At 41.7% G+C, this 72,089-nt stretch overlaps 3 protein-coding genes across 4 annotated transcripts; all 3 read right to left on the reverse strand.

Moving 5' to 3' along the window:
* Positions 1-10,695: 10,695 nt before the first annotated feature.
* On the reverse strand, positions 10,696-17,720 carry LPAR3 (lysophosphatidic acid receptor 3; the record flags this gene model as incomplete). Its single annotated transcript, XM_080348771.1, has 2 exons — positions 10,696-11,045; positions 16,985-17,720. 2 exons carry the CDS (start codon positions 17,718-17,720, stop codon positions 10,696-10,698), a joined length of 1,086 nt encoding a protein of 361 aa, XP_080204897.1.
* Positions 17,721-30,046: 12,326 nt separating this feature from the next.
* On the reverse strand, positions 30,047-52,266 carry MCOLN2 (mucolipin TRP cation channel 2). Of its 2 annotated transcripts, none has more exons than XM_080349145.1 (14): positions 52,090-52,266; positions 48,580-48,739; positions 45,443-45,616; positions 42,417-42,561; positions 41,787-41,874; positions 41,204-41,300; positions 40,595-40,694; positions 39,907-40,022; positions 38,353-38,502; positions 36,970-37,071; positions 36,735-36,857; positions 33,949-34,155; positions 32,800-32,915; positions 30,047-31,493 (listed from the first exon to the last, which is right to left on the reverse strand). In XM_080349145.1, the coding sequence occupies exons 1-14, from the start codon at positions 52,137-52,139 to the stop codon at positions 31,460-31,462; spliced, it is 1,662 nt and encodes a 553-aa protein (XP_080205271.1). In that variant the 5' UTR covers positions 52,140-52,266; the 3' UTR covers positions 30,047-31,459. The 2 variants fall into 2 exon arrangements, with proteins under 2 accessions (XP_080205271.1, XP_080205272.1); XM_080349146.1 differs by having other exon boundaries at positions 48,580-48,742; positions 51,775-52,123.
* Positions 52,267-55,577: 3,311 nt separating this feature from the next.
* Positions 55,578-69,291, reverse strand: MCOLN3 (mucolipin TRP cation channel 3). The gene is made up of 13 exons (XM_080349245.1): positions 68,823-69,291; positions 66,992-67,159; positions 66,320-66,473; positions 65,746-65,830; positions 65,569-65,665; positions 64,869-64,968; positions 62,757-62,869; positions 62,527-62,676; positions 60,492-60,593; positions 60,258-60,380; positions 59,519-59,725; positions 59,036-59,165; positions 55,578-57,316 (listed from the first exon to the last, which is right to left on the reverse strand). Exons 1-13 carry the CDS (start codon positions 69,090-69,092, stop codon positions 57,297-57,299), a joined length of 1,719 nt encoding a protein of 572 aa, XP_080205371.1. The 5' UTR covers positions 69,093-69,291; the 3' UTR covers positions 55,578-57,296.
* Between the last annotated feature and the right edge of the window lie 2,798 nt (positions 69,292-72,089).

Here is a 72,089-nt window from a genome sequence, read left to right on the forward strand (position 1 = left end):
CAAATCACAGGGTTTCAGACTGGTTTGGCAGTTAGATCCTTATCAACAGCCCCATCTTCCCACTCCTCTGCCTGCCCTCCCCCTAAACCACCCCATACCCAGTCCCCAGTGAAGGCCTTTGAGGGGCCGGGCAGGATCAGTGCTGCACAGGAAGGCGCCCAAGGCAGCTGGGGAGCCCTCAGGATGGCACACAGCCAGTGGGCAACCAACAGCCATGCTGCTGAGGTGCTGGGGAAAGGGTGTTCCCCAGGAGCACCATGTACCATGCAGGGAATGTGCTGTGCCACCCCTCAGAGCGGCTCCCACCAGCTGCCACATGGCAGCACCGAGAGTGCTAGCACTGATAGGGAAAACAAACAAACAAACACACACCACCACCACCAAAAAACAATAAACAAACACCACACCATCAAAAACATGCTTTACCCGGCAGCAGATAGCAGTTTTTGCCACCAGGAAGAGCCTGGGCTCCAGCACAACCCCCTCCCACCTCTGGTTTTAGCTCTAAAGCATGCATTTCTGCAACACATTATTTACACCTCTCCGGTCTTGAACAGGGAGATGCCTGTGTGACACCAGGAGAAACGTCAGTGCTGCCACTGTGTCTTCCAGCTCTCATAGGACCAGGAGCTGCCGTGGGCCACTGCTCACCTCTCTGCCTCCACTCAGGGCAGACCCAAGCCAAGAGCAGCTGATGGCTGCCACAGCATCACCCCTGTCCCTGCTGGGCTGTGCTCAAGAGAATCCGGCCCTTCAGTAATTTTCCAGGCAGGCTGAAGGACTAGTGGGTGCTGAGCCCACGGGGACAAAGGTGTGAGAGCAGCCAGCACCAGGGATGTGGTACCTCCTGCAGTCACACAGCTTGTCTGCATGCAGCGCCATGGAACCGCAGTGTTGCAGAACAACTTTGGCTGTTTCCTCATGCCAGGCTGAGGCTGAAAGGCTTCCTGGGGAATACAGTCCATTAGGTGATGCTTATTAATGGGACACCTGGCTTCAAGAAGTCTTCAAAACTACTCAATTAATATAAACAACACTTCATTTAATTTGGTGTCCCAATTATCACTCATACTTAGCTGCACTATTCACTACAGAATTGTAAGTTTCACTTCTGTGTGATACACAGGACTTGGTTCAGAGCATCTCCTGTTTCGTGCACTATGCTTATAATTTGACTTTTGATTTGCCATGAAGTCATTTGGGTTACACAAAAGATGGTTTTGGCCCAAGCAATTACTTTACCCTGTGTGAAGCAGCCTGGTCATGGGTGCCGTCTCCGGGGGCTGGAGAGCAACCATGCTGAGGCCAGGCTTACACAGAGGGTTGTATATTTGTACACAGGTTATAAACAATAACGTAACATTGTTTAAACCAGGAATAAGCAAATAATTGTACTTAAAATTATAGATGCATACAACCTCCCTCCTCTGCAGGAGTAAAAATCCAGAGGTGCTCTAAATAGTAACATTCCTAAAACCACACCCAAAGAAAGTTTTACTGTAAGAAAACTTGGCTTATCTTTAGCAGTATCAGGTTTTACTGTTTTTTGAAGAAGACTAAATAAGACCTTTGACAGCTGCTACTGTCAGACAGTGGTATTTTTGCTGCCGGAACCATGGCATTTAGCAGATGGAGAAACAGATAATGTAATAATATAGCATTTACAAATAACATTTCAGAAGTGGTAGTCATGGTCTCTAAATAAAACTGGGCAAAGCAGAGCTGAGTCAGCTTCACTCCTGGATCAAAGAAAGCTCGAGTTGCTTCAACTGTGACAATGTCAAAAATGTTCCTTAAAAAACAAGGGGACAAAAATTTAAACCCCATAATTGGAAAGATGTGTCAGCACCTGTGGGCTCTCAGGGAGAGCCGTGGTGTGGAGCCTGTGAAGACCCCCCCTAAGCGGGTGGGCACCCCTGCTGCATGCTGGCTGACCAAGACCACCAGGACCTCATCAGTGAGGTACCCACCAGCTCTCCTCATCACTTCCAAACACGGCAGGAATTGTAAGGAGCTCCCAGCTGCATTTGGAGAGCAGGCAGTCTCCATCACGGCAACATCTCAGGGAGACAAAGTCTATCCTCACAGTGACATTTCCCACTTTAACCTATGCAGAAGAGAGGTACGTAGAAGCCAAATGAGCCAAACACAGCAGTGCCACCCCCTCACAGAGAATGTTTTTCCTTTACTGTTCATAAAGATGATGCATCACAAGAGCATTTATTGCCTCCCAGCCAAACTTGGAGACCAAATAAAGCATTAGCAAAACCCCACTTTGCTGGCCTGGGTGAGGCACTGGTTGTGTCATCTTTGGCGTGTTGATACAAATACATGCTGGATCCAGCTTGCCTTTTGAAATAATAGCTCACTCAATCTTCATTGTGGGACTAAATGAATCAACAAACATTCAGGGCAACTCCTGATGGAGCCTGTTGCTATCATTTGTATCAAATCAGCAAACATTGCCCCACAGGAAATTACTGTAGTAAGTCAAAATATTCTGTGTGACTGCTGCAAGAGAGGACAAACTGCTGATACCAAATCCAAGCGTTATCTCATCCCTGGCACCTCTTCTAATCAACGTTTGGCTTTACTTGCTGAAAGCTTTTTGCACTTCAACTCTGACACTCATGCTGCTGCTGCAAAGGGTGAGAAGGGACAGGGGGCAAGAAAAGTGAACTGTCACCCATCAGACTCCTGTGTGGCAACCCTCAGCCAGTCCTTTGAGCTTAAATATTGAGGCGTCGCCTCTTACTATTGCTTTAAGCTTTTCCTAACCTCATGTCTGGGTGCTGAATACCAGTACCTGGCCCTGCTGTCCCTGAACGTGGCAGCTGAGGCTGTGAACACTCACATCACCACTGGGGTGGCACATTCCCCTTCAGACAAAAAGGACTTACAACTCTTACAACCCTGTCAGCTGAACAGCCCAATAAGGAGTCAATAGCATCAAGTTTAGTTAATAACAGGAGTAGCCCTTTGAGTTGGGAATGTCCCATGGTCATGACTGTCTGAATACCCTCAGCCTCCCTCATGTCAATCAGTCTGTGATCTCTGGCTCATTCAAACCACCCCCACCAGACAGAAAGGTCTCAGGATTGACACACAAAAGCAAATCCTCAACCTGATTTGCAATACCTCTGGAATTCAGCCGCCACAAAGTGAACAGACCACGCACAGAGAGAGCATGGGAGCCTCATTTTCTTTCATTTCTAACTGTATGTTTACAGAGGGACTCATAGCTCTTTGCAAGTCATCCTGCTACCTTTTGGAGAACCACAAGTCATATCCATACTCCTGCAGAGAGAGAGAGTCAAAGTTGCTTCACCTCAATAACTCCTTAACCATTTTCCTGGCTATAGAATGGGATAAAGATGGCAGATTCTGGTATTTTCCTGGCACTGACTGAGTGAGATGAGTAGAAGCACAGTAGTGGTGGGATACCAGGGTGCTGTGAAATGGCTGAAAAAAATTGCATCCATGATTTACGAAGCTTGAACCAGAAAACAGCTTTATCCTGATTTCTGAATCAAATGAGGCACGTGCAGCTGTACTGCTTTTCACCTGACTAGTCCATCGTAATTTCTGAAATCATCAGTCACTTCCAGTAAAACTTGTCTGAGAGAAATAGACCTAAAGGTACTGCCTCACTAACAGGTTTGGGGAAAATGTAGAGTTGGGTACAAGAGAGTCGGCTCCTACCTCCACAGAAGGAAGGACCATGGTGCAACCTTGGCCACCGCTGGGAACTGGGGGCACAAGCACTTGCAAAAAAGTCTCCAGCCAGAGCTCACGCCACGTTTCAGGAGAGGTTCCTCCATCCTCAGGCTTTGTTTTGTTCCTGTGAACCAGCAAACTCCTGGTCCCCATGGAGACAGAAACACAGGCTGGAGCTTTGCTGGGGAGGGGGTTCAGGAGATGACCCTTCTGCCTGGATCCCCTTGTGCTGGGAAGGAGCTGAATGCACACGGCAGTTTCACTCCAGTTCAGAGCAGAAATCAATCAGAAAACAGATTTATTCATTTCTACTGTTCAGAAAAGTCACCAGCTAACAGTCTAGGACTCCCAGCTCACATTTTAATTGCAAAAATCAGTCATAAGCTTACAGTCTACTTTTCTTTTGACAAAGTATTATTCTCCAACATTCTTAACTAATATATGCAAACAACTTCTTTTCTTTTTTTTTTTTCATTATTGTTGGTATTCTGACCTTGCAAAAATCCAAGACTAAAAATTTCTGCTCAACCATACTTCTTTTTGTGGCTCTCTGGTCTATGAAATTGGAGGGTTGCTCTAGGACCCAATAGTGCTGGAATTTATCTGTTTAGAGAAAAGTGTAGTTTAATCTATGCTTTGAAGAACAAAGCACAACACACACAAAATTACATGGACTGTGAGAAGAGATTATAAAGGAGAAAATAGGACAAAACAATGTAGGTCAAATTTGGGACATAATGCAACAAATTTGTGCTTATAAGCCCGAATGTTTCCTCTGTAAAAATCAACAGTTGTGTCTGTGAGGGACTGGTGTGTGAAGGGAGCCGGTCTGCTGCAGCTGCACCTCCCAGGAAAGGGACAGTTTCCCATACAGCAGAAACTTACAGTCTAAAACACAATATTACTTGTCTTCATCTCACAAATGCTGACACATGCAGGACTGCTTTCACAGGAAAGGGTCTACTGAAAGCAAAACAATTCTGCAAAAATTTAAAGCTGAATGTATGTGTGAGCAATTGCAAGTTCAGTTTACAGCCACTTTATCCCTACAGGCACAAAACCTTGTGTTTCTAATTAAATTAACTCATTTATACCTATGGGAAAATTGCAGCTTGGTATCACAGAGTGCACTGCACAAACAAATGCACTGACATTCATAATAACTGATGTGTTACCAGGATTTGAATAGAATCATATAAGCATTAATAACATTTCCATCTCTGGAGGTCAAGCCTTTTCTCTCCTGTGTGTTTTGACATCAATTATTAACGGAATGTATTCCTAATGGACACCTAATCAAAGTCAACACACCAGCATTTGTTTGCATTAACATAAACAGAAGCTGGAGATACAATTAATCTTACAGTACTGTGAGAGCCTAGTATATGCAAGAGACTTCATATTTAGGGTCAAGACAGTAGGTATATGTTTGTTTTGTTACACATACAAACTGCAATAAGAGGTGAGATCAACAACAGTGCTCTCAGGCCAGTATCTCATCTCACTCCACGGCAGCTTTAGGAGGAAAATGGAAGAACCTCCCTAGATGAGAAACATTCCCGGGGGATCACCTGCTGAGACGCCAAGCAGTTACTTGTGCTCAGAAACATGATTTCCTTATTTTCATATATATCAAAGCAAGACAGGTAAACTTAATGGGCCAGGGAAGATAAGTATACTTGCTTACTCCTGGTCTATGGAAACACAGAACAGTTTTTCCGGGCTTTTTGTTTGGTTTGTTACTGTCTTTTTTATGGGAAATTTTGTTTGTTTATTTGGGGTTTCTTTAGAGAAGTTAAACCATATCTATGGTTTCAATGAAGTTAACATTTAATTTAAAATATAGCTTGGTGAGAACAGATTAATAAGTGATTGTGCTTCTCTTATTGTACACGTTGATTTTCTTACACGGCTGTACATCAGAGCCCTAAGTGTACACCTGTGGATACTAACGAAGGCTAGTTCAATTAAAAAAAAATGTTCCTAACAAGTGTCTGTAGTAAAAACAGCAGAGGTTAGTTTGAAAATTAATTTTTTTTCAACACACACAGGAGAGGATGCATGGATTCATATACAAGGCAATTCAAAATAGCATACCTATGGGCTGCAAAATAACACTCCTAATTAGGCTGTAAGAAAGCAGATGCTTCTGCCTGCTGCAATGAAAAAACACCCTCAATATTATAAAACTATGTATAAAAGAAGCCCAGGGACCAATTACTACTCGAAAGATAAGCAGGATGTTCTCAAGAATGGCTCAAAGCATAGAAGCGTTTAAATTCCTTATCTTCCAAAAGACCTTGGGTGCAGAAAGGCTATCATGACCTAATTCCTTATTTCCAGATGGATTTTTTTTTCCCCATGTTAGAAGCATGCCGAGTCACTGCAAAGCGTAGTGTGCAAGGGGGACTGTATCTTATACAGAGTTATAGAAAACAAATAATCTGTGTGACTCCATATAAAAAATATTAGGAAATAATGCAGCTTCTAGCTAACAACAAAGGGATAATCTTCTCTAATTACTGGCAATGTATATCATCCAGGGTTATTTATCAGATGCACTACAGTTCACCATATGGCCTCACAAATGGCTGCACCAGCATAACGAGGGAATGTGTGCAAGAGGGAAAGTGGGATCACCACTTTCAATGATTAAAAATATTCATTAGAATTATAGGTTAGGATAAATAACAGAATTTACCTGCCTTGTTTCCAATATTTCCATAAATTTTCAGGTTTTGGCTCTAATCTTGCAAGCAGCAGTTACTTTGGGCCATACTGAAGACTGACTCCACACTGCAACCACGAGGATAGCAGCCAGCTGCCAGAATCCTAGGGAAAGTGCATAAGAAATATGGCAAGCTTGAAATGATCCTTCCCCCACATCAGCTTCCAATAATCAGCAGTTTAGAAATCTTCATGCAGAGTTCACTATAACCACGGAGGAATGATAGTAGAAGTATTGATCCTATAGTAGTTCCCAAGTGCTACTTAGAAGTTTTGAATTTTTTTAAACAAACAAACAAACATGTATAACTGTATATAAAATACAGAGTCATAGAATAGTTTGGGTTGGAAGGGTCCTTTAAAGGTCATCTGGGCCAAGCCCCTGCCATGAGCAGGGATATCTTCAACCAGATCAGATCTGATCAGAGAAAGGCACCATAATTTCACGTAGCTGCAGTAATTACTGCAGGCCACAAATACGTGCTCAAGCTGTTTTATGCAGAAACAAAGAGGTATTTCACCAGTCTGCAGTAATTACTACCAAGAAAAAAAAAAAAAAGCAAAAAAAACCCCACAGATCTTACACAGAGGGAAAAGTAGCCATGGTAAAGCAGCCCCAGAGCAGAGGAGCAGCCGTGCTTGGGGCCACTCTAGCTGTAGCCATTTGGCTGCTGTCCCAGAGGGACTCATCACCCACACCACTCAGCTCACATGGACAGCACAGATATTAGAGAAACTTCTCTCCCACGCACACAGTTGTTAAACAATGATCAGTCTAGTTGCTTATCCAGAAAGATTCAAAAGATCTATCATGTAAAATAAAACCCCATTGTTCCTGGCTTTTCATAATAATTCTCCGAAAAGCATCTCCAGTGATTGTGACCACACAGGCCTTCTGGGAGCACTAACCGTGGAGGACAGACTGTACATCTTTCCCCTGGGAAACACTGTGAAGCGTTTCTTCCTGGACCCACTGAGCAACTGGAAGAGCAACTTTGGTTTGGGAGACAAGGAACTGGGGAGAGGAAGAGGAGGGGAATACCTCAAAGGTTTACAAACCATAACTGCTGTGACAACAATGAATTATAAATACTTGGTCACTACACTTAGTAGGATACAGCAGCTCTTGAGGCTCTCCCAGACACAGAGAGCCCTCCAGGAACATGCAAAACCTTATAACTATCCAACTTAATGGTAACTCTGCCTCCTGAGAATTAATGTCCTCAGGTTTCTGTGGGTGTTCACCCTAAAGCCTTCCCCAAAAGAAAGAATTAAATCTCAGACAGCAGTACACTGGCACACATAAATAGGCGCAGGCACATGGAAAGTCAACAGATATCTGTTATTTTGGGTTATTAGTGAAAAAGGCAACAGAACTTACCTTCATCAAGTGCCCTTTGCTTCCCCCCACCCCTCCCTCAAGTACAAATAATGCTTCAACATTTCCCTTGAGACAAACTATTTTGATAAATGTTTATGGAGTTAAAAAGAAATAACTCACCACATGAGTAGCTTGATGTTTAAACACTTCGCCATAGGAAACATTGTACAGTGTCTGGTGTAGCAATTTGTAGGAAAGTTTGATGCAAGATCAGTTTCCTGTCCCAGCCAAGTCACATCGTAATTTACAGTAGCGGACAATGAGGTAGCAGCCTCAGAGAAACATCATGCCAAACAGACGACATGACGCACTGCCAACAACACCATTCGCAGGGCACCAGTTTGCAAGCTTTTTGGATTGATTTGTTCCATTGGCACTTTTTTTTTTAATTAGATAATTTTTAAATGACATAACAGGTGGAATAAAAGTGCAGACCTGAAATCCTCCCACTTACTTGTGAGAGAATCATTGTTAATACCCCTCAGATCTTAATCCAGACCGCTATATGAGGTGCTCTACTAACAAAGCAGTCCTTTACCTTTACAGGAGTCACCTTTTCCTGCTTACCTGGAAGAATAACCCACATGGGGTTATTTTGCAGCCCGAATCTCAAGCTCTGCAGGTGAGACCTGGTGTTTTCTTGACTGCTGCAGCTGTTCAGATCTTCATCCAAGCTCCCTTTGGGGCTTGATTCAACCAAATGTTACACTTGCTAGTATTACATTACTAGTAAACATGAAAATTTTATTAAAAACATCCCTTTCCCCATGGTAACATGAAACAACATTTCCCCATCTTCATTGGTATCAGTTTTAGTTTGGATGAGTCTGCGGAAATTAGTAAGAGTAACAGCAATTAAATGCCAACTGTAGTGCCAGGTGAGGTTCAGCCACCATCTGAACAGGAAACAAAACAAGAATTTTATTTTGAAGTAACATTTTATTTTCTGTTAACTTCGTACATGGAGCTTCAGCCTAGTTAACACAAACTGTGCGCTGCAGGTAGCTGTAGGGACAGGAATGCTGGCATGCTATGCCTTTGCAATGCCACTGGCTCTAGAAAGCACCACTTCTACATGCTTTACAAAACACCAAAATAACAAAGTATTATTCGCACAAGAATATTACATTATAATGGCAAAAAAATAAAGAAAACTTAAACCTTTTCAGTATTAGTCATAAATACAGCATTTACCTTGAAATGTTAGGCCAAATCCCTAGAGGGTACTTGTGTTATGGGAGAGCTCTCTGAGCAAGGGCTGGTTGTGTTTGTAAGCTGAGACCTGCTGTGAAATTCCCCAGTGCCTTCTGCAAAACTGCAGCTGGACCTTTGATCCAAGTGCTGGTTCTGCTTTGAACAACACACTCCAGATACCCACATGCAAGTTGCACCAAAGGAAGAATTTCCCCAAACCACAGCTAACCTTTATCTTTCCATCTCATACAATATGCTCTTGGTGTTGTTCTCCAACAATTCCAAGTGGTCAAAACTTCCAAAACTTTCCAAAGTGACATCTGGTTGTGGTCATCTCCTTTAACACCAGGGATCAGACATTCCCTAGGACACAATACAGGTAACTCCACTTGAAATTAAGACAGGAAGAAGGGTGCTGAAAGCAGACATTAGGAGCCAAGTTTTTAGAGTACTAAGAAGTCTATATTCCAATTTTTAAAGTTTAAATCTAAAACCTTTACCCTAGAGCTTTAAATTCCTAGATCCTCCATTAGAGCATACTCTGTATTTCAAAACTTCAGCTTTTTAGGCTGTAGCTGCATCAACACTAGACTTGATTAGTCACAATGCTGTTTAGTCACCTTCATCGCTTGCTGCTTCACGGCCTCTTCCTCAAGTATTTGCCAGTTATATCTGCTTGCAAATTAGATGTTAAATGTCCTACAGACAAGGTCAGACAATCAATGCATACAGTGCTTTTGTAGGGGTTTAAGTTGGTTTCAGGCTTTTTTCCCTGTAAATTAATCCATATTTTAAATAGCTTGATTGAACCTGTATATATATGTCAAACCTTCCCTTAGAGGTCTGCCCTCTTAGAACAGTTTTGAATTTCGTTTCTCTCAGTGGCATAGCAGGTAAAGAGGGGTGAGAACACCCATTTGATGTTAACTGAGGAAATAAAAAGTGGGCATAAACACAGCCAGGCTGCTCCTCTGTTAGCATGCCCCCAGCATCTGTCTATACAACAGCAGCAGAGAGTGCAATGTATCTCCTTGCAGCATTCATCCCACTACAGAAGTAATAATGGCTTTTGTGCTTCTTCCACTGACAGTCCACAGCTGGACACACTCATGTGTAGGCTGGGCTTCCCATCACAGCCAGGTTTCTGGCACAGCTTTAACAAAACCAACTACCTATTTTGAAAACAAGATAAGGAGAAGGAGAGAACTATTTCATGACTGTTGTAAACCAAGACAACAGGTCACAATTCTGTCCAACCAGGCCTACGATCCTCCTCAAGATGCACAGAGACCGTTCAAAGCATAAATACTCAACAAGTGCCAAGCCTGCACAGTGAAGCAGGTTTATTCTCTCTGTAGGAGCCTAAGGAGGGTCTCACTACATTGTTTACATTTTGTTTCCATGCACAAGAAGTCTGAGATGTATTTATCCCATTCATACGAAAAACAATTTCATGTACTTAAAAGAAAAAAGGAGAGACGGCAGCACAGAAAGTTTTCTTCATTACAAAGTGTTTTTCCATCAGGCAATTATTTATAAGAACTTTTGTTAACACTGGAGTTTAGGCTCTGGAACAAAGTGGATATATTGTTTACTAGCTTTGCCAGTCAATCTTCTCTTGCAAAACCTCTCCCTTCCCCCTCTCCTTTTCCAGCCAAGTCAGTCCCTTGAATAGCTCAAGAGTTTCCTTTGTCACCAAGATCTTCTTTTCCACAAATTGTTCCCTGAATAATGCCATCTTCGATGTAGTGCCCTGAGGTATCTGTGCTCCTGCAGAGAACTGTTGAGGGAATCCGTGACGAGCGTCTTTCCTGACTCTTATCCTCAGATGAGCAGCAAATCATCTTTTTCATGGTAGCCCACATCTCATCATCTTTGTATGAATAAATTATTGGATTCATGACAGAGTTCAACAGGGCCAGCAGAAGAAACCACCTTTTAACATTCTGAATCCCACAGTACGTGCAGTTCAGACCATCGAGCAGTAAGACAACCAGGCCAGGGGTCCAACAGACAACAAAGGCACCTAGAAATAAAGGAAACAAACAAACATTAAAAAAAAAAAAAAAAAAGGACTTCAAACTGCTAGGGATTTGGGATTTTTTTTTTTTTATCTTACAACATTGTGTTTATCAAAATTCTACACAAAAATTATAAAAGCAGGAAAGGACAAAATTCTAATGATAGTAGCAAAATAATATCTACTACACCTTCTCTGCCAGGCCCTGAGCATGAGGCAGGGCAGCTCTCAGAATGCTGCGGGGAGCAAGCATCCAGCTGCTGACAGCATCAGCTCAGACACAAGTGGGGAAAGGTCTTCACAACAGTGATTTGTCCATGGTCTCTGGAGACTAACAAGCAGAGAACTGGTGCTCTGAACACAGACTGCTTCTCTTCATCTCCCTCTCATATGCTGGAGGAGCAGATACCAGGTGGCCCACTTCCACAATGACATGTCCTGTGTCACACTACAGCTGACTCTGTAGAGCTGTGGGCACACTGCCCAACTCATGAAACAAGAGTCACATAATTTACACACGTCCTGGCTGGAACCCCACAGCTGGTACAGGACACACACCATTGACCAGGGCACGCCAGCACTGCCGGCTGCCCAGTCCAAGCAGCACCCACCTCGCTCCTCTGCTCCCTCCCACCTGGGCTGCTGGGTATCTGAGACCAAACAACTCAGATCCAGGAAACAAATTAAGTTGTAAATGAAAAGAGAAAAAAAAAACCTAAATTAAACAAGCCACAAAACAACATAAAAAACAAGTTAATGAAGAAGAAGCAAAAGGTGCAGCAGTCAGGGCAAAGAAACAAAGCAGAGAGCCAAATAAAGAGCAAAAAAGGATGAGGAAATATGAGAGCAGTGATGGGGGCACAAGAAAACTCTGCAAAAGAGGCATTTCCCCAAAAGACAGCAAGAAACCACAGGACAAGCCCAGGAGCAGAAGGGTTCTCCTTGTGTTTCAGTTGCGAGGTAGGAACAGGGAGGGAAGGAACTGGGAGGAAGAAGTGAGACACAAGTTGGTAACGAAAGCTGAATGATGCAAAGTAGGACAAACGCTCTCTCTTCTCCCACCAGCCCCTGAGAACAAACTAAACACACACACATAAACAAAAAACACCCCCACACACAACCAAAAAACCAAACCAAACAAACAAATAAACAACAACAACAACAAAACAGAACGAAAAAACAACACCACCACAACAACAAAAAAACCCTGACCATGGAGCAGGGTGGAATAAGGGAGAGGAGATATTAGACAGAGTGAAGGCAACATGAAGAAAGCATAGAAATCATAAGTTAGAAGGAAGTTGACTATTGTGTTGACATCTTTCCACGTTTCTACCCATCCCCACCTTATAGGCAAAGGTGTGGGCAGTACTGGTGGGAAGGGGCAACATGGCAACTGAACGCAGCCCTTGGCCATGAGCTTGCGAGGGGCCCTGAATGGCCCATCTGCCTCCCGGCACCACAGCCCGGCATCCCTCGCCTCCAGCCTGGGAAGGAGCAGCCATATGCATGATAATGCTAACCTAGCACAAGCCACAATTGCTGTCTGACATCCAGAAATAGAAAATTACAACTCGGCACAACAGTCACAGTTTGAACAATGTACCGAGGAAATTCCAATCATTTATAACAGCAGTTTCCCCTTTTTTGTGCTTAGAAAAAAAAATAATCAAACAGGGATGATAGAAGCTATATGTTAAAATGCTCACTTGGAGATATTGATATCTGTTCAACAGTTTTGGTAGGAAAAGCAAACCCAGCTCAGTTCCAAATTTTCCCATATCTGAGTCATGCAAGCAAGCAGTGGGAGGGCAGCCAGGCCACAGCAGGATGGGGCAGCACTGGAGTCAGGGCTCAGCACCACCCCGGACATCCCCTCGGCTCCACTGGGCACACCGGCTGGTTCCAGCAGCACTGGGCTCTTCTCCCCATCAAGGATTTTAATCGACACATCTGATGGGCAGGCCATGATGGTATATAAAATGAATTCATGTGATTTAGTGATCATTAGGATTGCTGAAAAATGTATCAATGACAAGATATCACAGATCTTGCTGTAAATCTGTACTCCTGGAGTCCAGACAAAATGCAACCAACTGATTTACTATGTTCCAGGCAATATTGTACAAAACAGAAAGGCAAGAGATTGCCTCCTTCAGAAACTGCATTTTCTAGTCTGCTGTACCAAGATTTTTGTGATGCTAAGTACTAATTTCATGGTGTTAGTTTTGAGATACTGAATAACATCAGTAACATTCCTCTGTTGCCCACTGACATTAGGATCTGCAAGCTGCTACCACAACACTTGTTTTCTCTGGTCAATCTCTATATTACACACTGGTTTGGCTCCAACATGCTGAGTAAGCAGTTGTGACACCAACTCTCTCTTACAGTCTACAACGGGAAAAACACTGCACTGATTTATTGCCCTGGTGTTCCCCAGCAAACCCCATCTGTTTTAACAAGCGCTGGAATCAGACCACCCAGACAACACTGCTGGTTCTAGTTGAGTGTCTTGGACAGAGAATATTTGCTAGCCACCAAGGGTTACTTCCACAGTCACCAGCAGACAAGCTCCATGCAGGAATTAAGATGATAACAAACCCTCATTAGAACAAGTACAGAAAGCATCTTAACCACGTGCACCACAAAGCATGCGAGGTCAAACCCTGCCTTCACGGAAGTCAGCAGGTGAGGGAACAGACCCCAAAGCCACACTTAAGACACAGAAATCTCTCATTTAAACAAAACCCCAAATTCGCAGGCAGGATTAATCCATGAACTTGCAGGATATATCCCTGTCTACCTATACAGGCAAAACCCTAAAACATACCAGTGGCAAAAATAAGGGAAGAGATACCTGCAACCAACTGATTGTATACAAAGCTCTGCACATTTCCCTCCCCGCAGGACTTATGACAAGGACAGCACAACGCAGTGACAGTGCCAGAGTTACTGGGAAATACTTTAATGGGGTTATTGCTTTGACTCCATCAAAAATACATTTTTCTGCGTATGGAGACCACACAAATGATTCACACCCTGCTCTTAGCACCACAGAGATGAAAGCAAGGCATGGCTCAGACTTGCAGCCTTGCTCAGATTTTGCTATTTTTATCACAGAGCTTTCAGAGGGAACCATGGTTAAGCATAAATATATACCTTTGTCTTTGCCCTTTGGTGATTTTCTAGTTTGCAGACTTTTTACCCCATAGGAGCTCCTCCCACTGACAAAGTGCAATATTCAAAAAAGAATTTAATTTCTGTGACTCTCCAAAATTGACAGAAATGACATGAAATACAGCCTGGTTGTGACATGAATGAGAAGAACAGCTCTGAGTCTTTGCACTGGATTATGGGAGATCAGGTACTACAATGCCTCAAGGTCAGTTTGAGGATTTTTTTAGATTTAAACATAGATTTTTTTTTTATTTATTGTAAATTACATCATATCTGCTTGAAAATTAAATCCTGTATAACTGGAAGCACTACTGATGCTTTTGCAGCACTGTATCATAAAACTCTGCACATAGAGGCTGTCCCTGAGCACGCCAATGCTGAGAAAGAACATGCAGTAGTTTCAAGTCGCCATTGCCACATGTGCGCCTGAGTTAAAAAAGCAAGTTACCAATTAAACTATAAATTCACTAGAACTGAAAGTCATCCACCCCAAAGTTGCTATTTCAGCAGGAATCTCACTGCCAAGTTCAGATGAGCTACCACATACACCACCTGAAAATCACATACCTGCACGCCTGCCAGGCACCCTTCTTCAAACCTACAGTCACAGGCTTAGCTAGGACTGTGCCATGATGTCAACCTAAGAGGAGTTTAGCCCATTTTGCTAGGTTTCCCATCTTCCAGTTTCACTCAGATAACTTCCTAGGGTTTAACATGCCAAAGGGAAAACCATTTCAACTGCTTCTATCCTGTGATGGATCATGTTAGGAGTTATGGTAGAAAGAGGCAGATGACAGGGACTCAAGTCCCAGCCTTTGGAAGGGGCCATCGGAGCCCAGCAAAGGGTGATACAAAAAGCTGTCTGCAGCTGTGGTCACCATGAATCCATGAAGTTACACTGAAAGCCAGATTCCTCCAACTCTTATCTGTAGAACCACAGGAGAAGAACACCCAGGGATGACAGTGACGTTCCCAAGGACGATGATACCAACAGTGCACATTAATGAGAGCTCTGGTTTTTGTCATGCCTCATCCAGCAACAGAGCATCTTGGAACTGCTTTTAGTTAAGATCGTATCAGGCACATCCAAAGCATCTTCAGATGTTTTGGAACAAGCCATTAAAAATAATTGCCTCGGGTAAAATCCACACACTGCATATAGCTATAGGTAGTTGCATCAGTGGGTGTAAGCAGAGTTTTAGAAGTATCCATTTGGTCACTTGGTGACTTCTTTGGTAATCAGGAAGCCCAGAAAGTGTGCTATTGAGTTTCTAATACATTTTGCACAGTGTGCTTGAATGACTTGACCAGGAATCACATTTCAAACCGTTTTAAAAAATGAATTCCCATTCCTAGTAATAAACATTTATAAAAAGCTTCTCAAAGTCATAGTTTGGAGAACTGATATGAAGGAACGTAACAAGATACATCTCATCTGACACAGTCATTTGGGATAGATCTCCCATCCAGCAACACATGCACTAATTGGACTCCTACAAAAGTAGGCTCTCTTTGGTTTTGTTTCTGACTGGTAAAGTAAATACACAAAATTACGATCTCTAAAGTAGCATTCAGGCTTTCTACATTAAATTGCCTGGCCAAGCACACAATATCATTAAATGTTTTACCCAAATTACAGTTTAATCTGGTGGCTGAAAAGCCACATTCTGCAAGTAAGAGAAAGTTAATGCTGATCTTTAAATCAAACCATATTCCCAAGGCCCCTCTCCCTAGTAAAAGAAAAAAATGAGTTAAAAATTAAGCTTAAAGTGAGCTTTATTTGCACGCAACAGCGTGGTGAGCACTGAAGACATGTCACAGGCTACAGGACTGTGAGGGATTCACACATGGCAGCTACCACTGCTGTCCTCCCGACTTCACACCGGCTGGCTGGGTGTCACTTCTCTGCTCTGACCTGCAAACACGCACAGGTGGCACTGACAGCTGACAGTGTTATTCCAACACCCACTCAGCACCTCCCAGCTTTGGTTGACAGAAAACTAAATAATAACTATATAAATATACATATAAACTATACAAGGCTTTGCATGATGATTTAGTTGCATGTGACTTCCCAGAACACAGCCTGCAGTCCTGCCTTGCATAGAAATACTCAAATAACTGCTGTTTAAAAGGATGTTTCTTTTTGTCTCTTTCCAGTGCAGCAATTAACTAGGATCTACCTGATGGTTACGCATTAGGACAGGATCATGTCTGGAACAATTCAGAGCTTTTCTGCAGGAATTTTCTTCTTCCAGATGGCTGGTTTAAGTTTCACTGTCCGAGAGCTTCAGGGGCAAAAGACTGAATCTTGCCCCTGCAAGTCGAGAGGGAGATAGGAACAAACACCACATTCTATCGCTATAGATGCCATGAAAATCAAGGGGAAAAAAAGGACAGCCGGGGAAGGATTTTGAAGGGAAAGGCTCTGGCAGCCAACAAGCCAACTTCAGAAGATAAAGGAGTGTGAGAACCTTGTACTTGCTTGAACCATCAGTTCACTTTCTTTTCTGAGGTCCGACAGTTTAATGAAGGGATTTTTTGGTTTGGTTTTGTTTTAGGGAGGTTAGCTTAAAACCAAAACTAAACAACAACAACAAAAAACAACCCAAACACACACACAAAGAAACCCACAAAACAAAACAAGAAACACAAAACAAACAAACAAAACCCCAAAACCACACACCGATCAAAACACCACCAAACAACACAAATTCATTGATCGGCACTGCCAGCCTTGCACACCATGGTTTGTAGTCTCTTACCTAAGACAGTCATGACGGTCTTCATAAGCTTCACAGGGGTTCTCCTGCGGCTAATGGATCCACTGGTGTGTGATGACAAGACGTTAGTCTTCCTTTGGACATACATATAGATTCTTATGTAAACCACCACCACGATGAAGAAGACAACCAGGTTTAAGACACTCCAGAATACCAGGTAGCTTCTGCTGTAAATGGGCGCCAGAGATGAGCAGGCGGTAATGTCACAGAGGCAGTTCCAACCCAGGGTAGGAACAGCTCCCATGAAAATAGCAATAGCCCAAATTGATACAATTAAGAAGGTGACTCTCTTCTTCGTGAGATTACTGTGGATCTTCATCCGCATTATCGACATGTGCCGCTCAACAGCTATGACGAGGAGATTCACCAGGGATGCTGTCAGGCTGGTGTCCAGAAGACCCTGACGCAAAAACCAGCGGTTAACAGTTAATGTCTTAGACACTGGGCCAGTGTTGAACATCAAGAAGACATAGGCAATTCCAGCAAAAAAGTCTGCAGCAGCTAAGTTGGCCAGGAGATAGTAAAAGGGAAAATGAAACCTCTTGTTCTTGACCACAGCTGCTATGACCAATGAGTTTGAAATGAAAATGAAGAGGCAGAAAAATGTCCCAAAACACAGAACAACAATAAGTTTTGGCCCTGTCCACTCATCTACTGTGTCAGTATTTGTCTTGTTATAAAAAAAGTCCATGCGCTTATCATAGTAGCATTCGTTCATCCTGGATTAAAGCCCCTGCATCCTAGGAAGGGTGGAAGGGAAAAAAAGAAAGGATTTAAAATCAACTGCTGGTCCTCACTTCAATCACCATACCCAACATACTCATTTCTAAGGTGAGGGGGAGGGGACAGGCACATGAAAGGGTATATATCTGGAGGCCCTAATTAAAAATTTCATATTGCACCAAGTTAATATAGAAGGAAATATTCTCTCTGCTGGAGGACTGCAGTGCATGATGCTTTGATGAGTGAGGAATTGTCAAAAGACTTACCCACTTACAAAACCCCAGCACAGTCCCTTTGCACCACCAGTCATACAACATAGGCAATAAAGTGGAAGTTAAGAAGTTAAAAGTGACTTTCTATAGGACACAAAAAAATATGAGCAACAGCCAAGCCATTCTTGCTGTAAAATCCCATGTTTGAGCCACAGCCCCATCATTATTTCCATTTTTCAATGTATCCAGTCAGGACAGTGAAGTATAAATCATAACCCTTCCATTTTACTGACTAAGCAATAAAAGGCCTATTACTGGAAAAATGTTTTGGTTTTTCAATTATATATTAATAAATATAATAATGTATGTAAAATATGCTGCAGGCATATATATTCTGAGCATGTGCCTGTTATTTACTGCTACAGGATTTAAGTAAATGTGCTGAAAAGGAAAAAATATATTCTACATATTTGACTGCTCTAAAGCCAGGGATTATTTTATCGGGCTGTCAACCCAGAGCCCTGCGAGCTCCACACAGCCCAATCATCTTTAAAACCAAAAGACAGTTCCCTACCCAACCAAAGGATAAAGCACGACCCAGCAACAGCAGCGGGTTTTTTTCCTAGCCCAAATCAGCACTATTTTGGACACAGGGCTATTAAATGTGATGGAAGGGGGAGTCTGTGTTCCAGATTACCTCACACTTCAGCTACTCTGTTGAGGTCAATGTCAGCTGCCTTGGCAATTTACTACCTTTATTACGAACCAAACTGCACTCAAAGTAATTTACACAAGCAGCTCTGACAGCAATTACTCCTAGTGACCAGACCTCGCACAGGGTCTCACAGCCTGAAGAGGTTGTGTCTGATCATCACGATCCCTCACATTTGCTGTCAGTATCTGAATAAGGGTTTTAACAATGACCTCGTTAATAGATGTTGCATATTTTTAGTAAAACGTAGGAACACAGCCCTGGCATAAGATCCTAATCATGTTAGCTATTGTACAGAGCAGCAAACCTGTGCCTGACTGTAATGTAAGGCCAGAGAGGAGATATCGGGTACAAAGCTGCAGGAAAGGCAGCAACACCAATAGTTTTTGGGAAGCTCCTTGTGAGCCTCAGGCTGTCACCAGTGCCAGAGCGATGGGCTGAGTGTGGCTAAAAAGAAAAAAGAACCTAGAAGTATTTACAGGCAGAAAGGTTAAAAAAAATAAAATAAAATCATAAGCTTTTCACCTTTCCAGCTAAAATTGATCACAGATAAAGATCAGGTTCACTTAGTCTATTATTACCCTGTGGTTACTTAACAGTTATATCTCATGGGAAGCGAATTAAGCAATCCCCAGCAGGCTAGCTAACAAGTCACATCTATATTAAAGGTTACTGCTGAGTTTTAAGATAAAAAGGTTCATTTTCTGTCATTTATTCTACTTGGATTTTTTTCTCTCATGCAATGTTTGTATTACTTAATTTTAAATCAGCTTACATTATTTAATGATTAATATTTTCAAAGTGATTTTTTTTTAATATTTCAGTTTTCTGAACTAGCTCCTTGACCATTTTTTTCCTTGGCTCACGCCCTACATCTAGCAATCAACATGAAAGCAGGTCACTTGACATTGTTGTTCATTTTATTACCCTCAAAAACCTAGGCAGCCCCTTCTTTTATAAAATAACATATTACTTAAAGCATCAAATTCAAGTACATAGAACTAAGAACAGTTACTTAAGGACAAGAAATGGAAGGAAACAAGTCAATCATCCCTTGTGCTGAAATATTACAGAGCATCCTTTCACCTAAAAGTAAAAAAGCCTCAGCAGCTCAGATCCACCGTAAGGGGTCAATTGGAATTCCATGACTACGGCTCCCTGTCCAGGGCAATATGGTAGAGTTGGACAGTCAGTACATTCCCCATTCTCACCCACAAAGTACTCAAAAGTCAAATTAAGTCTGTAAGTGACCAGAAGTCCCCAAAGATCTGCAGATGACAACAGCCACTCAAGCAGACGAGTGCTGGGAACCTTGCTCAGCTGAGATGACTCTAGTCTTACCCACCAAAGTGGTAAAGGACTTGCTGGGCTTGACATGAAATTTCTACAGAACAACACAATGCCTGCAAATAGAAGCAGCATTTTGGGCAAGAACAGCATTGGGAAAAAAAAATAAAAGAAAGAAAATCTGTGAAAATTACAGGGAAGGTTTTCTGAACATGTATCTTACTGTGTAATCATCTCAACAGATGAATCTTTTATTTGCAGTGACAAGAGAGTAAAGAAATCTGCAGATACGTTTTGCATCTTATCTGGCGAACAAGCTTAAAGAAATCCAAAATAGCAATTATGAACTTATTCTAAATACTTCAGCTTATTGAGATCCCATACACATTGATGTAGTATTAAAAATATACATATATATAAAAAAAACCCCACACATCCATAATTCTCCACCAAAATAATCACACTACAAACACTCACTGTCATGCAGCAGAGCTCAAATGACAAATGTTTTTGAAAGAGATTTCTTGAGGTGTTGAGATAAGGCAGGAGGGAGTAGAAAAGCATCCAGCTGAGGTCTCAGTGTCCCAGGGCAGACTCTGGAGATATCCTAATGGAAGCTACAAAGCAGTAGCTGAACTGAAGCTAGTTTGCATCCCAGTCCTTCAAGGCAGAGACGTAGCACTTGGGCTGTCTGTACCAGTCTATGTCCAAAAAGCACTTGTCATGCCAGGATCCTTCAGACAGTGGTTTACTTCACACCTTCATTTTATTTTCAAGTCCTCCCAGCAGAAGGAGCCTGGCCTCAGGGGAGCTGGGCAGCCGTGACAGAGCTCTGCAGCTGTATCCTCAGCGGTCCTGCCCCAGTCTGCACCGGGCATGAGAGATGTGCGATAGGATATCCCATATTTCCTGGAAAGTTAACACATTGCATGACATTATTCTCCAGGCCTCCTCTTTTGTAGCCACGTCAGGGACATTTATCTTAGTCAGAGCAGGTTTAAACTTAAAAACACCTTAAATGTTACATATTTCAGATTTGCCTATTAAGTACACGCAAATTTGAAGATTCAGAAAAAATATTGTTCAAAGTTTTAAAAATAATAGGAACTGAAACAGTAGCAAAACAGTTATATTGGTCAGCTCAGCTTTATAAAGACAACAGAGAGTCTTTAGAGTCTGCAGCAGAGACCTCCCCAATTCTGCTACTCACTTCATGAAGAATTGTCTTCTTTTGCTGTGAAAGTGGCTCTCATGAGCTTGATACTTCTCAGGTTCTTACGGGAAAGGACAGCAAACAACCTGCATTCACCTCTTCTATGCCACTCACATTTTATAGCCCTCCCTACAGACCTCAGAAAGCTTGATGGCAGTAACCACATACTGCATATTCCACGGGTAGGCTGAGCTATTAGCTTGCCATAAGTCACTTGCAAGCAAATACATCAAAATTTTGCAAGTGCCAAAAGCATACCCTTGTCAAAAAGGTTCTGTTCCTTATTTCAATTTATGTAATTACTTCAGTTCCATCAATAGTGGTTACAAAGCTGAGAAACTGATGGACTGCAAAGTGCGTTTTCCTCTACCACTTTGAGTAAACATAAGCTTTGAGTGGGAGAAATTATCTTTCCCAAAAATCTCAAAGGCTTTCATTCAGTTAAACTGCTTTCAAATGCACAAGCAGGCATTCAGAATTCTTCCCAATTCAACACAGCTTGAGCTCTGTTTGTCTAAAAGACAGCTTGTATATTTGAATTGATTTTGAATTCCTCTATGTAAGTGCAACTTTTATCAAGTCAGAATATGTTCTTCACCATTCTTAAAATAAGAGTCAAGAATTTGCATGAATATGCAAGTATATATTACACTAGCTACCTAAATAAAGAATTAGTGAAATAAAACATCACTTAGATAATGTTAGTCATCATTAAAGCAGATATTTCTGAAAGAAAATTCAAATAGCATTTTAACGAGAAGGTCATTACAACATTTAACCTGCAAGCTGTAATGTGATTCATGGCACACCCCACTGGTTTTCTGCCTCTTTCCCAACTATTAAAACCCAAGTTTTTTCCATACATTTGCCACAACGTTACTGAAGAGCTCACATCAGTTTGGAGGACTTTGATGGCTTCTGCCTTGTGTCTGTATAAATGCAACAGGGAGGAGTGCACAAGCACGGGTTGGCACAGTGAGCTACCGTGAGAGGATTCAAGCCAAGTTTGCAGCTTGACGGAGAAGTCCATAGAGCAGGACTGAACCTATAGAATAGCTATAGCGGTATAGCCATATAGCAGGACTGAAAGTTACCCTGGGTAAGAGGTGAGGGAGTTCACCCAGGCAGAAGCCCAGCCTGGGTTACTGCTGGTTTTCCTGAGCTGCCACAGGGGTTTCCATGCAGAAATTCAGGGCAATTCAGTATGCAAAATGCTGCACCCTGGAGCAGAAGGAGAGAAAGCCAAGCCGGGCACAGCCCGGGCAGGTCCGTGGGACAAGGCACAAGCAGCGCCCAGGCTCAGCCTGCAAAGCAGGCAAGCTGCCAGCCCATGCCCCAGTGCTTCACCTCTCTGCCTCCCCCGGGCCCTTAGCAAAGACAAGGTATTAAATACAGGATCTCTTGGGTATTTTGAAACTTATTACAGAAATTGCTCTTCAGAAAACAGAGTTTATCACGCTGCCTGATCATAGCCATCAGGGGCAGAGAACAAGGAAGCAAGTCACTTGAAATACTCTTTGCATTCAAAGATAGTGCAAAGAAATATTAAGCAGCAGCAACTGACTACCTGCACATAGTGCTTCAGCTTTTTGAACTTAATCTACAAGCAGCAGACAGTCCTTGATGCAGTAGCCCCAAGGGAGTGTCTGGGGGCTCGCTGACCGTGCAGCCCTTGGCAGCAGCGCTCTTGCTGCACCCTGTGCCACAGGCAGATATGAACAACCTCCGTTCCTTCCTCTTCTGCTAGGTAAAGAACTGGTGCTGCTTTTGTTTTTCCTAGTTACTGAAAATATCTTTCTCGCCTCACTCCAGGCAGCAGAAGGAAGCCAGGGTGCCGGGCAGCCGAGCTGTACATGCAGCTATACATCCAAGTGATACCAGTGACAAAAAGGAAGCGGTTCCTTGTTCCCCTCCACACTCGTATGGCCACAGAGGGAAACACAGCCAAATGATTGCACAGTAACCCAAGAAACCCATTCAGGTTACCTCAACTTAGAAAGAAATACCAGTGCAGAAAAGGGTGTGTAAGGCAGCAGAGGCCAAAAATGTTAATATGTAACTGCGAGAAGGAGTTTTGTGAGGTAAGCACTCTGGTTCACTCTTAATTGCCTTTAGTAGTTAATTTATATTATTTATATATTATATAAATATAAATTTATTTTATAATTTATAATTTATAATATAAATTTATATTATAAAAATATATATTATTTATATTTATATTTATATTATGACAAAAATCAAATTGGAGACACTGGCTGAAAGGAAGCCCATAAGGAAAACCAAAAGGCCCATAAGGAAGCCAAAATTATGCCCAAATATCTCAATTAAAACAAAAGCTTTTTTACCTGGTATCATTAGAGAATGCAATAAAGCCAACATTCATGTAACAGGTTTTAGAGAAACAAGTTATCTCTGAAGTAACTGTTTTACATTTTGTTTATAATTAAATTCTGTGGGAACTGTGTGTACTTGGAACAGCATGCTACGTGATCCACTTTAAAGAACTGAGAATATACTTTTAAGTCATTTTTAAAATTCAGCTCTAAAAATTGGAAAACAAATATATTAAAGAACTATAAATCTCAATGAGTATGTTTTTAATCCAGATAACTTCTTTATTAGCAAGGCAATCTACTTCTGGCTGTGTTTGGCTACTTCTTTTTCTTTGTAACTTAAGCATTCCCATTTCAGATAATTGGCTGAACTCAAGTCAAGCACACATAAGCCACATTATTCCATTATCTTGGTCTTCAACCCCTTTTAGAATAAGGAGAGCAGAGTGCCACATCCATTTCCACTCCAAGCCTACCTTCAGAATGTTAACTTGATGGAAAGTACAGCAAGCCTCAGAATTCCATCATGGTTCTAGTCATTTCCAGCAATAGTCCATTTTAATGGTATCATCGTTTGGACTGAAAAGAGAAGGGAGGGGGTTGAAGGGAATCGACACTATTCTGTGTGCATGCTACATTTGAGAAGCATAAATAATATGTTCTTTAACTATTTCAAACTTTGACAATCCTTATATATTGGTAGAGGAAACATCTAAGGTTTTATTATTTATCATGTAGTCTTAGTATTATATGCAGGCTATATGGTACAAACAAAGGATCTTAAGAAAAGTATAAACCTACCAAAAACATAGAACAGGAAGACTAAATATTTAAGTTGCAGAAAGGAAGTAGTACCGCCAGCCACGGACCACAGTACTCTGTATACAGACTGATAAGAGGCTTAAAAATCACTGTTGGGGCACAGAAGTGTCACCCCATACAGCCCAGCACAGGCAGCTGAGCTGTGAAGCACAGAGTTACAGGGGCACCTACACCAAGGTGCCGCAAAGCTCAGGCTCCGGCTCCTGAAATCCCTTCGCTACAAAGCTTTTCTACTGCAACAAACTGCTTTTTAGAGCTCTGATCCACTACAAAAAGTTGTGAGGATGGATACTAAGTAACTCACTAGTTACCACAAGTTTAGACTTCAGACCTGGGTAATTTAAGACTTTCTGAAATTATGGTTTACTAAATCTATATATGGAGTTCAAACTAAAAACTTCACTGCAAAGCTTTCATTTAGAGTCTCCTTTAAGTGTGGTTCTGGAAGGAGCTGGCAGGTCATCCTATAATGCAGAAACAGACACAGCATTTAAAATCTTTAAAAGCCATTCAAACAGCTTGTACATTGTGAAACATGCCTAGAAAAAAAAATACCTATTCTGCTTTTAAACTAAGTTTTCCACTTCTGCAGAACTTCCAGTTCTGCTCATCGATCACTAGCTGCTCCATTTTACAGTTAAACAAATCAGCTTTATTCCACAAAACCTACAAAATGTGATTACAGACTGTTTCAGCACAGTCACAACCAAGTGAAATTTTAGTGTTCATTTTCAGTGTATTGCTGGTTAGGACCTGAATCACACCACTGTTCATTAGAACAAACCACCAGACCATATCTGATCTGTTAACAGATTCAGAGCCCTGGTTTGCAAGCAAGTATTTCATTGGAACTGGTAGAAATGGTGGGTTCTGAAGAATATTTGCTAAACATATTGAAGTGGACCTAGTGGCTTAAAAGTAGAATTCAGTCCTGTGAATCTTCAAGAATAATACCCAAGAGGAATATATTCTCTATGATGTCAAAACTTATACTTCAGAAATTTTATTTCATTATCTGATAGCATAAAGACTGTACTGGAGAAAGCTCCAATATAGTTAACAGTCACAGTAGCACAGAAGGATAAGGATACAATCAATCCAACTTGTCTGAAACTACAGTCTAGCATTCTACAAAAGGTAAACATATCTTTCAGCTTAACTTGCTGATAAGAACAGCTGCATCTCTACCATTTTGCCGATTCTGCAAATTGCTTGTGTGTTTTATTTTGAATTTTTTTGTGATTTTTTTTCCAAATTTCACTTCATTTTCAGTATGCAGATAAACTTAGCGAAATCTCATTTTTTTGCTATATAACTGGATTTGAGTTGTACCTCCTGCTACACCACTTAGAAGACTAGAACAACATGCAAGAAATCACATACCCTGCACAGCTTAAAGAACCAAGCTACAGCAATGCACCTTGCCAATTTGTAACAAGAAATGTCTTTTTCTAGATTCATACTACAGAATGGAGAACAGACCTACCTATGTGACCTCTGGAAACACAAGAGGTATAAAAGTGCAGATTTTTTTCTTAAGGAAAAAACTAATCAGAAGTACAATGCAAAAAAATCATTGTATTTTTCAGTGTGTTGCATAGATTAAGATGATAAATCACTGCATAAAAGAATCCGTGCCAGCCCCCAGGTGGTACATACTTACTAGCAGTGCTTCAGCAGGACACGACACATGAACAAATCCTGGTGTCCAAACCGAGTGTCAAATACATAGAAACTCACATGCATACATATAGGAAGTATCTATATTTTTAAATATTTACATACACAGAGACGTGCCTATGAGGGAAAGCTGCAGCACCCACGGTCGCCAGGGCGATGCGTCGTCCCTCGGCGGCGCGGCCAGCAGACCCGCGGCGGCCCCCACGGAGCCCAGCAGCGACTCCCGCTCTGTGCCCACCGGCAAGGGAATGGGGGCTCCAGCTTACGGGAGTTTCAAAAAAAGCCGCAGCTTTCTCCTGCGCGACTACCAGGAAAAGAGTTAATAAATCCCGAAGTTCATCAAGTCCACCATAAAGGTGTTCCCACGCCCGGGTGCCCCCGCCGAGTCGCTGTCGGCCCCGGGAGGCGGCCGCCCCACCGCCCCGGCCCCGCTGTGGCTGCCGGGGGGCTCTGCCCCGGCCCCGGACCCCACTCACCGGCAGTCCCGGACCGCCGCGCCGCCGCCGCCGCGCAGAGCCGGCGCGGCCGCCGCCCCGCCCCGCCTTAACCCCTCCGCCGCCGCCCGCTCCGCACCTGCCCCCACTGCCCAGCAGCCTGCGCCGAACCGGACCGAAAGGGGGTTTTTGATGCGTTTGTTTTCTCCCAGGTGCGAAGGTTTGGCTTCTCCAACATACAGGCGGAGACGAGGCGGACGAGACCTTCAAGCAGCCGAGAGTAGCAGAAGTCTAAAGGGCTGAGCTGCCTGAAGAGCCCATCAAAAGGTCCATCATCACTCACATTTTGGGAAACAAAAGCAAAACCCAAATAAAATAGTAATGACTTCTGTGAGTAGATCAGGACAGTAGAGGCAGGTATATGTGCCACCTCCTTCCAGCACCACACACAGCTGCTCTTTTAAACATGGTATAGAAAGAAATAAGAACCACTTCACACCCAACACTGTGACAGAGAAACCTTGAGGCTCATGTTAGCTCCAAATGGCAGCACTCAGCACACGCAGCTTTGCCATGAAGGGTAAGTCAAACTCAAACATAGGTGGTGGTACAAAAATTATCTGAGGATTTTGATCAGCTGGATCTGTCCCGTCACTACCTACCTGAATAATTTACTGAGACCAGGCATGTATCCAAGGTGTACAGAACTACTCCTACATCCTACATCTGCTAAGAGATGGAGAACCGACAAAAGAAAATCTCAAAGCCTCTGCTCCACTTCTCAGAAATCCTGGTAAGGATTATAGCATGAAACCTAAACAGAGCATTAAAGACTAAGCAAAGCCTTGCACATGAACATTCTATATGAAACGCCAAACAGCCTCCAGTCCAGCAGCTCTTTGCTGTTTTATCCATCAAGGGAAGGCTCCCAAAATAAGACCCCAAATTCCTATCTATCCTGTCTCCCTCACCTTGAAGACGGCTCAGGAAGCTTTCTTCTCCTTCCTGCCTGTTTCTAATGTAGCCTTCCCAGTGCCTTTCCATCCATTTCTGTCCTCCTTTTAAGTCACACAAGCAATGAGCAAAAGCTTCTTATTCCCAGGGAACAAGACAACCAAAAGCAACAGCTTATTTTCAGAACTCTTTGCAGAAGCTTATGCTCCAGCTCTGTTCCCTTTACTGTGCATTGCCTCCTTAGAAGTTGGAGTGGGATCATCTATCAGTCAGGAACTGTATTCAGATCTGTATTAATGAATAGAATTGAAAGTCAAGATATGCCAGATTTCCTCTAAAGTTTAACCTCTGTGGAATAGAGAGTCAATGAGAAGCTTCAGCAACTGGCTTTTTTTCTAAGACAAAAAAAAAAGAAGAATCAACACTAGACAAGAAAGCTCTGATTCCATTATAGAAATTAAGTATCAAAATCCATAAGAATAAGTATTTTCTACATTCCATTGGTTGATAACATTTTCCTCTCATTCCCTGAGGATTGTCTCACAATAAATACTTATCTGAGCAATGGTTTTGGCAGATCACACAATGTCCTGCCAAATTGGAAAGGAGCAGTTGGACTTGGAACTTAGGGGCTTCTGTCCCGTGACTCACAGTACCAAGGGTAAGCGAGGCACCTCACCTGCTTTAGGGAAGAGAGGCACCAGGCCTCAGAAGGCAACTGTTTGTAAAATAGAAAGTACTTCCACAACATCTGATGCCACCTCAGACAACATTGAAAAAAAACCAAATCAATTAACAAGATAGGGGATCTTGCTTTGGGATCCAAGCCCAAAAACTTGCCATGCTTCAGTCTGGTGTTTGCGGTTCATAGCCATTGGCAATAACAACATCTCACAATTAGATGCAGAACTTGCACACTCAGGCAAGAGCCCTTGGAGGCATGTACTGCCCAACACATTTGTAAGTCCCAGCAGGGCAACACATACTGGAACACGTTATATGACTAATTATTCACTAGCATAGCATTCATTATCTGTTTTTTCTAGGTTCAAGTTTCTAACCTAAGATTTCCATAAGTACTGGCAGAGGAAGGCCAGTAAGGAAGATACAATTTATTTTCAGACGTGCTGGATTTTGGTCCTGTTTACTAGGGAACTGTTTGACAGATATTTTTGACAGATACTGTTTGACAGTAAAATAACAGCAAATATGGAAAACACAAGCATCTTATACACAAGAAAAGGTTAAGATTGCACACCGCATGGACAAAGAAACTCTGCCAGGTATCAGTTAATGCTGATCACTTCTGCAGTCTGGAAAAGATCATGTGGATTATCTAGTGCCCCAAAGCAGACGCTAGAAGAATAGACCCCAACAAGTGCTGTACATGAAAAACTGACTCTTCTGTCTTGAGTGGAAGATGATAATCTTCTGGCCTAGATCACACAATTAGCATCTGGTGAAAGATGCTTACAGAAAATCCTTCCTAACAGTGTGAAATCTCCATTATTGATGGCAATATAATTTTTATCCACAAGCTGTAGTGATAGCTGAGCCCACAACAAGGCATTGCTTTGACTGGGATGGGGAGAAGATCCTGTCACAAAGCAAGAGGAATGTTAAAATTTGCAGAGCCTGGATGCGCGGAAACACTGACATGAAAACCATCTCTTCTACACACGTGGCTGCAGCCTAGGCAAGACAAAATTGCATTGATTTCCAACAAAAAAAGTATTCATTGTCAGGAAAGCAAACACTGCGAGGGAAGATCTCAATGACAGCACATCTTTCCAGACCTCAGGTACCACTGCTCTTGCCTGATGGCCAGAAGCACTGCTGGAGAAGCTGCAGTCAGCCACCTCTCATCTTTAAACATCCCAGAGGAGAGACAGAGAATGCAGACCTATTAAAAAAAATGTTTTTCAACTTAAAAGATAAGATGTGAATCCAGCATTACTTTTGGCCCATATTATCCACTCTCCAGTTTCCCCGAATTAAAATATATATGTATGGTCTATTTTTCTGCTGTCCATTGGGAAAGTATTTATTCACATTTAATTCAAGAATCAAGTATTTTCTCTCTTGCTTTTCATATCAAATTCAGGTCAGCCCACACTACAACCAACCATGACATCTTCACAGCTGGAAGGTGATCACTGCTGAGGACACTACAGCTATTCTGATTCTTCTAACATCTGTCTGCTGCAGGCTCCATGGGAGCACTAATGAAGGTCTCACCAGGATCATACTGTGAACTTCCAGTATCTTTGCTCAAGGACAGCAAATCAGGCTTTTGTATTTAGGGCTGCAGGTACACATATAGTTCCACTAACAAGGATGAACGCTTTGGACAGTGCTGTTAGTGACTCCTTTTCTTAAACAGTTCAGTTTTTGTTCTCCTGACTACCTAGCAGCACAGAGCATGCATTTTCCAAGTTCCAGTTGGTTTCTGACTATCTTCTTCCTACATTACGGTTATCTGCTGTGAAAGACTCCTGGTCCCCTCTGATACTCTTCTCCATGCCAGATTTCAAAGGGATGCAATGCAGTATTTTGATGAGTCTTTAAGAACAGCTTTCAGTAAGTCAGGATCTTGTTTAAGTTTTACCAGCATCATTTCCTTCTTACCCCAAACTAAGCTGCCACCCATCTTACTCATACAAGGACAGCATTTCAAGTTGCCAGTAAGCCTGAAGTTGCACAAAGTCCATAATTAATACTTAAGCATACATATTAAAGACCAAGTCCTAGCCCACACACTCCAAAGCAAACATCATCTGCTACAATTTGCTTTCAGTAAGTAGATAGGTCCATTTAGATAAAGTGCAGTGTCTAATATAATAGCCCACGTACCCCTGGGGGCAGTTGGTACCACTGAAAGTCTTCTGAAGCAGCCGGTAACACCTATGGCAGAGCTATACCAGAAGTGCTTTAAAGAGACCAAATGTGCTCTGTTCTCATTGAAGTAAAAAAAAAAAAAAAGTCAAAGGGAAGAGAAAAACAAAAAGAAAATCACCACCAAGCACCACAAAACCAACACCCATCAAAAACCAGTACTCTGAGATGGTCATCTGTAAAGACACCTAGAAAATCAACTGAACAAATCAACTGCCAGACCCAGTTGTTACGTATTTTCTTCCACTTAAGATGTATTTGAAATTAAATAATTAGGCAAGTCAACTCCTTTGCATTGCTTTTGCCCAAATTTGTCCTTCAGGTTATGGCAACAAAACAGTGCAATACTAAAAAGAAGAAAAATAAAGCAATAATCTTTTTATCATCCTTCACATGATGCTTGTTGTGGAAGTCTGCAACCATGCAAAAAGAGTATTTACCTATAGCTAAAGTAGTAAGTTTAATTTGGACACAGTACACATGAAATATTATAGACATAAGACTGAAAGCAAAAAAAATAATCCACAAAATACTTTGATTTTTAGTAAAGCTGGTAAAGAAAAAATTGTGATCTATTAATTATTTGTTTTAAAATATTATACAAGAAGGAGAACAGCAATTAATTTGCACTTTTGTGCAGCTCTGTAGTTTTACATACATTTATTTCAAGGAAATGAATTGTGCCAAGTAGAAATTACAGTCACAATGCCAAACGCATCACTCTAAGCAAAAAACTCCTCCCTTCTCCCTGAATACTTCATCTTGAATATTTTTTAGCACAGAACTATTAAAAAAAAAATATATATATATTTTTCAAGCATTTTTTTTCTATATTAACAACAGCAGTTGGTTCAAGGCTGCTTTTCCTCCTCCCAGAGGTATGTAGCAAACAGAGCTCCCACAGACACTGCTCCATGATCAGCCTTCTTTAACGTAACAGACTTGGGGCAAGAATATAGAGTTCTTCACAGCTCTCCTCCAGATCCAGCTTCTGGGCTCTCCTCCTGGTCAGCCAGCTGATGTCATATTAGCAGCTTTTCTCCTCCCAACACCTTAATTAGGTAAGATTAGTCCATTCACAATGAGGCAGGTCCAGATAGTGGGTTTCACTGCAATTTGGAGAATTATTTTTCTCCATACAACTATGCTTTCTTTGCATATATAAGCAATGAACTTCAATGTGTAATCATCAATTAATAAGTATCAGGTTGTCATCACTCTGTCTGCAAAGAAAAAAATTAACAATTTTTCATTCAGCAAGAAATGCAATAGGAAGTATTTACCCCTACAAAACCAAGCTGAGCTATGATCCTTGTGTTCTGTGCTCTCCAATTTCAGCATAAAGCTCCAGCACCCGCACAGGGACAATCAAGCAGGAACAGCTTCAGTAGTAAAAGCTCTGGATTTGCACTCCAGCTGCCAGGCTTGTACCCTCAATACTCCGCAGTGCATTACAGTAAAATATATGTTCAAGCAGACAAAAATCTCTAATCCTGCACAATGACTTATGTGAAACCTGAAGCTGTACCTGGCTGGAGTTCTTATTAACTAGTTGGCTTTCAAGCGTTCACAGCAACTGCTGGGGTACCTGCCCATCATCATCACACATGCTCCTTTTTGGCTATGAGGTTTCCCTCTGCCAGAGTACATCCAAAGTATAAAGCTGCATTTTACAAAAGCTTCAGCACATAAGTACACAAGTATCCTACTGCTAAAACAGGATTTGTTACACCATCTGGGATTGAACAAGTGTTCACATTCAGCTCTGTCCTTTCTCCCATAGCCTCACTTCCTTGCACAGTGGTCACAACCATTCTGTGCACAAGCAGGAATTCTCCTGGACTGCCTAGGGACAGTGACAAGACGCTTCCACTCTCAATGAGGGATTCAGAGGTGTGTTAGGTTTCCTTGGAAACAGAATTCAAAGAATAAGACTTCCACACCAGCACCAGGTGAGACATTCACCTCTCAACAACTCTAACTTGAATAGGACCACTGCTAAGACCTCCAAAGGCTGAGTTTGGTGGCGAACAGACATTTACAAGTGTGTTTCCAGTATTCTGACAGATAGTATGGAATGAGTTTTCCTCACAGACACAGCACAACTTCAGGATAAGTACAGGACCTTGGCTGAATCACATTCTCTTGCTTTCTGCTATTACTCCCAGCCTAGGGGAAAAGCTTTTTTAGAAACAGAAGACTTGAAAAACCCTAAGAAGCAGAGACTTAGTTTGCTCTTGACTCCTTGACAGTTCCATGTTATACCCTGCTGTCCTCCCATCAGCTTCTACCAGTTTCTGCATGGTAGTTTTGATATGAGCAAAGCACTTAAAACATGCTTTTAAGCTCAGAATTACCACTGCTGCACCATCAGTAGACTAAAGATCTAACACCTAGTAAAACACAAGAGAAACAACAGATTCCAATGTTCCATGGGCTGAATTCTGGATGCTCCAGCATTTGTGAAACTTTGCTGCAAGAAATTGAGTGGTGTATTTAATGTTTTTATTAGAAGTACAGCCTACTGACCTCCTACAGCAGCAGATGAATGGCATGGAAGTACTTTCTTTTCTGTAAGCAACACTGCCATGGTCTTTTAGAAATTCATGTAGATCTGTTACTGGAAACCCACTTTGTTGGTATTTCTGAAAGAGAAAATACTCTATTTAAAACATGTGAGAAGTTACTGGCCATGAAGCGTTCTAAATTTTCCTCTAGAGTGAAGGGCCTTGAAGTGGATGTTCAGTATTGCCATGCTGCAGAAATGCTCCGCAAAACAGCAGTTCATCACACTGAAGTGGCTCACCCATTGACCCACACAAGGTGTTCGGAGGGAAGAGTAACAGTAAAATGTTTTGCAGATCAGACCATCCAATAAACTCAGATGCACAGACAGGTGAGTTATATTTTGAGCTCTTGCTCAGTCTGGAAGTTGTGGTTCGTGTCAGAACAGCCTTGTTCTGCTGGCCTCTTTATCTAACACTGAGACAAGAAAGGGACAAGAGCTGAAGAGGATGATCTGCGTTGCCTTCCCACCAGTTATTGCAGCTACCAGGAGCACAAAGGAGAGACAGCACTGGAGGACAAGAACAAAAGGTAATTACTAAAGACTTCATTTCACTTTCAGACAGTTTATACTGGAAATGGAGGCTGCAATTTTAAATTGAACAAGAAGTAGTGGGTCTTTTGGAAGACATTTCCTTTTAACCACAGATTTCCAAGCAGTGCATTAAGCAAGCCATTAAGCAAATGAATTTAGAGTTATCTGCTTGGCCCCTGCCACAGTCCTGTCAATGGGGTATTCTCCAAGATGCCAGCAAGCCCTTCCTGACCTCAGCTTCTAGTGCCATGAGAAGAAGCGCTCACTCCAAACAAGAATTATTCAGCTCTTTCCACTCATCCTTTAACTTGTGTTTCCATAAGCTGTTACATTTTGAAGCCAGGTGAAGCAGCAGAAAATACTGGGACACACACCAAGGATGATTTTCCGAGCCAATTATTGCTTAGTCATTTGGATGACTACCCAGTCATCCTCCCAATTTCATCACAGACTAAACTACAAGATTTTAATAGTCTCACCAGTCATCATAACTAATCCTAGATTGTATGGTGTTGAGTGACTAAGAAGAATGAATACAAAACTGATTAGAAGTGTAATGGGAAAGAAAAATGTTTTACCTTTATGGTGTCGTAGGAGTCAGTAATAAGAGCAATAAAGAGGCTGAGGATCATGTATATAAACAGACTAATGAAGGAATACAGATATAACCGGCTGAACACCCACACCAATGTGCTCTTCTGCTGGATCTGAGCAAATGTTGCAAACATATCATCACCGTTGACCAACGAAAACAAACATTCAGCCACTGTGTTCAGATCTTCAAACTAGAAAATAAGTATAAATTATTAATAGAATGTGAAGGTCAAACATCCAGATTAAATGGAAAGTGAAAGGTGTTATAAAAACAAAAGTAATTTTGTTCAGGGTTTTACTCATAGCAGAAGAAAATAGTCAACCTAGCCAATCAAATGCTACCACATTTCCTTTCCTGTACATTCAGGCCAAAACATACACATCAGTAACAGAACCACACAGAAATATAGTCTTGGCTAAGCATTACACATTTACATTAGAAATATTAAGATTTATTTTAAAACAATAAACTCATCAGTTACTGGCTGTTTCACCTGTTGAGCATCACCACTACAGAAAGTTTGTTACCAAATTTTAAGCTGGTTTAAACCTGCAGAAAAATATCATTCTGTTTGCCAAAACGTGTAGATAAAGTGATTTCACAGAATATATACAGTAAATCAGCAGCGTTATGCTAGGAACAGAATCCACATCCTCTGGTTACCCAGCTCTGCAGCACTACTGGAGTAGGAGTAATAAATCAATATTGTATTAAGAAGTTAGAGATAGCATGTAGCCTTCTGACCTCAAATGATCTAAACCACATTTGTCTGGTGAGAACATCATTTATCTGTCATTCAGAAAACCCTGAGCTGTAGGTAAAAGCTACTAAGCACATCCTGGACAAAATCATGGTTTAATTTCAAGGACATCCTCTTAAATTCTTAATTCCATTTCCCCAAGCAGGAACATGCTCTGAGGCTAAACACTATTCAGCAACCAGGTGAGTCCACTTCTCACCATCACTTTGTGCCTTCAAATAACTGGATTTGTTAACTATACTTTACTCAACAATATTAATTAATGCACAATATTTTAATGTAGTTATTATCAACAAAGCAACAGTACTACACTCACTTTAATTTTGGTACTATATTGAAAACAAGATTTCAAGAGGCATATGTTTGTAAGAACCTAGTGTCGCACATAAACAGCAGGTCTGGCCTTACCTGTGGCTTATTTTTTAATTAATCTTTTTATGTATTTTTAGAGCCATTCTAAGACTCAGCAGCACATTCTCTGAGAAGAAGAGGTCCATAGCATGGGTAATTCTTGAGTAACCCACAGGTTTTGATTCATAGGCAGAGAAAAAACCGCTAAGGATTGCTACACTTACAAGCCCCTGGATTGACATAACACAAAATCCAGGGTTACCACTCCCTCTCTCTGTCCACAGAAGAAAAAAGTATTTGTATGTTTTTGAGCCAAGGTCTTCAGTTTTGGAGCACAGGGACCCTTCTCCTGCAGACCTGCACAGCAGAGAAAGCTCTTCCCGTTCCCTTCCAGGGATGCTCACACTGCAGAGCGCCCAGCTGGGCTCTGCGCGGTGCCACATCGCCTTCCAGCGGGGACCGGCTGGAATAGGAAACCCCACAGCTACAGCTGCCTGCCTGCCTGCCTTCACAGGGCTCTGGGAGATTTAGCAACAGGTAACACCTTCACAGGTAAGAAAATTATTGACTGCACTTTCTTTTGCTCAGATAATTAACGTACTTGCTGCAGGGAAGCTACAACAGTAATTATGCTGTGCCTGTTATAAACAATTACGCCTCTAGTATGACCAAGGATCCCACAGATTGCCATGGAGAAATGTATTGTCATCAATTTAAAATACGCACAGACTGAACAACTACATTTCTCAGAGCAGAGAACTGCATTGAGAGTTCCGGGAGTGCAAAAAGCTGAAGCAAGCACTGCAGCCTGTGTCTCTGTTACTGTATATGCTGTGTGTAACCAGAAATAGAGAATGAAAAGTCATACGTTCATTACTGATTAGAGGACATCTAGAATTTATCACAACAGGAATGTGCCTTTTTTAAAACTGTCACAGAAGAGCATCTGCCAAGAAATAACAAGCAAGTCTTGCAGATTTTTTTTGCATGTGTTTTGGAATATATAAAGCCTTATTGCTGTATCCAGGTCTCAGATAAGATGAAACACCAGGCACATATTTTGATACCAACCTTAAAAAAAACACCAAACCAAAAACAGAACACAAACAAACCCAAACAAACAAAAAAAACCCACAAAAACAAACAAAACCAACACACTAACAACAAAAACAACAACACACAACACAGAACACAAAGGAAGCAAAGTAAACAAGAGAAGCATTCATCCACTCCTTTAGGAGTCAAGATTTAGGAACTGAAGCTACATGACACAGAGAAGATTTGGAAAAACAAAGTCCGAGTCAAGGAGATTCCTCAAAATGTTAACGGAGAGCTGGTGCCTCTTTAACCCAACTGAGCTGGGATTGCCAGAAGAGGGCGAAAGAGATACAGACCAATTTACCTAAAGTCCCCAGCCTGGGTAAACCTTGAGTTCAAGCACACAGTGAAAGCAAGAACACGGTTTATTTTGTTAAATTGAGTAGGTGACAGGAGGTACACATGGAAGAAGAACTCCTGTGTTCTTCAAGTTAAAGCTTTTAAACAACAACATGAATTTAAGACTTATTTCTGCTGTTACAACACAGTGTTATACACTGTTCTGCTGTGTTATACACACAGTCATTCACACATCATTAAACCAGGAAAGGAGTACATACCTTTTCATGATAAGGTCCCAGGACAATCCAACCACAGAAAGTATAGCCAAGATAAATCATCCCAGCACAACAACAAAACCTTAGCACTTTGGGCAATGATGCCTGCATAGTTAAAATGAGCACCTACATGTCAGGGTGGAAGAAAGGAGAATGGGAAAAAGCCACAAGTTAGGGAGACCTCAGTAAGAGTGATAACTATATATTTTAATTGTTGAATATTTTATTCCAGCCTTACATTGTAGGTTTGAAAATATCCCAGGTATCTGATGACTCCAACCCAGACAAACAAAGTTGATGTTCCGAGTAAAATGCTGCAGACATCATAACTTGTGAGGTTCTGAGGGATCCAAACAGAGCAGGTGGTCAAATTACAAAGCAGTAGGTATGTCAGCTTGACAGCTATTCAAGTTTCAGCAGTTGAAACAAAGAAAGCAGGGCCGTTCAACACTGAAAGGATGTTGCTACATAACAAAAATCAGACCAAAGTGAACTGCAGTTATTTACCAAAATCACTCAAATGCAATAGTGCTGCAAATGAAAGCACATCTACACTGATATTATTGTAGCTTTGCATGAATAACTAAAGCCTTTAGCTTGGTTATGACACAGTTTTAAACTTTTTGGTTTTAATAAAAATGTTAATATATGCTATTGTTAGGCAAACAAGCTCTCATTCACTATTTAGGAAAACATGACCCATCAATTTAAATGAAAAGTGAGCCTCAGGACTACAGCCCTTTCTGTACTACATGCATTTAGATCTCTGAACAGGTTGGCAGCTATTCAGGGCTTGAACACCATTTTTTGCTACCAGTGAGGTTTATAACCAATTATACTTGCATTTTATTTTAGAAGGCTAGAACTGTTTGAGGTAAGCATGAGATACCCATCTAGCTCAAGATCTCCTACCCTCATCTGCCATTTTGCCATACAGCAGGAGGTTCTCAAGTGCTTCCTTTGAAGGCCACTCTGGGCATCTGCCCTTTGAGCCTTAGTACATATAAAACATAAGCAGCACACTACCTACCATGGTTTTCCCAGAATACAAAGCTTTGTGAACACATTAATTGCTCTATTGTGAGAAAACAAAACAACAGCAACAACAACAACACAACACCCAAAAAATCACACACACCACAACAAAAAGAAACACACACACACAAACCCCACAAACAAAACAGAAAAAGCAAACAAAAAAAAAAAAAACCCTGAAGAGCTGCCAGTTGGACAAAACACCTTGATTTCAGTAAGTCTAGACTGGGAGGTCAAGGTCTCAAGTTGGGCTTTTTTCTGTTTGTTTTTGTTTGTTTGTGGGGCTTGGTTTTGTTTTGTTAGAAACTGTCTACCCACAGTTACTATACCAGGAATTAGGGGACTTATCACTGTGAAAATAAGATGTTTAAATAGCTTACATGGTCTAACTGAATGACTTTGAGGAAAAGGGACCAAAACCAGCTATCAGTCAGGCTAGCACTAGGAAATGAAGGAAAAAGCACTAGCAAAAGTAAATAAGATTACTAGTGACTATGATAGCTCACTTTCATTTGTCCCCAAGTTAAAACACATGACACTTGGTTGTAACAAGATTAGTATTTTATCTGAGGTATTAAATTCTCACCTTGGCTTTTATTTCCATTTTTAGGATTGACCCAATGATTGTCATCACATCACTGATAATTACCAGGACATACCATCCATTTATGAACTCCAGGCGGTCAGCATGACAGACATGACGCTTATATTTCTCCAAGAAGAAGTTCACAAATCTCTATTGATAAGCATGTAGATGTTTAGTTACAGGTCACCTTAGATGAAAAATACGTACAGATGCCTTGGTAGTATAGCAACACTCAAGTTTCACATAACCGCTTTCCCTATAGTAGTTGCTGGAATAATAGCTTAAAACTCATTCTCAATTGCAACAGAAAGAGTAAAAAATAAGATTGGTTTAGGCCAGTGAAAACCAACTTTTCACAGAACATCTGACTTCATAACCAACTCCTGTTAGCCTAACCATGGCTTGCTGCCCCTTTCTTAGCCCCCTCCACAAAAGTTTCTATCCACCTCCAACAGAGCAAGGCCACTCAACTAAAGGAGTGAAAAAGAGAATTAGTAACTCAAATACAACTATAAGGGAAGTGCTCTCATTTCCAGTAGACCTGATAATATCACTTCCCACACTCAACACCGCCTATCTGCTTTCACTTGCTCTTTTTGCTCATGAATAAATGCTAATGTCCCTATTCCTGACAGCAGTTTGGCAATGTCTTTGCTGAATTGTGTCCTCTTCACGCTTGTCTTGTTTACAAGCTACAGAAAGGATATATTGAACAAGATAAACAAGTATCTGTGCTTTCATACCCTACCTATCCTGAACTCTTCTCCCAACTCCTATAAGCCACATACTTGCAAAGTCTGTATCAATTAACAGTTATACACTGGTACATCTCAGGGCACAGCTTGTGTTCCAACATCGGTATTTGGATCAGAAGAACTGAGTCTGCATATATGAAGCTCTGCAAGAAGCTCTGCAAGCAGCTTGAGATGAAGTGGGAGAGGGTTAGTCTCAGTCTGCAGAGGAGGATGAGCAGGGAAGGTGACAGCAGATGGCGATCAGGGATTGCGGAGGGAGAAGGAGAGAATAACTGAAAAGGGGTGGATCCAGCCCCAGAAAGACCCAAAATCCCAACCAGAGTTAGACTACATGCCATGCTTTACATTTTCTCCAGTTAGAGCTGGCTTTGAGGCATGTTCACTAAAGCATTAATTTATGAGAGGACTTCTATGGGAATTCTACTCTAAAGCCAGGGAAGGAAGAATTCGTGTTGCAATGTGCAGGATGTGTTGGCTGTTAGCAGCACAAAGACTCAGAAGGTTTTTTTCACATAAAATCCTGGACAAAAAGTAAGTCCTGGACAAAAAATTAAGTCTCCCTTTGCCCTTGAAATACGAAATACTTTGTATTACAGCACTACATAAACAGAAGTAAAAATCCATTCAGCTAGAAACTGTTCAGACACACCTACACATCCTTTCTAGAGACAGAGATACAGTAAGAGAGCAACATCCTGCAACAGATATACTACCAATATTCCAAAACACATCACTTGACAAGACTAGCTGTAAACAAGACAGACAAAATAATAATTGAGGTTATGAGCACTGTACTTACTTTTTGTAGTCTCAAGGCAAGAACAATGGATCGTGTACAGAGGATGAGAGAAGCGAAGCAACTCAAAATGACAAATCCATCAAAGACTAGAATATACTGAGTGTTTTTCTGGAGAACTGTAAAGAATCAAAGAAAGGAAGTAGAGTTAGTTTTTTCACATCTCTCTGAGCACCAATTGTTACAAAATGTCACATATTTTGCACTTAAACACTCTCACCCCATAAACAGATGGGGTATAAGAAGTATTCTTTCTGCCACCACAGAGACTGGGCCACAAGAGTGAAAGGCATGTTCAAGTTCTTCAAAATAAAACCAAGGATGGATTAATATAAGCATCCCCTTTTTGTACTAAGTTCATCAGTTCATCTGTACTCCAGTGTTAGAATTACACAGAGTAAGAAATGTAGACTTTGGTCCATACCAACATTATTAAATTGAAACAAAACAAGAAATCCCACCTCTTAGTCCATGACCTGCAATCAGAAATTTATTTGACTTTCTATACTGTATTCTTTTCATCCACAGCTTTACAAGCCTTCATGTGAACCCAAATCAGACATTTTCCTTGGCTTACTCATATCAACTAATGAACAGGACGGGGAATGTCTTGCTAGACAGATTGTTATAGAGCAGGGGAAGTGACAGGAGGAGATGTGCTATTATGCAAACACACATGCACCAGACTTACCAGAGCCAAATACGTGCCAGTCTTTACATTCTTGAATATCAGTGTCACTATCAAAATAAATTTTGATTTTTCCACTGTGGGCTCTGTTATTGAAAGTTATCTGGAAATACAAGAGTAGACCAGAAGTGAGGTTAATAAAGTTTCATTCCATAAAAACAATAACAAAAAAAACCCAAACTACAAAACAAAACAAAAAAAAAACCCCAAACTTGATAAGTGCTTTGACATAATATGCATTAATATTTGTTCATCAGGTAAGCTTTGAGAAAGATATCACCATGAGTGTTCATACAGACACAATTAAAGGATGTGTCACATATAGCACAAAAAGCAGTATTCCAAGAAGCCAAACTTCAAGTTTAACCTTTAGAAGAATAATGATGACTTATCATCTTCTCAGGCTGTGAAGTTACCAGCTGGAATATGATAAAATAATATTGTCCCATGGCAACACCATTTCAGCAACCTTTGGGAAGGAGGGCTAAGGGCAAAGACATGCTCAACTGGTTTTTCCTTGCAGCTGAAGTATAAGGATGATGACTGCCCCTTCAGCTTAAGATCTTGTTATAATATACAGTGTTGGAAGTGCCATACCCCATATCCACTTACAGTATTTTGAAATGCATAGCAGTCGGGCAATTCACGGGCATGGATTGTCTGTAGGGCAATGCCTTTTAGCTTGAAGGAGATCTCAACCTGTATAAGTCTGAATGTTTAAAAAAGTGTATAAATATATCACAGAATCACAGAATGTCAGGGATTGGAAGGGACCTCGAAAGCCCATCCAGTCCAATCCCCCTGCTGGAGCAGAAACGCCCAGATGAGGTTACATAGGAAGGCGCCCAGGTGGGTTTTAAATGTCTCCAGAGAAGGAGACTCCACAACCCCCCTGGGCAGCCTGGGCCAGTGTCTGTCACCCTCACTGTAGAAGTTTCTTTTCAAATTTAAATGGAACCTCCTGTGTTCCAATTTATACCCACAGCCCCTTGTCTTATCATTGGTTGTCACTGAGAAGAGCCTGGCTCCATCCTCATGACACTCACCCTTTACATATTTGTAAACATTAATGAGGTGTATGTAAATACGCACAAACACATACACAAAGCAAGGAAGCCACACAACTCAGAATCCACTATGTTCATACGGAAAGACAAAGTTAAAAATTTAAAAAAAATCCTCACCATCACTTTACCTGTAAAATTCAAGATTGAAAAAAGAGGAGTTCAGCTTCAGTTCAGCCCTCTTACCAGCTAGCTCCTGTGGCTTTAAAAAGATACATTCTGGAAGGAGAAAAGAAAAAGCTGTAACCTTAAAAAGTTCACATAGAAAGCAGCATAAAACTGAGATAACCATGTTGAATGGCAAGTCCTAATCAGGCAAAATGTTAATTTTGAGCAAACCTATCCATAGAGAGCCCCAGCTGGTGGGATCAGAAGCAGGTTCATGCAGTAAATTTTGAGAAGCTAACAGCAAGGACTCATCCCCGAGAGGTAGTAATGACACCCACCCACCGAAGGTACAGACAGACCAGCATCCAGAATTCTGTCTTTGAGCTTTCTGCATGGAGGGGGGGAACAGACACACAGAAAAACCCAAACCAAACACACACACAACCCACTAACGACAGCAGTTGAAAAGAGCTTCCTATAGTGTACACGGCCACTGTTTCTAAGCAGGTAAAAAACAAGAGGGGAATAGACAAAAGGCATGTTTGTGTTACTATGATTGCCATGCAAAAAGCCATTGGTATTAAACTTTACTGAGTTTACATTGGAACGTAAGTACTCCACAACAAGACATTTTTAGTACAACAATACTATACCTGTTTCAGTAGAAACATCTATGTTCAGTGTATCATTGGAAGGAGGCATCGTGCCTTTCCTGTACTGTTGTTTACAGATTTTTAAACCTGATCCTTCATGTTCATAACCAAGCGTCCCCAGGGATATGTTCTTTAATTGCTTGTACTAGTTTAAAAACAAAACAGAAGTTACAGAGATAGTAGTCTCTTTTGCATTAGGCAGTAACTTGCCATCTCAAAGTTATGTGTATCAATATAGCTTTTTACCTTTAAAAAAACCCAATCTTTACTTTCACATAAAGTCTGTAAATTGAGAGTGGATAGCTTATGGGAAGTAAAGAGGGCTGCTGGCCACTAATTAGTAGTGATTGGCATCCTGATGACATGGTGACTGGGAGCCCAGTACCTACTGGGCTGCCTGCAAACGATGATCTGTGTGCCAGGCAGCAAGCCAGCAGACAGCTCTTAATTAGATTCCTGGCAGGGACTTCAATGCAGTATTGCTACTAACCACACACAGTCCTGGGGTATCTTATGCATTTATCTCATGAAGGTGTTAGTTTTCACACCACTTGAAACTTGATTGCTTTATGTACAATCCAAGTCACAGTTCTTATCAAGCCCACCCCAAGAGTAAAACCAAAGCTGCTCCCTGTGTGACTACAGAAGAGGGAGGCCACGTATTCACCACATAACCAGCAACTGTGGAACATACAGAGAGCTTGGGCAGCCTCCAAAAGTAATTTAACGTGCCTGCTTCACACAGAGGGAACTGAAAACATGCCTGTGAGGAAGGCAGTTTCTTTTTCACATACTCTAAATACAGCAGAACCACCTTCTTCATATGTTAAGACATGCTTGAAAAAAAAGGACTAGAAGTTGAAGTGAATAAAGCTAAGCCAAGTCAAACATCGTCCACACACAGATCAGCCCATAGCATCACCAGTGAACTCCATTAAAGGCCAGTCCTCTCCTGACTTGCCTTCCACACATCCTCAGTATCTGCTGGAAACAAGAAACCTCCTCTGATCCTCAGAGTCACAGCTTCCAGCCCCGCACAAGGAGCCAAACCCCAGGGCACAGCTCTCCCTCTGGTTCTTGACTCCTCAACAGCTGAGGAGATCAATGACTAACCATGAACACAGTCATCTGCCAGCCCAGTTTGGCACCAGCTAACACTGTTCAAGAGAAGCCAGACGGACCCCTGGCCTTTCGAGGAAGAATGCATAAGCATTTAGTAATTAATTAGTTTTTATCATCACCTCACCAAGTGCAAGAGCTCAGGCCAGGCCTCCGTACCCTGTCACAACATTATCTCAAAGTAAACTAAGGAAGCCAAGTCTGACTAAGGCAGGTCAAGTGAGTGGAAACAGTAGTTAGTCACAACTCCACATCCTTCTGAGGGCATCTCCAGATCACTGCATCCAACAGCCACTGCTCTGGACACGTGTGCTCTCAGGCTCTGCCCTCCTGACAGTGGAGCATGTGGCTCTGGGTTACTCACATGCCACTTTCAAACAACACTACAAAACAATAAAAGACAAAACCCCTATTTCCACATTTCTAAGCAGCCTCAGACAGAGTAGCCAGCGGAATATCCCAGTCCTCCAGGCTCCACCGCAGGCATGGTACAAGCATAACAACTCCACACAGCTTCTTTGTGATAGAAGCTTCCAAACTGAACCCAGGAAAGGAGTGAGGAAAAGCTGTGTACTCTTCCAAGTGGAAAGGATGTTCATTTATTTTTCTTTCAGAGTGTGAAAATATCACAGTGGCATATTATACAAAGCCTAAAATTCCATTTTTACAACTTCAGTTTTGCTGTTCACTATCACCATCTTCTGTAATATCATACGCTTCTGCTTGCCCCACCTGTTCAAACCCCCAACCACACACTTCAAAGTAAAACTCAAAACACCAAAACCTATGGCTTCTAGCTGCCCATCTCAAAACCAAAAAGCATTGTTTTTAGCTTAGTAGCCAGCTAGCTTGTCTCCTCCTAGAAGGCATCTTTTAAAAAAATAATTTAAAACACCCACCCCAAAAAAGGAAACACTGGTGTCAATGTCTGCTTGGAGACACACTTTTTTTTAAGTATCACACATGATAAAAAAGCCTCAGTAACACCACAGAACACTAAAGAATCCAGATTACACAAGTTTAAATCTCCTTAAAGGATATGTCTACAGTTATACATAGACATTTTATGAAGTGACCTTTTTCTGATGCCTGTATCACACATTGGCTCATTCTTGAGGATATAAAGCTATTATTGCTCTACTGTCTTCTATCTGGACTTCACCTCAGCCTTAGTGCCTACAAAAGAAGGAAAGTGAGACAAAGCAAGCAAGCAAGAGAAAAAAAAGCACAGTTTATGGAAGAAATAGGGGTGATATTGAGAGGAAATGAAAGACGGTTTAAAGCCACTTTCCATTCATCCCATGTGAACAGTTTCTGGGCTTATCATCATCCTCAAACACAAGAGATGTTTCATTTTCCAGACACACACTCATTCGTCTCATGACTTCTAAATGTATTAATATTAAACGCAAAAATATTTACTGAATTTTCATCCTAGATTTATTCACTTTCCTCCCACAATTGTAAAGGCACTGTTCTTTAAAATACCATTCCTAACCAGGGCAAGTGGCTCTACATTCCTGGAAGTACCCTATTCCCCATTTTGAGGCCTCTGGCACTCACTACAAAGCTGTGATTCAGCATAGCTCTAAGCACAAATTTTTTGAATACCATGCATAGGTATATTCAGGCCCATAGCTCTTCAACATAAGACCTAAACAAAAATTCCAGTTCATACAAAATGACTGATTTTCAAACTTTCTGCATTTCAGTACTATGCACTGAATACAATTTTGGTTTAGATTTCTCCACAAGAGACAAAAATGCAGACACCTACACTCAAAATTCAGGATATGCCACATATGCTGATTTGCTGAAATATCAAAACTGAAATCCAAGAATGGCAACAGCAAACCAGAACCTTAGCTTTGGCTTTAGTACTGTCCATTATAAAAACACACACTTACCTGATTAATAACATAAAAAATGCTATCATAAGCATCCTGCTGTGTATATATACTGCAGCTGTAGTCATCTTCATCAGCTCCAGTATAGCCTTTCAGGAATAGGTGTTTAAAAGCAATAGTGTTTTCCTCTTTGAATGAGACCACCAACTGGTTACTCAAACCAAAAAAGATAAGCTGGAAAAAAAATTTTAAAAAAGATCAAAATTGCATTTTAGAAAGAGCTTTGAATTATAATAAATACAAAACAAAGGTGCCTGTTGCTATAAAATAGGAGAAAAAAAAAACCACAAAACAAAACCCTGTTAACTAATGCCATAAGACCACTAAAGTCAAGTTTGCTGTACATAGGGTAAGAGAAGCAGAAATCAAAGTCTTCTGCCAATTCTAAAACTTACAGTGAAGCAACTACACAGCCAGCTAGGTCACTGCCACCTTTCACACATCCAGGACAACTACTCTAACTGGAATTTGCCAAAATTTTTGTTGAGGATAGATATGGCAGAAGATCTAACCTACAAATACAGCCTGCTAGCCCAGAAATACCCTGCTTTGCTATGGAACTAATTCCTGCACCTTCTTCCTACCTCTGGCATGGCACAGGATTAGAGCAAAACTGTGTGGGACCCCACAGCAACAAACGCCATCACCTGCCTGACCCAGGTGCTGGTTAAGGAGGCTGTAATAATAATTGGCAGACAGCAGAGTTACTACTCAGGATATGTGTTGCCCTACCATATGGATGCTCCCATTCCTACCACCACCAAGGAAAACATAAATGGAGCACAGAAGCTGAAAAATCAAGCAATGAGACTTTCTTTGTAGGCATAGTAGCAGGAAGATATCCCAAGCCCTAAAGAGCTAACTCTGCACCCTAGGTTTAAACTGCTTACTAACAGCAAATGTGAAAATGTTTCATTAATGCATGGAGTTTCCAAGCCCTACAAGAAACTGGCAGAAGCAGAGAAGTAGTAAGAGTGAAAAACTGCAAGCAAAAGAACTGTGAACTTAGAAATCCCCCAAAGCAAACAGACTAGCTCCACTAACATCCAAGTTCCTTCATGCAAAACAATAGAAACTGGAAAGCACATCTGTTTTTTTCCCCCTTCACTGGACTATGCCATCTTCTGTCCTAGAGAGTAATTGCTTAGATCTGGGCCAGGCTAAAAGAATAGATGCAGCAGGACTATTTAGTGTAAGGCTGTTTGGTTGTACAGCAGTCACAGCCAGGACAGAGAAACGGTGATGTCAGCTTGGACAGGTATATACAGTCTTCAGATTCAGAACTGAATCCTCAAACCAAGTTCTAAATAAATTATATCTTCATCTGACTGCGACAAAAAAAACACAAACCACTGAGTGCTACAAATAAATCTGCAGCACTCCAGTTAGTATTGCAAAAAAAAAATCAGGGATCTTCCAGTTGCAATACAGAGAAACAAAACATAGTTGGGAGGGTTTCCTCAGGGGACTCCCTAGGGAATTTCAGCATGGCATTGGATTAAAACTCCCCATATGGGACCAAAGCCTCTTCTGCTCTTCAGTCAGGCACAGGCACCCCAGCTGCTGCCCCAGACCACAGCAGCCGCTGGTGTCACAACTAACAGGCTGGCACCTGGCAGAAGCAGCTAAAAGGAGGCTTAACTTATCCTAAGTTGTCCTGCAAGGGTGTTCCCCTCGCTCTGAAGTAGATACCTGTTGAACTTGTCCATTTACTAGTAGCTCACGTTTTGAGACCTCCTTGCAGAGCAGCAATGTATTTTCCTTCAGAAACTCTATTTTCTTGCTGACTGTCTGGCATCTGAGCAAGATTTGGGATTGGCAAGAAAAATCTTAAGCAGCAACCCAAAAAATCTTGCAGCCTTTGAAAGCCAAGCAGCAGAGCACTCATTCTGCTCATGCAGGTTAGTGAGAGACTAGAAGAGCAGACAGAAAATCTACATGTTCCGTAACTCCTCCAGGAGTTTAAGTGAGTATGTTAGGCTAGATGGAAAGTACTGCACCTCTTCAGAGCCGTGTAAAGCTGCATTTTGTCTCATTACTCACACACTAAGGTTACTGCCTGTCTTTGAAGAGAGTGCAATAACCCACATCTGAGGTGCAGCTGCCAGAGAAGCAGAATAGGAAAACCTGTCCCCTTACTCACACTGCCCACCCCCTGCTCCCCCGCACCGTAACACACACCCTGCTCCCAGCAGCTCCCGCATTCCGGGTCACCATGTGCCAGCACAAGTGTAAATAGCCCATTTCAGCCAGCCGCACCCAGACAGACGGACCACAGCTGCAGCACAGGCCAGACCTGGTGCCAGCAGGACCAGCGAGCCCGTCCCATCTCTCCAGTGGGGAGATGAAGGGCAAGAGTGGTCAATAAAACACAGGGACATACACACACCGGGATTACACTTAGTTCTAGCAGGCAAGACAAACACAAACATGGAATCCTGCAACTCAGCATGTTTTTAGGAGTTGTAGATTTAGCTGTGTCAGATGTCAGAATCCTGCATTCAAAACTCCAGATAAATAATTTCTACCTATACATGTGTCTCATTTTACTTCCCTCGACCTCCAGGCACCATTTCTTACTGGACCGTAAATTAACCAACTGCACTGTGATACAGTACAGCTTAAAAACTGCTTTCTTCTTTGGTTCCATTTCTCTAGGTACGTGACTGTTTGAAAGGCATCATTTGGTGACAGATACAAGGGGCACATTTGATTCTGCAGCCTCATCATCCTGAGAGACTGTAGCATTTTCACACTGAATATGTACATTTCAAGTTCCTGACTAGATTTCAAGAAATACCACTTTTGAAACAGTTCAGTGAAACTATGACCTACAAACATAACAGGAGGCAGAACACAGAGCAGCACGGGGACATCAAGCCTGAAGATAATGTCACCTTAAAAACAGCAAAATACCTGGTCAAATATTGCCCCAAAATCTCCAGGAGGCTTTTCTAATTTAGTTTGTTATTCTTCCTCTTCGACACACCTTTCATAGTATTTTTTCCTTCTGGACTGAAGCAGGAAGTTCAAGTCAGTAACAAATATCCAGGGATGGCAATGGCCCAAACCACAGACCTGCTTCTCCTGCACATCATTGCTACACCTTCTAAGAGTAAAAACATAGTTAGGATTACCTGAGTAGTAACCATAAGTATCTTCAAAATCTGCAAAGCCAGTTTCCATGGAATTTGACGTCTTGCTCTGTATTTTTCACATGGGTTCATGAAGTAAAACTTCAAATCTTCTTTCAGAGCTGCCTCTTTTAGATCTAAATCTGACTGAGCCATCATATTTCTGCTGTAAATAACAGGTTAATTAGAAACCAACAGAATGCTTTGGCAGACAATTTCCTCATATTGCAGTTTTGCCTCAGATCACCACATGACATGAAAGGTCTGTAACAGTTTTCTGTTTGTTTTACAGCAAAATGCAAGAAACATTTCCCTATGATAACATCATTAAAAATCATTCAACCACATTAGATCACCAAAATACAACATTTACACAACTAATCCTCAGGAAATAGGCATTAAATAAGAGTATTTGTAATAGTAACAGCGAGTCGACATTTATCTCTTTCTTAAAATTAAATATTTGAAATAAACAGAGGCCACTGTTAACACATTTCTCAGAAAAACCCGTATTCTACCACCAGAAAAAGGTGTCTTAAAGACAAAACAATCAAAGCAGGCTTCACAGCATGCTTCTGCTGTGAACATGCAGCTTTAAGGGCTAAACTCATGGGCATTCATTTATTTAAATACCTGGGCATGTAAAAATCAGAGGAACAAGCACAGAGAACTGTTGTTGTAGGTGTCCTAAATCACTAAGTTTCTCCCTCTCAGCTAAACAGGACATTGAAAAACATTCCCCTTCTCCTCATCTTTTTAACCCTGTTTTCCAATACCTTAATTATCAGAATCTTCCTACTTCACAAAAAGATCAGAACCAAACTTATAATTTTTCCTCCCTCCATGTATCAAGGTAGAGCAATCATATCTGAAAACGGCTACATAAGGTGATTATCAGTCCCATTTACCATCCAGAAAATTACTCCCCATGTTCTGAATTTTACAAAGGACAACATTTTTTTCTCTCAAGATCAAAACCAAAAGCATCATTTCCGAGTTTTCAGATGTGTTCTTAGTTATGTTGTTCTCACCTGCCTGAAGTGTATAGGTATTTAAGCCCAGACTGTAGACAACAAAGCACATTCGATTTGCTAGAACTAGCTCTCTCATAAGAAGAGAAATGAGAATTAAAAAACACAGTAAAGTCAACACTGTGATGTTTCCTCATAAGAGGAACTGAAAAAAAAACAAACAACTTTTTTTAACATTAAAAGCTCAAAGGTTATCTTTATTACACAACTTTAAATCAATCATTCATGAAGATGATGCGAGGTAGGCTGATTTTGGTTTTGAGACAGGAGAAACACTGGAAGGTTTTTCAGAAAAATAAACTGTGAAGTACATGCCTCTTTAAATTTATAATAAAAACATACTGGACAAGTTTTAATAAAGTTTAAGATATAAAAACCTTGAAAAATTTAAACACAGCTGACAGAAAAGCATATCACAATTATAGCTGTGAGTATTGTCTAAGGAAACAGGTACGTACGTACTTCAATCCTGCACTGAGACCCAAAGACGTCGCTGCTCCTGCACCAGCTTCTCTTGAAGGGGCAGCAGCATTTGCGTGAGTACACAATGAACAAACACAAAACCCAGACTGAGAGTCATAGGAGTAGGTGGAAAAGAAAGAGGAAACAGAGCAGGTTTAAGCTGCATCTGGTCAAGACTTAGCACATGAAAGTATGACATGAGAACCACCCCAAGACTTCAGCAAAATCCTCGCGTAAGTTTCCAGTAAAAGCACATTTGAAGCCGCAGATCTTAAAAATCAAACAGTAAACCTTATAAGAAACACTATTTCCTTTGATATTCAAATACATACCATGGAAGACACAGTGGTTTTCTCCAGAGTTATCTTTCACACCCATACAGCTATTCTAAAAACCTGGTGATGACTAATAACAATACTTTCACTTATACAGCCCTCACTTAACTCCGCTGGCTAGGGATTACTTTCACTGATGCCCTTAGCTGGAGAAACTGTGAGGAGGAAATTCAGCCAAGGAAAGCAAAATACTTTTTCAGCTTAGGAGGAAGAGATTCAAGCCTGTATCACTGTTGGGCTTTGTCTTCCAATAAAGAACAGTCATTCCCTGGTGTAATATCAAAGAAATAATTCATTTGGCAATAGGTGAAATACAACATTGTTTTCTATTCCATTAATTTACAGAATAGATTCAAGGTAACATCCAAATAAACGGCACTAAATCTGCAGAACTAGAACCTTCAGCTGAAGCATTAGAAAAGACTGAGTGATTAATAGTGACTTGCCTCATTTAAAGCAACTTATCTAGTTCTCCCAAATGTTTATTAGCCCAATAATCTGAAAATAAACCAAACGAAGCACCTAGCTCTAAACAGAGTAACAGAACAATTCCATTCAGACACAGCAGTGTAATTAACACCACTTAGTAAGTTTCAATGGCACGTTTTGTAAAGTACTGATACAAGCAACTTTTTTGTGAATGAAGACTAACTCCACCATGCATGTTTAAACGCATATCTAAGTGTCGTTAAGTGTTGTGCATCACGAAGAATAGTTGCTACTAATTAAATGCTAAAAGCTGCATTAGGATAACCACCATTGCAATGCTGTATCCGGTAGGACAATCTGTTTGGATATTGGTTTGTAGTGAGGCACTTTAAAGCTCAGAACTCTATTCAACGAAGAGGTTTCAACAGCAATGACTACAATTTACAGCTACCTACTTATTAAATAAGCATTTAATACGTAGCTCTTCACCACTATCAGAGATCTGTACCAGGAACATTTATCTACTGGAACTCTACACCTTAAAGAGATATTAACAGGATTGATGGGGAGGGGAGAGAGAATAAGAAAAGCAAAAAAAACAAGACCCACAAAAAGCCCACACACTGAGTTGGTTTCTACATATCAGACTGGGCAACCCCAGCTCCACTTTAATGATCTTTTCCTAAATTTACAGCTCGCTCAGAGGAGCGCATGGCCTAGCACTTCTCAAGAAAGCAAGCACCAAGAAACTGAGGAAGTAAAACTCCTTTCTCACAGCTGTCAACGTTACCAGTCTCTAAGTTACCGCAGGAGCAGTAATAGCCCCGCTGCCAGAGCAAGGGGCACACAGAACACCGCAGCAACAGGAGAATGGGGCCGTTCTGTAGCTGCTGGACAGCAGGACAACGCGAACCCCGAGAGGCAGAGCGGAGAGGACCTACCTGGTGCAGCAAATTTAGAACACGAGTTTGAGCAACACCTGGGTAAAGGCTAACCTGGTGGCCGAGCACTGCGGGGCGGGGGAAGGGCTCCTCTCCAGAAGCCGCCCACCCCCGTTCTGGTGCGGCAGGCACTCCCGTTATCGCGGTCCCACACGGCCGCCGTGCCCCAAGCCGGGGCTGGGGCCCGACCCGCGCCCCGGGGCGCTTTGCTCCTTCCCGCTACCGCAGGAGCGCCCTTATCTCCCGTCCCCTCCCCGCCGCGCCGGGCGGCGTGACCCGGGCGGGCAGCGCCGCGCCCGGCCCCGTCCCGCTCACCCGCTGGCGGCCGCCCGTCCGCCGGGCAGGTACTTGAGAGAGATCTCCATGGGACCGCGGAGCTCCGGCAGCCCTCGGCGGCCGCTGTCCGGGCAAGGCGGCGCGGAGCTCCGGCAGCCCTCGGCGGCGGCCGGGGGGAGCCGACGCCGCGACCCGAGCGGCCCAAGCCGCGCAGCCCCGTCCCACCAGCTACCCCGCGTCCTGCCCTGCCGGCCGCACCGCCTTTATGGGCCCGGGCGGAGGAGGGCGCCCCGCCGCACACGTGCCCTGCGGCCGCCCGGCAGCGGGTGGTGTCGCTCCCTTCACCCCCCCTGCCTCCTGGCAGCAGCCAGCGGTGCCCAGGCTGGTGTTCAGGCTCGGTAGTTGCTGTTGTAGGTGAGGAGACAACGTGCAGAGCAGACTCTCGGGTTCGATTAGCTACTACAGAGCTGGTCCTTTTGCAGCTGAAAAGGTACTTAGTTCCTCAGAGGATGTGGTTTCATGTGGTTACTCCAAACGTGGGTGTTCAAAACAGAATATAGACTTTTAGGAGTCTTCCTTGCAGCAACGGTGAGCTCTCTGCGTGCCCCCTCGGTAGGGATGGGCAGTGTAGGACTCTGACATAACACTCTCAGATGATGCCATGTTTCGTTACACACTATTTATGTGAGAAGATGGAACAAAAGCCCAGACAAACATCCATGTGCAGTTACTCAAAATTAGCTTCAATAGCTTTGTGTCAGCTCATGCATGACCGGTTTCTCAAGGCTTTCTCTGAAGCATCTGGTATTAGCCATGGCCTCAGGCAGGATGATGCCCCTGACAGAAGCAATCACAGGCACCTGTTTTTCCCCCATCTGCCAGAGCTAAATTATGCCTTTACACATTTTTATTGGAAAGGTGCGAGCATATCTGGATTTGATTTCTTCCTCTGGCACACTGTTTAGTTGAGAATATGCTTCTATTCAACATGGAAACTGGTACTTAGAAACAAGTATGGCCCCCACCTCCCTCTTCCTCTCTGTGTAACTTCATTCTGTTAAGAGATCTGAGCTCTGCGCTCTGCTGAAACAATAAGTTCTCACTACCTGGGCATATGCAAAGCATTGGCATTGAAATGAGCCTTGATATGAAACCAGCTGTTACTCAAGTTTAGCACTGTGCAACTTATTTTCACGAGGAAATATTGACTATCGATATTTTTCAGGCAATTCTTTTCAGAGCCCAGAATCAGACCAAAGGAACTCTCTTACCCCTCCATGCCTTCTTGGACAGCACTGGAAGTCCTGTGTTCCTTAGAATGGCATTTTTAAGTATGATGAGTTTATCGGATGCTTTATCTGCTTCTTTGCTCTCTCCACTTATATTTTACAGTTCTATCTGTGCCTGCTTGATTGTATCACCATAAAGATACTGATGTCTCCAGGATGCAGCATTGCTAGCATTGCTGATGTTGAGATCACTTGAGATCACTGATACTGTTGAAGTCATGAGGGTTTTTTTAGACTAAGATCATTGTTACACTTGACTCTGCAAGGCCATAACCAGCACACAAAATAAGATTAAAAAGCCCCACCACACACGCAACAGCAGCAGCCACAGATCTCCTGACAGAGCTGCACTTTGATTCAAATGCAGCCAGCAGGCTAGAAAATACACAATGGACTGGCTACTTCTCACGTGAACCAGATAGCCAGGCAGATGAATGTCCCGAGCACCAGCAGATCAGATCAGAAATGTGGACAGCAAGCACTTAGATTGCCAGCAGCAATACCAAGGAGAACAATAACTGAGTGTCTTGTTTTCTTTTGAAAAACAAACAAACAAACAAACCCAGAGATATCAAATACATAATACAAGCAGCATTATTTATTTTTCCAGTCAGAGCTGGACATTTTGAGTGGGTGTAAGCCAGTAACTTGTCAGGGTACTGTTCTTCTTTCCCCCATGTAACAGCACTCTTGGCCAGAAATATGCAATTGTTACTCTGCTAACTTTATAAGCAGTTGTCCCTTCTTTTCCTCTCATCCCATCCTATCCTTTGCTAACTCAAGATAAGCCCTTCCCCCAGCTTCACACTGTGACCGTGCCCATTACTATTTGAAGGCAAGTTGCCTTTCATCAACCGTTTCCTCCCCAAGCCCATACAACTGCCAGCAATGCTAAATTAAAAGCTGTGTAGTCCAGCAGACTGTGGTTTTCACTGAATTTCTGTGTCTCAGTTGATTGACTTTCTACCTGTAGCCCAAGAACACCTCATTACTTAAAAACTCTAACAGGGATTTCACTACAAAACCAGCTTTACAGAGAAGTTTGTTCTCTAGGCAACAGAAACCAGCCTTCTGTGGAAGATTTCTCCTATTAGGAATTGGACAAATCTGTATGCAATATCTTTTCCTGCTTTGTGGTCACCCACTGTAGTTTTCCATGCCTTGTGCTCATACTGCAGGCTTCTATTAACATGATTTCTCCCTGCTTCTATAAAACTTTGTAAGAACCTGATATTTTAGAGCTCTGTCAATTTTCCTTGAAATTTTGTGCCAATTTCATAAGTTGAGAGTGATGAAGCATATGTTTTGCCCTGCTTCTGAATGAAATCAGGCTATTACTTACTTTGTAACTGTATTGGCAAACAAAATATTCCATAGCTGTTTACAAAATGCACCTGCATTTTGAGAAAATTGTTAATCTTGGCTTTCTCTTAACTCTATGAAAACTCTGTTTTAATAGAAGCTAAGAAGCCAGCTTCCCGCATTTCAGTGATCTTAAAGTGCCTGCCAACCTTGTCAGAATTCCTTGCACAAACTGTTTTACACAACAGTGATACGCACGTTACATAGTGTGTGTTGTCAAAATCTATAAGGAGTTAATTGTGTCAACAGAAAACATGGTCACTTAAATATTTGCTTTCCAAGGCAAGATTGCCTTGATTATCCTTGAAAAGCTTCAAAAGCCTTCCATCTTCGGTGACTGTTGGAACACAAGGACCTCAATACAGGAAAATTTCAGATGCTGGGAAAAATCTGCCCACACCTTGCACTTGGCTTGCCTTTGCTGAATTTGAACTTAATATTACATACAGAAGCATTTTTAGTGGAAGGTTTAATACTTGCTCATTTGTTTCTATGGCAAACTCTGAAATGCTATTAAACAGGATCAAAGTGGGAACAGGTCCTCACCAAGGCCCACAGGAACTGTCTTGACTACAGGAAATGCAAGTTCACACACTCCACACGCTCTTTCCTGCTAGAAATCGCATATTGCTATAAAAAACCCAACATATTTACTCTTTAGATGAATATTGACACACCCAATACTTACTGCAGCTGGAAGTGTTTATTGTAGCACATTTACAAAGTGTAAACATTCAGACGGAACACATTTAGTGTCCTCCACCTTGGTGCACAGCATTATGCATTGTCACACACAGCTACAGGAACGTTGCTCACAAATGCAAATTATCTAAAATATGCTTCCCTTCGGTTTTCTATTCCAGTCTCAGAGTGAATAGGCTATAGAAACTAAGGCATCCATTAAACAGTATCACAATCAACAAAGTATATAAACTAAGTTGAAAAAATTGAACTTTTATAGTATCTAATGTTTCAAACAGGCACTGGCACTACCTGGTAATTAGGCTGGTAAGAAACATCCAGTTCATAAAGCATGGAGAGATATGACTTTCAGAGACATATCTTACGTGTGTTTAACTTTGTTTAGATTTCAGGTTGTCCTGGTTTTGTTAAAAACAAGTTTCTCTTTTAGTGAATTTGTCTGTCAGCTAAAGCCTTCATATTAGCTGCACTTTCCTGGAGAACCAGATACATGTTTTGGTAAACATACCAATGGAATGTGAAGTTATTGATAAGCATGGATGCACCTCTTGTGAAAGGGGCAACAAGAAACAGGTGACCAAGAAACTGACCAACAGAGTATAACATCCCATTCATGTGAATGCTTCATATAAAAGTGGGAGATCACGAGGATCTTGTCCCTCTTCCTTATGGCCGACATTAGGAAAGGACCTTGCTAGTCATCCCTGCGAACTGAGGCCTAGTGACAGACCGAATCCAGCTCCGGCTGGCTGCAGAGCCCAGTCCAGGACTTCGGGTGCCGGCTCTGCAGTTGCTGAGACTTTCAAGCTTGGTTTTGTATGTTTTGTATTATTTTCTCTATTCTTATTAGTAGAATTAGTAAAACATTTTTAATTTTTCCAACTCTCTTCTCTCCATCCTTCTTTCCCTCCCAATTGCCTGTCCTGAGTGGGAAGGGGGAGAGGGAGGGACTGACAGGGGAAGTGGGGGAGAGAGGGTTAACAATACATCTGCTGCGGTTTTATTGTCACCCCGCAATCAGACTGTCAACACAGGTTTACAGACACGTACAGAGGAGGAATTCAAATAAAAAAATAGATATTTTGAAAGTGCTTTTGTCTGACTTCTCCTTTAAAAACATAAGGTCAGCACATTGTGAGGCTGAAAACTGTAACTGATCCTATTGAGCGCTGGATATAGGAGAACACCTGCATTTCTCCACTTAGCTCATCCATCAGACGTCAGTTCTGGCCTGGCATATCCCTGGTCTTTCTGAGAAAAGACTTCCACTTACATCAAGTGGTACTTCTGTTGACAGAAATACTTAGTTTATGCTTTCAGCCACATTTGAATGGCTTGTGCATCAACTCATTATGTCTCCAAAAACAAATTACACCTGATTTAATATTTTTAGTTTATTTTTACTATGAGTGCAGACAAACAAAAAAATGTGGAGTGCTCTAGAGGGAGCTTTCGTTCACTCAGTCATGGGTCAGCAGAGCTCGATAGTGCCTGCAGTACTGAGGGTTATGTTGGTGTTCAAAGTTGCCATTGTCCAGCATTATTTCTACTTATAGGTGAAAGTGACTGCATTTCTAGTCTACTTGCATAGTCTAGCCAAGTCTCTGAACACAGACAGGTTTTAATTGCCCTTTTCATTCTAGCACAATTTAACTGAGGAAAAAAAATAGAACAAAGCTAATAAAAAACAAACCCCCAAAGCCCCTGAACTAGCAGTGAGAGCACCTAATCAGAAAGACTGTAAATTCATGATAAGCTTCTTGCCACAGGCTTACACTGTTTTTCAAGAAAAGCAAATTCAGGCTTTAGGTATAAGGTTTTCCACCAGCTCTACTGTCCAGTTCTTGCAATGTGTGCTGCTTTAGAGCCTCCATGATACACTTCCACAATGCATTAAGTATGTTCACTACAACCTGTACAAGAGAAGAGGAAAAAGTTGTCAGGTGCATGCATTGGAATAATAGTTTCATTGCACAAGGAACCTTAAAAGTGTATCTGAACTATTTAATTACTAATTTGACATACACTGATAAGAAACTGCTATTAACCACCGTAAAAGATTTTGAAAGTGAAAGAATTAAGAGAAGCCTTGTGTGTCCTGTAGGACCATATGATTATTTAAGGAGTGAAAGCATAGAACGGATAATGCAATATCCTGCTTGATATACTTTTATTTCTTCCTACAGATCATTTATTTCAAAGTAAAACCAGAAAGACACAGTACAGAGCTAATGGAACAATGTCCAGTATTTATGGGCAACTGCAACATCAGCCCCTGGTCTAGCTTCCAGAGAAAGAAATACACTATTTTTAGATTAAAAAACAAAAACAAAACAACAAAAACACACAAACAAACAAAAAACCTAAAAACCAAAACAGTTTGTAACACCAACATGAGTGATACTAAGCATCCACGTGAATCAAGACATTTGGCACCAGGATAAAATCATTAGAGAGTAGGTAATCCATTTAGGAAACAAGGCTCTCAAATGAGGCACTTAAATGCCTACAGCTCAGTTCAAATCCAGGGTGCAGTTGACTGCCCAATACTCCAGAAGAACAAGTTGCTTGAGAGTAACCAAGTTTTCCTTTTCAGCTGCTCTTCTAGAGTCCCAATCCACACCTCACAGTCAGTGGGAAAAGTATTGAATCCGCACCCCATCCTGCCTCACACTGGGTTTCTTGCCTAGTTAAACTGTGTGTAGAAAAGGAAATATTAAGGTGTTTGTGTCCTTTACCCAGGAGCAAGCTGCCCGGCTCTGCTGCATCCCACACTTCCATCCCCAGGCAGGCACTGGATCGGAACACTGGCTCTTGCTCTGGACTGACCCACTACAGGCTCTGTTGTCTCCCTGCTCTAAAACATGCCCCTGTCTCTCCCCCCTCAGAAATGTATTCTATCTGGCATATAACAATATAGCACGCCAGAAAATCCCAATACCAAGTTGCTGCAAATGCTTTTGATGGTTTTAATCAAGCTGCAAATATTTTAAGGCTCCCCTACCAAGCGACCGTTCAGCAAGCAAGGCTCAGAGCTGCTGCCAGCCAGGTTAAATATAAACCACATATCCTGCAATCAGTATTCCTGAGGAAACAAAACTTCAACTAACTGAAGCATTAAGCTCTCCATAGTGGAAGTTAGGCAATGCTTTTCCAAGCGCTGCATCTTCAGCTGCATGCTGTCTTAAAACCTTGGCAAGCTGACTTTTTCCCTAGATTTCAGGCCTGCTACGATTTAAGTTAGGAGACCTTACTGCCCAAGGTATCATTAAAAGGTGGATAAAATGACAGTGAATGAGTTCTGTAAGTCCTGCTTATTGTAGCGAGTACATTACATGTACAGCATTCCCAAGTTACTGTATATATCACTTAACTGGCAGTATTATTTTTCATATGTTAAGTGATTCTTAATTTAAAAGTTCCCTCGCCTCTCCTAAGCAGTTTGTTTACTGCAGGCATTTTGCTAAAGTGCTCCATTTTAGAGCATTAGAAATAGTTTGGGATTTTTGTGGGTTTTTTTCCCATCCATCCCCCAAAATTTAAGTACTCTTCACAAATGTTATACCAAGGACATTTTGTGGTGTGTTGCTTTTGCATATACCTTAATGTATAACTTTATTATGGGTACATACCATTACAACAACAGAAGAGAGATGCTGAGCTTTCCTCCTCTAACCTGTACCTGCCGGAGTTTGGTAAGTCTTTGCACTGTGATATAAATTTCTGAAGTTCTGTCTCTGGAAAGCCATCTTGCTGGTAGTGCTAAAAATTTATATGTAGTTAAACATTTAACAAGACTAAAACACACGATAACCAAAAACCTCCCCACACCACTTTTCAGACATTGCTCAAGTCTGAAATTAGAAGATTCACAGAACCAAATATGAAATTACTGCTTTTTGGTAGATATTTAGCTTCCATTAGAGCAGGAAATCTGGCTGATAAGAAAACTGAAGTAGAGAGGGATTAAAAACCTCGTCATAGCTCTGCACCATCAAAAGTGGCCATTGTATTTATTCTTTAAATTAGCCTGCAGTGCAATTCAAAATATTGAGAAGAGAGTCTTGATAGCACCAACCTGGCATTTTTATTCCAAACAAAGATTCCATGCTTACCTTGACAGTCTCATATGTATCTGTAATGAGTGCAATGAAGAGACTCAGCACCATATAGATGAACAGACTGATGAAGGAGTAGAGGTAGATTCTACTGAATAACCAAACCAGGTAACTTTTCTGCTGCATTTTTGCAAAGGTGGCAAACATGTCATCTCCATTGATCAATGAAAAAAGGCATTCGGAAACCATGTTCAGAGAGCGAAACTAGAGAGAAGGGAAGACAAGCACATCCATTGCCACTTTATTTGGATTCAAGACTGTACATAACTCAAAGAAGATACACAGCTGATGGCTGGCTGCCCTAGATCTGTCTGTGCGCCCAGGGTATGACAAGGTACAAACAGTAAAACATTTGAGGAATGAGCAGTTTGTCACCTCCTGTACACATACACCTTCAATTCAAATAAGCCAATTTCACTTTTTAAAAGAGATGAAGATAAATTACCCTGGCACTGGTGTTCTACAATATGAAAATTGTTACTCAAAATACCAGCATGTGATTGGGAGTCACAGCAGTTTCTACTTCTGACTCAGAGCTTTCATAACTTGAGGAAAGTATGATTGAGTCATGGAAGTCAGACTCCTCAAACAGAGCAGTGTCATGTTGAAGATGCACTATTTTTGTATTAAGGGAAACCTTGACATGGAAAGTTAGAAGACAACAGTAGTAATCTCTTAGTTGTTAGGAATCCATTCTGCTACTCAAGTTGTCTTTTTTTCATGTTAAGTATATTACCTTCACATGGTATGGTCCCAGTACAATCCATCCACAAAAACAATAGCCCAGGTAGATCATAGCAGCGCAACAGCAGAACCTCATCACATTGGGTAATGCTGCTCGCAGTGTTAGGATAAGAAGCTGCACAAAGTGATGCAAACAGTTAGAATTCAAGCAGGCATTTCTTCCAGTGCTCTTATAGCAACAAACAGAATAAATACCAACAGCACGAAGATCCCAGGAGATCCTTACATTATACTTCTGAAAGAAACCTAGGTAGCGAATGACTCCAAGCCACACAAGCATAGTAGATGTCCCTAGGAGTATGCTACAGACATCGTAACTTGTCAGACTCTAAAAAATAAAAAAGGAAGAAAAACAAAGGAAGAAAAAATAATCAAGTATTACAACAACTGATAGTTTCCAGTTGTGCCTCTCATTACTACAAAGGTCTGCTAAGAAACCTTGCTTTCCTTGGCAATCTCTCCCATTAAAAGTTAATTTGGGGCAATGTGCATTAGAGAGTGCAAGTCCCACCACAGAGCAAGGTCACTTTCAAGTGTAACTCCTTCCACAGGCCTTTATGTATGGCTGTTTGTACTATAGATCCTGACAAGATGAGCTTCATTTGCAAGGCCAAGAGCACAGCGGCACTGCCAGCACAGAGCAGAGAGCCCCTGCACCCGGCGCAGCAGGACTTGCACTGCAGCTCTGCAAACACGCCCTGTGCTGCTTCCAGACCTGCAGCGACTGCTGCTGGAATCTGCATTGACAGATTCCCTGGAGCAGCTTGGGAATGTCTCCACTGCATCCCCACGGACAGTGTAGATGTGACTTTAGAACCACAGAGCAGAGAAGGTTCTTCCAGTACATAGGCAAAGCAGTTTTTAAAAAACAGCACGACCTGTCAGCAGAGCTCAGGTCAGTGCTAAGGAGGATCTTGTTAGCTAGCTGGGGACTGTGAGGTGTAGAAAATTATCAGGAAGACTAACTGCCTTCTAATTAATTCTAACCAGAACTTCATTTATATTTTATTAGCACTTCACTGGTTTTTTTCCACCTATACATACTGACCTGTTTTCAACCAAGTTAGCATATACCCTGTTCCCTGAACTGCAGCTCTACTCTAAAATGGATGATGACAGCTTACTTAAGAAGTTTGACTATTTTCTGGTTTTATTCCTCTAATAGCTGGTTAATCTTTTATATTAGCATAATTCATTTCCAGCTTGACAGAAAGCAAATATAGGCTACTTGAATGTGAACTTGTTATTGAGCCATTAACTTTCACACAGTAACATGGAACAAGATCTTGTTATTATGGTCCACAAGGCTTGCAAAATGAAGTGAAATGTACCTGTAGAGAAGAGTTTCAGTAAAATACTCTCTTAGAAAAATAAGCATATATAAATAGATGTATTTATATACATAAGATACTGGAATACCAAATGCAAGACGTTACTCCAATCTTGTTCTTGTCTTCACTTCTCCCAAAGCAGATGGAATTATATCTTATCTTAGCCAGTTTCCTCATAGCTTCTTTCTACCCCTAAGAACTGAGTTTGTAGTTCCTAAGGTAAGATAGGGCAATTTGTACAGGCTGTTTATGATAGTCAAGCTGTCACCAGATGGATTTCAGACCCATCCTTTCATCACTACTGTCCAAAGTCTGTTGTGTTGCAATGCCACACTGCAAAGTCTGCTACAGATTTGCTACATTATCTGAACATTAGAGTGCTTTGGGATAGCGTATTGTAATAATTTTCTTCCCTAGCTCTGGCTGTACAAAATATGGTTTGGGGCTTTTTTTCCCTATGTCAGGTTTATTTTAGAAACTGAAGGTTCTACCTGGCTGTGGCTGGAAATGCAGCAATGTGATATTTAAGGCGAGGGTCTCTGTGCTAGTTAAACACTTGTTGAATGGGGAAAAGGAAGTTAAATGCTAAATTTTTTAAAAGCCATCAAATAGGTAAATATAAGTCATCCTAAATTGGGAAGAGAGGAAGTCAATAGTCTTAAACTTTCAGAGATGAAGTTCATTTTATTCCATAGAGTGACAAAGGAGCAGAGATAATTAAAACTATAATATCTAGTGATATTTGGTGTTTTTAAATCTCACAACTGAAAACAACACATCTCAATTATAATTGCAGAGGAGAAGGTAGCATTTTAAAATTTCATGCCACTGAGAATCAAGTATGGCCAGCCTAAAGTCCTCTGAGAGATTTAAGCCTCCCTGGGACAGAACAATCAGTTTTTCTTCCACCTGACATTGTAAGAATCTTACCTTGGCTTGTATCTCCATCTTCAGAGTTGATCCCACAATAGTTAAGACATCGCTGATGACAATCAGGATGTACCATCCATTGACAAATTCCATTTGATCACTGAAAGATACTTCTTTCTTATAATAATATAGGAAAAAGCTTACAAATTCCTAGGGGAAAGAAGGAAAGAAAAAAGTTACCCAGACTAACACAAGACGTGAAGGCTTTCCAAGGAAAGGGTTATACCCACCCTTTGGAGCCAAATTCCTTTAACCACTGATCGTGTGCAAAGGATCAATGAGGCCACACAAGTCAATATAACAAAAGCATCAAAGATCATCATGTAATGAGTGTTCTTCTGTACTGCAAGAACAGAAATGTATATGTTTATAATCAAATGCATTTCATCTTGTTGACCATCTTGAGTATTGAAGTAAGAATCGAGTTTTGCTGTTAACTATGTTTATACAACTGAATTAAGAAAAATCACAGCTTTATCTGACATTTTCATGAGACACACAAATGCATCTGCACTGCAGATGCCACTTCAGTTAATTTAGGAAGGTTGATACCACATCAAATATATACCAGAGTATGAGTGCTTCTTACAGCCCTTCAGAATCAGAGGTGGAAGATGCCTATGTTACAAGCACTAGAATGGCTTTTGGAGTGACAGCATTTGTAAAATAATAAACTAAAAAAAAATATCACAGGAACTTTACAGTATCATCTCTTCCAGACCATTAATTGACTATCAGACAGGTTTTCTGTCCTAGAGAAGTGCCTATAATTTGCAGCTACAAAAGACCAGTGTTGAGCTAGACATGAATTCTCCATCTCTTATGTTACTAAAATTCACATTCTTGATCAACTAAGGTCAAATTTCACACCAAATCTACCACTAGATCTATTTTTGGTTTTTATACCCATCATACAGGCTGATTTATACCCATCATACTAGCTGAAACTAGATGAGACAGCATAAGCATTAGATTTCTAATGCTGAAAGAGTTATTGTTTGAAAAAGATTGAAACAAATTAGTGCTAAATTTTCAAGAACATGTGATAATTCTCCAAAATGGGATACTGACATTCTAGCTGACTTCACAAACTGCACTACTCAGAAAAAGCCCACGTATTTTGTACTTATACCAAAGTCACTAACACATGTACTGTTGTCATTTAAGGTGGGGTTTGCAGTGCAGTCCAGAACAGCAACAACTTGTTATTGTCCAATTGCAATCATTATCTTTGTATTTTTGCTTGGCTTTTAGAAAATAATACAGGGTGCTTTAGGAAATGATCTTGAAAATTGTTATAGAGGCAAATGCCATAGGTATCAAATGCGGATTATTACAGAAGCCTGGTACCAAAATATTCTTGTACTGCTGCACTAACAATCTCTTACAGGTAGCGTGCCATCTGGTGTGCATTTATAACACAGCAGCTAGCAAAGCTAGTTGGTAGTGGAATATGGGTTTGTGTAAGTGGTGTGTTTTGTACTCTTAAATTCCCTAAAATTAATTCCAGTCTGGATCTTAAAAAAAAACAAACCAAAACAAACCAAAACCAACCTTTTTTTTCACTACCTGCTCTTCATTTCCTAATGTAAGCAAGCAAAGGGGAAAGTGGCCAAGTAGAAAAATTGAGCTGATCCATCCTATTGCTTACTTCAGAAAAAAAAATTAAAATAAGTGGAGCTTAGGGTCCCAGAAAACTTCTGATTTTAAAGAGATTATTTCCTCTAGTCAATAAAACCTCATACAATGTTTTGACCAGACCCAAAAACTGTTACAGGGTGCTCTTGTAAGTAACTATTTAAGATAGGTTATATAACCATGCTGTGCATCTCGGTTACACCCAAATACACACCAAACAACATTTAAGCAGCAGTAATAAGTGTTTTAGCCATTCCACTCTAGCAAGCCTTAGCAATAGTGTTTCCTTATTTTTCCTGGAGCAAAGTCCTGAAATAAGAGTGAATCAGCTTCAGCTTTCGGTCACTATCATGTGTCCTTCTGATGCCTGGTGCCAGAAGAGTAGTTCGCAGCCCTACCTTAAGCAATGAGCAGCCTAAGTTCAGTAGCCAAAGCCAGAAGGATGCGCAGCAAGGTGTGAAAAAATTTCAGTTTGACAGTATCAATGGTGCAAGGTTTGAGAACTGCTAAAGAAAGTAATGGTGTGTCTGGTTCCCAGGATTTCAGATCAGAGGTTGATTTCTGAAGAAAAGCAGGATTTAGAGCACATCCACTAGAGAATGTATGTCAATAGTGCCTCGCCATTTAATTAATTAGGTTAACAAACATTGTGCTAGTGTGGCAAACGTTTAGCATGAAAACTTGAACACACTTATGTCACTTACTTGATCCAGAGACATGCCAGTCTTTACATTCCCTGATCGCTATGTTGTTGTCTAGACTTATTTTAATTCTTCCACTATGTGCTTTATTATCAAACACTATCTGTATTAACAAAACAACAACAACAAAAAAACACATGTCTTTTTAAAGTTAAACCATTACATACGTAGCACACTGTATTGCTGAGCTTGCATAATGATTCAGAATAATTCTCCTAGGGGAGAAGTTACAAAAGTTGTTTAAGCTTAAAGTAACTCAATTCAAATTAATGTTGTCAAAGTGAAAGACAAACCTAGTGAATCATGTATTTGCCACAAATTGCTTGATCAACTAGATACTAGGCGAAATTCTTTTAACTACAGCCTCATTCCTCTATGATCTGAAAACAATCTTTCCTAGAAGCATCTCTCTAAATAAAAGAGGTTTATGCTATTGTTATACTTCAGATGGATTAGAGTACAAAAGGTCATACACCAAGCTTCAGGACCCCATCATGAACACTCAAAGCTGAACCTCCCACAGTCACAACTGGTGGTTATTTACAGGGTACACTAAGCCATGACAGAGTAATCCAGACACCACTGGGGACAGTCACTGGTGCCCAACACTCTTCAGAAAGCATCTGCACTGACTGAAAACAGTAAACCAGCAAGAATGGTTTCTCATTTTGAACTGAAAGACACGTGACATCCTTCCACGTACCGTCAGAGTGAAATCGTAACAGTCGGGGAGCTCGTGGTGACGAACTGTCTGGAGGTTGATTGCCTTCAGATTGAACATGAGCTGCACTGCCACCAGTCTGCAATGGAGCTTTGTATTAGCTTTTCACAGTGAAAATGCACAAATAACACAATACAGGAGGTGCTGATTCCTCCTCACCTGTGGAAATCCAGAGTGAAATTCAAATTGTGCTTTCCCACTGTTGTGTTGTCTGATGGCATCATTGGCTCAATGTACAAGCAGTCTGCAATGGAGAAGTACTGACAACAATATCTCATGGGTTAACACGCTCTGTAACTGTAATCTGCCTTTCCCACTGCCGAGGCTGGAAAGAGCTGTTGACTGCACCAGACAAGATAGCACGCTTAAGTGAGGCATCATTTGAGAAGCTAGTTGACAAACACATTGGCTTCCCTGAACACCAGCCAGGTTATTCATTGTGAATACACAGGGAAGGCTCCTGAAATTAGCCCAAAATACTTGCATTACATGGCCATTAGTGCTAACCACACATCACTTGCTTTGTGGCAGTAGACATAAAAGACTGTTACCTTGGAGGTGGGGGCTATAGGTTAGTTACATAGTAGTTTTCTTACGAGTTTTGGCTGGTGGTTAAGTTCAATACAGATAGCGTGATAGGACTGTAGAGTACTGTGGGTTTTTTTAAAATAATTTATCATAAATGCAGGGTCCCTCCTCCCAAAGAACTGATACAATAGAACAGATTCATCACCAGTCACAATCTCTGGGTCTATATCAAAGGTGTCATTTCCAGGACAGATGGTTCCTCGCTTGTAGAACTGCTGACACACAGCCAGAGCTGTCTCTTCTGCTCCCCTCTTCTCATAAGCATGGTTTCCAACAGAGATGTTGGGCAGCTGCAAGTACTAAAGTTCAGAACAGAGAAACCAACTTAGACAGCACCAAAACTGTTATTCTCTGAAAAACAAACAAACCCAAACAGAAGTGTTTGGATCTGTGCCAGACCCCATCTTTTTTACTTAAAAGGTCATCTGAAGAGTTCTGAAACCTACACCACACTACAGCTGAGTCCTCAAATACTTAAAGGTATTTGACAAAAACAGTAAGTGCAGGAACTGAACTTAAATACTTTTGGCTTATTTTTTTCCTCTTTATAATCCTTACTAGAAAGCCTAACTTGTTACTTGCCAAGAACTGTGGCTCAAATTCGAGGACTGCATTTACTGCAGAATTAGTACGCTGGTTAGTTTTAAGGATGTTGCCACAAGTACAATGCTCTGGCAATGACAGAAAACATAAATGAGTCAACGCTTAGGCAATTGCACAAAAGTTGAATTTCAGACTCCATCAGGGAAGGTGGAAGAAGAAAAGATACCCAGGTAAAGAGCATATATATTGTATACATTGCAGCAATAATCCTTACCTGGTTTATTGCAAAGAATATCTGGTCATAAACATCTGTTTGTGTGTATACAGCATAGGTATCATCCATTCTGTCCATGTATCCTTTCAGGAAGAGATGTTTGAATGCGACAGTGTTCTCTTCTTTGAAGGCAACCACCATTTGATTGGTTAATCCAAAAATCACCAGCTGAAAAACACATTTGTATTTCCTGTTCAAAGTCGAAGTCGGATTCTGGATTAACAAAGGAAAGGAATCCTGTCCTGCAGACAGCCACTCTTTCATCTTGTTGCTAGACAGGGCAGTTACGTGCAGGCTACTCCATTTCACAGCTGGTCAAAAGAAAGCTTGGCTTCAGGAAACAATGGGTTTCAAGAATGCTCCTTTAACATGTTTACCAGCATCTTGGCCAAGGAATCGCATTTTTACAAAGAAAAGGATACCATCTCAAATTCAAGCTACCTATATACTGTTAAACATGCTTTGTTAGTTCAGCCTGACATTAATATCACTTGCCCTGGGGAATATCAGTGTTCTTCAGCCAAAAAGGCAGGACTGGACTTAACCAGGCTCCACCTTGAAGTCCTTACTTCAGCACACAAAAGGCAAATTGAGGACAACTCAGAAAAACAAACATTTCTCCCTCCGGTTTCAGCGAAAGTTGCTTTGAGGATGACTGATCAAAACTGTGCTTGTAACAGGATACATTTTTTAAACAGCCTCAGAAGTTATTTCAACCGTTCACAAAATGTTAGCACAAAACCTTGCTAATTACTATCCAGGCTGAAGAGATTTCTAGAAGAATGTGATGTATTGTTTGTGGGAGCTCACAATTCTCTTTAGTGACTATTGTTTCAAATCTAGTGTCAGGAGTATTGTGAAGAAGCTCATCAGAGATAAGTCTGAATCAGTAGTCTACAGATGAGTTTTATGGCCACAATGCAAACTGGGTATGTAGGTTTTGATAAGGTTAACTCTGTTATAGAGATACTAAAAAGGTCTGTGGGCCAGCTCGGTGTGCTAGGCACATGGGAATACAGCAGCAAACCAACAGTGCTAAGACTGAATTACCTATAGGCAGATATCCTCTGAAAAGGCTACATCAGCATTAGTTTATTTCCTATTTATATTCTTTCACCGTCAAATTTTATTTCTAGTCGCAAAACGGGACAGATGACAATCAGAGGATGATGGCACTTTTTAAATTGAAGTGATAAGAGATACAAACATGCTGCCAGATGTATAGCAGGAAAACTATTATTTCTGCAACTCATCCCATCATTCATGCAACTGTGGAAAACATTCTTCTCTAGACTTGTATTGTTGTAGCACTGGTACCACATGAAATCTATGGTGCAAGGCTGAGTGAGAAGAGTAGGACAGAATTTCTGGGTTTGTTTTTTTTTTGGAAACAAGAGTTTGTATACCATACACAAGACACACACAAATATCACGAAACGGCTACCAATTTCAGTTCTTATGTGATATTGAAACACAAGCAACTGCTCCTTCCCTTGAACATGAATGCACTCTGAGTTAAGAAGGTACTGGGGAGAACAGACGTATAAGGATGCCATCCATGGACGGCAGGTGGGAAAAGTAAAGTAAAAAAGTCAAGTTGAGCCATTAAGCATGGTGCCTTCTACCTCTGCTCTTAGGAAAGCTATTTTTTCAGTCAACAGTTTTAGGAAAAAATTATGCCATCTGAGATCTAAGCTACATATATGCAACTAAGATAGTTTTTCAGTCTGTCCTCTCCCTCTTTCTGACTCACCCCATGAATAGCATTTGTCACCTGCACTCATTTGACTTCCACGGGCTAGGAAGAGTCTCTGCTTCTGTAGTTACTCACCTGAACAGTAACCATTGCTATTTTGAGTAGCTGAATCCCAAGTTTCCAAGGTTTCCTGCCCCGGGCCCAGAATTTCTCACATGGGTTCATGAAGAAGAATTTTAATTTCCTTCTAAGCTGATCTTCTAGAAGCTCCTCCTGACATACTGATGGGTGTCGTTTGTAGCTGCAAAGACTTCCATCATCGTGAGTGCTGCAGCTGCTCACAGACAATTCAGGGTTTTCCATTTCTGAAATGAAGTACTTGTCAGCTGGAAAACATGCAAGCATGAATACAGCAGCATCAGATCAGTTTGCACTGACAACCTGGACTCCAAATATGTTTGTCTTCTCTGAAAGGCACTTGCACATTACACTGAGTTTAATCCTTTCCTCAGAATATTGCACATGTTCTGCAGAACCCAAAGAAAAGATTGGGCAAGCTCTTAAATTTGTAGACAGGCTATCAGAACATTTATTTAATAGTAGAATTTCTGTCTCTCTGGAATTATGGAGTCACTTGCTGAAAACTTCTTCCTCTCTCACTTGCCAATAACACCACACATGCAAGACATCCTGACTCATTTCCTTTTGTGTCCAAAAGAAAAACAAAAGCCTCTCATGAGCATTCACTCTTCTGGAAAACTTATCTACTTCTGTAGCTAGTATTTTCCCCTGCTGTCAGCCTGCTGTCCAGTCCTTGGAAGAAATGCAATTTTTAAGGCAGATAACATTTTTCTTAGACATTACTATTAGCATTGGTTGTTCTTAGAAATAGAGACCCAGCATGCCACACTGCAATTCAGACCAACTACCTGAGCACATTAACTTGACATTTAGCAATACTGTATCTATTTTTTTCAGTCATGAAAGACTGAATGCAAACCAATGGCAATGGTGAACCAGAAAATAAAAGCAAAAGGTAATTGTATTCAAGCATCATTAGCCAAAGAGGCTCACATTTAGAAGAGAACCTTATAAACACAGTTTGAGACACTATTCTCTACAGTATTCAAAATGTTTAAACATTAATCTGTTACTAACTTCACTGATTCGCAAACATTTTATAAATGCTTTATAAAGTACTTAAGAGGTATCCAGCAATATTTATTTCAGATAAAAGATTGTTAACATTAAGAAGAGGTGAAACAGCCTAGGTTCTGAACAAATTTAAAGATATGCCATATTAGATGAATTATTTTTAATTTGCATAAGAAAAGTTTATCATACAGCACGAACAAAAAAATCATCACTAATATTGATTTTTAAAAGTGCATAAATCACATCCACTCTCCTCAAGCAGCCATTGCACACATCAGAATAAGTCTGTTTTTAAATATAATTCAAGACCTTCCATTTCCCCAGTTGTCAGAGAGCAAGAAAAGCTTTGAATCAGAAGTTTAGCACTAAGAATAGGCCCATAAATAGGCTTAAAAAATCAGCTCCTGTTTTATCAGGTCTCCATTGCAGGATACAGTATGTCACAGTTTCCACTCATCTTTCTTGCAGTTGATCAATCATTCCTAAGTTAAGCAATACCCTGATACTGCGATATTCCTGACAATGTATGTGCTTGATTTAAAACAAACAAACAGAAACTCACCAGAAAAAAAAACCCTTGACCTCACGGTATCAGCTCGAGAAGATGTTGCAGCTAAACAGAGCACACGGGCAGTATTTTCTCACCAACCTGCGCAGAGGCAGCGGGGGCTCCAGGACGGCCCCCGCAGCTGGGGGTGCGGCAGAGGCAGCGCCCCTGCCCCGGCACAGCCGCGGCCCCTTACACCCCCGTCCCAGCCCCTACAAACGCTTCGCGAACGCGCTCACGGCTAGTTAGGACTTGCACAGCCTTTCAGGTCGCACAGGGGACCCCCGCGGGCCTCTGCTCCTCTCCCCCGGGCACCGGACACTCCCCGGGAGCTGCCACCGGACTCCGCCACATCGCTGGCGGAGCAGGGCAGCCGCCGCCCGTCCTGGGCTCGGCGCGCCCCGGCTGGGTGCTGATTTCCCATGGGGTCCCGTAGCCAAAACCTGGAAGCCAGGGGCGCACTCCCCGCCCCCGCTTGGTGCTTTTAAAGGAAAAGCTTCAGCATACCTGCCAGCGGGGTCGCGTCCCTGCCGCCAAGGTCCTGCTGCTCCCGGGGCTGCTGCCCAGGCAGGCAGCGGGGACGGGGCTGCCGGCGCGGCGAGGTGGCCGTGGGAGCGCCGTGCCCGGAGCCCTCTGCTCCCGCAGCCTCCCGGCTCGGCAGGGGACAGGGTTTTAGGGACCCCGCCAGCCCCGGCCTGGGGAGCTGCGCTGTGCTGTGCACACAGGCACCGCGGCGTCTGTCACCTTCTGCTTCACATCTCCCTCCTGCCGCACGTGACTGGCGGCTCTCCACTTTACATATGCCTTCTATAGGATGGCAATGCCGTCTCCAGGTTTATTAACTCAGGCTTCTGTATCCGGACCAAAAAAGAGAGGTAGGGCTTACGTTATACTCAGCTGTGTCCCCTCTGTAATAAAAAATCCCTTTCTGGTCAGAGAATTGTGGTTATGAAGAGCAGCCAGCAGTACAATGAATTAAGTAGCATTACTGATATGCTGAAGTCATTCCACATATATGCAATTAAGCTATTAAAGTTATTAACTGGACTTCAAAGAACCGGTCTCCTCTCACTGCACCGGGGAAATGATCACTTTGGTGTTGCTGCCTGACGGGAGGTAGTGCCTGGGACAAAGCCCGGGTTATGATAACTGCACCCACTCACCAGCTGCCTAATTCGTGTTGCAAGTACCTATGTGAGCATTAATATTAAAATAAATAAGGTCAAATAAAGACAAGGCAAAACCAGGGAGAGTAGCAGGCACTGCGAGAGAGAGAACTCCTGGCTGTAGAGAGAGAAATGGATCCCTCCTGCCTACCATGAGGAGGGTGGATGGTCCGTAGAGTGCCACGAACTCTACGGGAGAGAAAGATACTCCTCGGTTCCTTCCGGATTACCTTGCAACAAAACAAACGAAATTATTTTCATGCATCAAAAATAGGAAAGATGTGGAATACAAACCTTCATATTACCACATCGCATCGATTCACCCAAACCTCCCTCCCAGCTGGGGACGCCCCCAGCACTGCCTGGCAGCTAACGGCGAGGAAATGCTGGGGCTTGGGGACCGTGAGTGGCTTTCCCACACAGGTAGTTGCCACCAGCGGCCGCCTATAGCCCCCACCACGCGGTGCTCCCACCTGCCCCAGGCACAGCATGCTGGGACGGGTAGTTCTCGTCCGCGCTCCTGCGAGGAGGCCC

This window comes from Nesoenas mayeri (assembly GCF_963082525.1).
Source record: "Nesoenas mayeri genome assembly, chromosome: 8".
In the NCBI taxonomy this organism is placed as follows: domain Eukaryota; kingdom Metazoa; phylum Chordata; class Aves; order Columbiformes; family Columbidae; genus Nesoenas; species Nesoenas mayeri.

Coding starts and splice junctions, on each gene's coding strand:
- MCOLN3 (XM_080349245.1), bottom strand. CDS start 69,092: ATGCTTGCATGTTTTCCAGCTGACAAGTACTTCATTTCAGAAATGGAA. Junction 62,870..64,868: donor CTGGCATGTCTCTGGATCAA/GTAAGTGACATA, acceptor CTGTTCTTGCAG/TACAGAAGAACACTCATTAC. Junction 59,726..60,257: donor TGGGACCATACCATGTGAAG/GTAATATACTTA, acceptor CCTTCTCTCTAG/TTTCGCTCTCTGAACATGGT.
- MCOLN2 (XM_080349145.1), bottom strand. CDS start 52,139: ATGGAGATCTCTCTCAAGTACCTGCCCGGCGGACGGGCGGCCGCCAGC. Junction 41,875..42,416: donor AGATGTTTCTACTGAAACAG/GTATAGTATTGT, acceptor TTCTCCTTCCAG/AATGTATCTTTTTAAAGCCA. Junction 34,156..36,734: donor TGGGACCTTATCATGAAAAG/GTATGTACTCCT, acceptor CTTATTTTCTAG/TTTGAAGATCTGAACACAGT.